The sequence below is a fragment of the Nyctereutes procyonoides genome, unplaced genomic scaffold, assembly GCF_905146905.1.
Source record: "Nyctereutes procyonoides isolate TBG_1078 unplaced genomic scaffold, NYPRO_anot_genome, whole genome shotgun sequence".
Taxonomy (NCBI): Eukaryota; Metazoa; Chordata; class Mammalia; order Carnivora; family Canidae; genus Nyctereutes; species Nyctereutes procyonoides.
Window position 1 is genome coordinate 3352282 of NW_026575143.1, and position 72089 is coordinate 3424370.

At 37.8% G+C, this 72089-nt stretch overlaps 1 long non-coding RNA gene across 1 annotated transcript; it reads left to right on the forward strand.

The window, feature by feature from the left end:
• The first annotated feature begins 23111 nt into the window (after positions 1-23111).
• Positions 23112-38852, forward strand: LOC129499033 (uncharacterized). Its single transcript, XR_008662288.1, has 4 exons — positions 23112-23221; positions 27212-27270; positions 33700-33962; positions 36287-38852. It is a non-coding gene; the product is annotated as an uncharacterized LOC129499033 (long non-coding RNA).
• Positions 38853-72089: the final 33237 nt, after the last annotated feature.

The following is a 72089-nucleotide window of genomic DNA, read 5'->3' on the forward strand; positions in this document are numbered from 1 at the left end:
ATTTTCAAAATGTTCCATGCAATCTAGTACTGGCACTCCAGCCTGATAAAGAAATGTTACATTAGCAATACTTGCCATTGCTTCTAGAATTGGAAATGGTTAAAAATGTTGCTGAAGGAAAACCACGCAGCAGGACCAACAGGTTCATTAGCCTCCGACTCTGTGCTTCCACTGCTAGTCATAGCCTGCGCATTTCCTAGCATTTCACCTCCACAAATGAGCACCGCCATTCTCCCTCCAGCCCCCAGTACATCTGTTGTACAAGCTTCAGATCAGAGCGTAGAAGTAGGGACAAATGCCACCCACTCCAGTGCACTTGCTGCTCCACCAACTGTTAGCAATTGCATAGGATGTTTTCTACTTTCTCAGTCTCTTATTTCATGTATTTCTGGAAGGTAGCTGACAGGTAAAGAGTATGATTTTCCTGCCAAAATTTCACCCCCCCCCCACAGTGCAAGAAGTGATTTGCCATTCTCTAGAAATAAACGGAGGACATAAAGAAGAAAATGGAAATAGGAAAAAAATCTGTTGTAGCACTATAAACCTGAAAATGAACTATAGAGTCCATGTCATCCATTCAGACAGATAATGTCAGCCATTCATTAATTTATTCAGTCAACAAATATATGTTGATTAGATTGTGCATGGAACTATGTTTAAATGGCTAAGTATCAATAAAAATAATGAATGGTAAGGTACAATTGCATAGGCAATAATAAGTGACTAGTTTCATTTTAGTACATTATTATTTTAGAGAATCTAAATCATATATGTGGTTTTTACAAATTTGGTATTTTCTCCAGCAGTATTTCAGCATGAATATGAAAGAATATACACGTGACTACCTTGTGACATGTAGATGAAAGAAGTGGAGATAGAGACAAAGGTCACCTTTTTAAGAGGCAGGATTAAGCAGAGCATTCGGTAGGCTGAGATGAGGGAGGAAATCATTGGAAGAAGAGAAGAGAGGCCTGGGAGAAAGCAGACCTGCTCCTTTTTACACATGAGCAATAGAAAAAAAAAATCTCTCTTAGGAAGTAGTCAAGATCTGAGCAAGCCCCTGGGGAAGCACTGGAGACTTCCTACTCATTTCTGGTTAGTGATCATTCATGTTTCAGTAGCCACTGACTATCTGTGCTGGTGTTGACTTTTGGACTAAATTGGATACAAAGTAGTAGGCACGGAAGAGAGCTTACACCTCTCAGATAGGAAATCTATATATTTTATACATGAGTCCCAGGGAAATGGGATGACCTGCCCATGGTCACACAGCAGGCATTGATATTTAGAATGTAGATTTCCTGAAGTCTGGCCTTTTTCCAAAGGGATCCTTCACCGGGGTCTTCTGAAAAAGTGACCCAAAACCCTCTTTCAATTTAGAATAAAGATGTCTTGTCTAACAATAATTTTCTTGAAATGCCAATTACATGTAAGGCCACCATTCTTTTCCAGATTTGTTAGCTTAAATCACATCCAGCAGTGTGCTGGTGCTGTTTGTTCTGGCTCTCTAGAGCTGATTGCTGAATTTCTAGCAATTGGGCAATTCACATGACATCACTTCGGTAGCTTGGTATCAGTCTACACCATGAAAAGCAGTGCTGGAAAGCCAGTTGTCAAACATTACAATTAGTTTCTAAATTTACAATCAAATAAAATATTCACTGTGTCAATTTTGAACATTCTTTCAATGGCCCAACTCTGTCCAGCAAGAGCATGGCCTGAATATAAATATTAAATAATATGAGCAGTGGTTTTCTTTTCTCTCCATGAGTCACTTCAAAAATCCTGTGACCCACCCAACTTGAATAATAAAAAGCTTTAACTTATCTGGAGGGCTTGGTCTTTGAAAGCTTAAATGTGTATTCCATATCTGAACACTGTAAACAACTGGAACTGGGGTGGTTGGGATGATGAATCTTAACCCCGATGCTAGTCTCTTGCCTTCTCCCTAATCTGGACCTATAGATCATCCCAGGATTGGGAAATTTTCCTTACAACCAGAAAAGACCATATGCAGATTCTTCCCAAACCTACCTCAGTACAGTGAATAATACACCACTCCAGAAAGCTCAAGTCTTGTTCACCCAGAAGATTTCTAGTCTTACCTGCTTTCTTGACATTACAATTTAATGGAACTTTTGGTGTATAATTATATATGCTAAGTGATCTTGAATCACTACATCTGCTAAATCAGATGATCTGGTCATTTTCTTCTTCATAGAAGGCACAAACTGTTTGAATTCACCATGAAATAAAAGCCTCACTGGCAAATAGTAGTTAGTGGTGGGCAGTTTTCTTAAGTCTAAATGGTTTTTCCTATTTGATTTACTTAATTGAGCTAATGGGTTCTATGATCGGCTGAATAGTCCGGTGGCTAAAGTCATCATTAGCTATTTTCTTGGCTAACACAATAATGACCCTTAAATTGTCTCCAGTATTTCCAATTACCTTTGAGAACATGTGGAATGTCAGAAGCCCTAATAGGAAACATATATGATATGATGTTTATGGGAAATCTTTTTTCATAACTAGTAGCTTTCACAAAATCCTTTTAAGTGTCAAGAGAGATACATGAAACAAATCATGGAACAAAAAAGCGAAGGATCTGAAAAGAGGATTTTGTCTTGAGAAATATGAGAATCAACAGATACTGGAATGATTTAGAAATTCTCTAGCCCAATCATTCATTTTATGGTCGAGAAAACTGAGGTTGGAGATGATAATTGCCTTATAAAGATAACATAGCTAACAGGTGGCAGCCAAAATTAGAACTCATTTTTTTTCCATTGAAAAGTGTACTTCTTGAACTAGTCTATTAAAAACATGCTTTACTTATGAAGCTTTTACTTAAAGAAACTCCAAATCCCAAGTGGCTTAAGCCCCTCCTCCCTCTCTCTCCCTTTCTTTCTATCTCTCTGTTTCTCTCTCTCCATTCTTTCCCCTCTTTCTCATAAACATAAATTACAATTCCTTTTTTTTTTAAATTACAATTCCTTCACAATTTTATTGTAAAGGCACTGAACTAGCCATAGAGAATGGAAGAAGCAACAGAATAAAAGCATGAGTGAAACTCAGCTCTAGAGCTCAGTCTGCAGCCTGGTGAGGATGCTGTGTTGTATTACAGATGACATAAAGAAGCAAAGAAGGAGATATCAGAGTTGGAACAAAATTGCTGAGTGTGCACTGAGTATAAAAGCAGCCACCCCTTAGATGTGAAGGTGAATCATTAGTGATATGATATGGGCTGGAATTTCACAGATGGGCAATTCGAGTTGGAGTCATCCGGTTTGGGGTCCAGTCCTGGGGCTTCATCACTTTTTTCTCGGTGTAGTAAAATTCAGGGATAATGATTTTTGTTAAGCAAATGCACAAAAGAGTGGCTGACTGACCTAAACTTATCTTGTTAAATCACAATGTGGAAAATCATTGCTACAGGGCCTGGAATACCTGTCAGCTGGTCCTCATATTCTCTCCCCTGCAGCAAAATTATGAGCTGCTCAAAGCAGTGGCTATGCATTATTTATTATTGTCTGCCCAGCACCCAGTGTAATGTTTGTCACACTGAAGGTGCTTGAGAAATGTATAGTGAATGAATGAGTAAAAGAATGGATTACCAGAAGGCTGCTGGCTGAGCATCAATCTGGCAAAGGGGGTTAGATGATTCTAAGAACAAGTATCAACTCACAATTCGAAGTGTATCTAGAGACTTTGAAGGACCTTCCCTACATTCTCTGTACCCAGTCAACTCAGAAGCAATGACTAGATCAAATCTCTTGACTCCAAAAGTCTGAGAGTCCTATTCTGTACCATGGTGGATTCATTAAGAGAATACATTCTTGTGAGGACACTTGGAAACTTGGCAGCTGGTCCTCCTTGGCTATTCCCAGCCCTACCTCCATTTACAAGTGCTCCAGCCTCTGTCACCTTAGGAAGCTCTCTCTTCTGTAGGAACCCATATCCCAAACCAGCAGAACATCCACATTAGCTTCCTCCTCTGCAAGCTACCAGGGGGATTGATTTCAGCAGGCAACTAAGTCATCATTGAATTCCTAAGTGACTCAATTCTTGTTGGTGGATGTTACCCTCCCAGCTACCCAAAGCAACCTGACAACAAAATGGATTGCACCTAGAGCAGCTGATCTTTGGTTGATGGTTCTTTTGAATTTTCTCTTTCCATTTATTTGTTTATTTTTAAAGATTTTATTTATCTATTTGACAAGCAAAGAGAGAGAGTACATGCAGAGGGAGTGGCAGGGGGAGAGGGAGAAGCAGGATCCTTACTGAACAGAGAGCCCAATGCGGGTCTCGATCCCAGGACCCCGAGATCATGACCTGAACCAAAGCAGGCGCTTAACTGAGCTACCCAACCACCTCAAATTTTATCTTTCCACTTAGAAGGTAAATTTATTCCTAAGTAAATCATAATTGTTTTTATTTTATTTTAATTTTAGAGTCACATACAGCAAAATTAACTTTTGTATACAGTTCTACAAATGGGAACACATGTACAGGATCATGATCCTCAGCAAAATCAGGAAACAAAATGGTTTCATTTGTCTCCTCAAACTCCCTCATACCAGCATTTTATAGTCACACCACTCCTACTTCTGCACCTCTGCCAACACAGATATAGCTTGTCACTAAAGTTTGTCTTTTTGAGAATGTTATCTGAATGGAATAGTATGTACGTAACTTTTAAGACTGGCTTCTTTCTCTCAGCATAATGACTTTTTAATGTTCATCAAAACTGTTACATGTATCAATAGCTCATTCCTTTGAATGCTGAGTAATATTCCATTGCATTGAAGGTACCAACTCATCCACTGAAGGAAGTTTGAGCTGTTTCCAGATGTGGCAATTATAAACAGAAATGCTGTAAAATTTGTGTACGGGTTTTGTGTGAACATATTTTTCTCTTTTCTAGGTAAAGTACCCAGAAGTGGATTGCTGGATTATGGGGTAAGTATATGTGTGCTTTATAAGAAATTGCCAAAGTGTGTCTACCAGAGTGGCAGGGTCATCATCCCACTAACAGTGTGTGGAGATTTCCTGTAGCTCAGTTATGCTTGGCAGTACTTGTTATTATTTTAGACACTCTAATAGGTGTGTAGTGCTAGTTTATTGTAGTTTTAATTTGCATTTGCCTAATGACTGATGATGTGGAGCATCTTTTTCATATGCATTTTTCCCTTATCTATATCCTCCTGGGTGAAGTGTCTAAATATTTGGCCCATTCTTAAAATTAGATTGTGCTCTTAGAGTTGAATATTATGCATAAAATGAATATTTTTAATTTTGATGAAACCGAATTATTGAATTTCTCTTTGATGGATCAGATTTTGCTGTCATGAGTAAAAACTCTGCTTAACTCCAGATCTTGAAGGTTTTCTGCTGTGTTTTCTTCTAAATGTTTTCTAGCTTTACATTATACTTCTAGATCTATGATGCATTTGGGGGTTAAGTTTTTTATACAATCTAGGGATTAGGTCAAATTTTATTTTAATTTTTTGAAAATGAATGTTTAATTGTCCCAAACATTTGTTGAAAGGATTATTCTTTCCAATTGATTTGCCTTTGCATGTTTGTAAAAATCAATAGACCATAATTGTGTGTGTCTATTTCTAGACACTCAATTTTGTTCCGTTAATCAATGTGTTTATCTTTTCATCAATACCTTGTCTTGATTACTATGGCTTTAAAAAATCTGTCTTGAAATAAGTTAGCATGAATCTTTCAACTTTGCTTTTCTTTTTTAATAGTGTCTTGACTATTCTAGTTCTTTTCTATTTACACATAATTTTATAATATTTTTTAATATTTCAAAACTTATTTAGTTTGTTAACATACAGTGTAATATTGGTTTCAGGGATAGAATTTAGTGATTCATCACTTACATATAATACCCAGTGCTCATCAAAACAAGTGCCCTACTTAATGCCCATCACCCATTTAGCCAATTCCCCTTCCTTCTCCCCTCCAGGAACTCTGAGTTTGTTCTCTATCATTAAGACTCTAAATTTTAGAATTAGCTTGTCCATGTTTATAAAACATCTTGCTGGGATTTTTATAGGAATTGCATTAAATCTGTACATTAATTTATCTTTATTACATTGAGCCTTCTAATATATGACTATGATAATGTCCTTCTGTTATTTAGGCTTTTGATTTCTTTCCCTGGAATTTTATGTTTTCTGGGTACAGACTCTACACAAAATCTTTGTTAGACTTATACCTAATATTTCTATTTTTAAAAAACTATTATAAGTGATACATTTTATTTATTTCAGTTTTCAATTCTTTGTTGCTTTTATGTAGAATACAACTAATTTTAGTGTGTTGACCTTGTATCCAGAAATCTTGCCAAACTTATTTTTTAGTCCTAGGAGTATTTTTGTAAATCCCTTGGATTATCTATAAAGAGAGTCAATCATATTATCTGTGAACAGAGGAAGTTTTATTTCTTCCTTTCTAATCTGGTCTCCAGGTTTCTGATGAGAAATCTCCAGTCATTTGTATTGTTGCTTCCCTGTAAGTAATTTATTGCTTTTTCCTGGTTGCTTTCCTATTTTTTTTTCTTTGTCTTTAGGTCTTACTTTGAAAACAATGCATCTGGGTATGTAATTATTTTCCTGTATTTTTTTTTATTTTTATTTTTTAAAAGATGCTATTTACTTATTTGAGAGAGAGACAGAGACAGGGCATGAACTGGGGGTAGGAGGAAGAGGGAGAGGGAGAAGCAGACTTCCCACTGAGCAGGGAGCCTGATATGGGGCTCTGTCCCAGGACCCTGGAACCATGACCTGAGCCAGAGGCAAATGCTCAATGACTGAGCCACTCAGGTGCCCATCCTATATTTTATTTAAGGCTCATTCAGCTTCTTCAATCAGTATGTTTGTGTCTCTCATCAAATCTTGGAAGTTTTTAGCTATTGCTTTTTCAAAAATTTTCTTCTGGATATCAGTTTTCTCCTTCTGGAATTCTGATGACATATATTTAGACCCCCCCCCCTTTTTTTTTAATTTGGTATTGTTTCATGGCCTTAGACCTTTTTTTTTTTTTTTTAAATTTGGTATTGTTTCATGGCCTCTGACTCATTTTCATCATTTTGATCTTTTTTCTCTCTTTTGTGTATAATATCTATTTTTCTATTGTCAGGTGCACTGAATCTATTCTTATCTTCTCTGCCATTGAGCCTATTTAGGAAATTTTTTGTTTATTGTATTTGGCAGTTGTAAAATTTTTGTGTGGTCTCCTATACCTTGTTTTTCTTTGATAATACTTTACATTTTAAGTTTTTTTCAAGAATGTTTATAATTGCTCACTCAAGCATTTTTAGAGCAGCTGCTTTAAAGACTTTGTCAGAGAATCCAATATCTGTTCCATTCATTGTTGGCATCTATTGGTTTTCTTTTTCCATGTGAGTTAATATTTCCTGGTTCTTTCTATGTCATATAATTTTAAATTCTGTCATGTCATATTATGGGGCCCTAGATCTTGATTAAATGCTATTGGGAATTTTGATATTTTCGTTTTAGCAAACCGTTTGATTTGGTTAAATCATGACCCATCTTATTTGAGTTTTCAGTTTGGATTTCAAAATCTCTACAGCACTTGCCATTCAGACCATCCCATATGTGTACCACCTGGAAGCCATTCTGGGACACAGGTGATTCCTTAGTTTAGCTTGCAAGATCCAGCTATTTAATTGTAGATCCAGACATGAGCAGCTCAAGGGGGGGTTGGGGGAGAGTTCACTTTAAAGGTTGCTTGCTTAAGCTTCTCTTTCTCCATGACCCTTCAGTACTTTCCAGTTTCTGGGGCTCCCCATGGGAGCCAGCAAGCAGGCACTTAAATTACCCCCATGTACTTCCTATGACATGACTCTATCCTGGGCCAAGTCATAGGAAGACAGACTTTAAAAATCCCATCAGAATTGCCCTGTCCTCTTGGGATCACAGCTCTCTCTCTTAGAGTTTTAGGTTCTTACACAACCCCATTGTTACAGTCACCAGTGCAAACATTCAATGACTTTGGGACTGGAGTGCAAGGGAACAGAGAAAAAATAAAGACAAAAAAGATAAAAAGAATAACAAGATTCTCCCCACACTCTCTGAGAGTCAAAAGTTCCCCTTCATGCTCCTAGAGCCAGAGCTAGAGGTCACCTTCTGGAGCTCTCTATGACAGTGTCCTGAGGCCCCTTCCCAGGTTTCAGGCTGTGTTGAGTTCAGGCCAGGAGATACACAAAAGGAGAAACCAAATGGTGAACTCACCACCAGTTCAGTGGTACTTCCAGTTCAGACGTATCCCTCAACCTGTCAGCTACTATTTACTTTTTAGAGGCTTCAAACAGTTGTTCAAGTGACAGCCCTGGTGGAGAGTGTTCCATCTCCAAGGAGGGGGAGGCTTGCTGATGGATTTTTAAGTCTTATTCTTGAAGAAAAAGCTGATAATTATAACTCTGAGCCTGATAGGTTCAATATTAGGGACACTGTTTTGGAAATTTTTATTATGATAGACTTTCAAACTTCCAGAAAAATTGAAAGAACAGTACAAGGAATTCCCTTATACTTTTTATCCAGACTTACTAACATTTTACATTTTGTCCCATCTGCTGTATCATTCTCTCTTTTTTTCGTCTCCTTCTATATAGATGTAGATAGATAATTTGTCTTCCTGAATCATTGAAAACTAAGTTGGAGACATCATCTCCATTCTATAACTACTTCGTTGTGTATTTCCTCAAAACAGAGAACAGTCTCCTGCATAATCACATACAATGATCATAGTCGAATAACTAAATATTGATGTAATGTCCTCCCACCCACAGTCCACATTCAGATTTCATCAGTTCAAAATCACACATTTCATTTTGTTTCATGTCTCTTTCGTATCCTTAATCAGGAACGGCTTCTTAGCCCTTTCTCTGTCTTTCTTAACCTTGACCTTTTTCAAAGAATTCAAGTCCATTATTTTGTAGAACATCCTTCAAATAAGGCTTGCTGATATCTCCTCATGCCTAGACTGTGGTTATGAATTTTTGTCAGGAATAACACAAAAGTGATGCTGCGTCCTTCTCAGTGAATCATATCAGGAGTCTTTTGATATCAGTTTGTCCAAACATCAGGTTTTACGGTTTGGTTAAGGGGGCACCACCAGGCTTACCCACCCAAAAACTAATAGTTTCTTCCCAGGAACAAGTTTAGGGGAATCAGCAGCAGCTTGCTTTTATGAAACATTTTGCTCTTCCTTTGTTAGGTTGTTTTGACCTAACATCTAGAGAATGCATTCTTTGCATTCTGCCTGGAATCAAAACAAGCCCTGATCATTCTTTCCCTGCTTGCTTGCTTGTTATTCCCAGCTGAGGGTTGTGTCAACGCCTGGGTGGCAGTGGGCCTCTCCCAGCCACCGCCTGGGCAACCACCAGCTCGTCTGTGTGCCTGCCGTGCCCCAGTGAATGAAGACTGACCAGCTCTGTGGGTGGGAACCAAAAGAGCTTTGGGACAACAAGGCCTCAATTTTCATGGGAAAAAGTCTATCTCAAACTGGTTCTTGAAATAGTCTAGTGAGAAAACACTTTTTGAAAATGAATTTCAGCCAAAGAGCCCTTCAAGAGAGTTTAGTTCCTGAAAGTGCTCACAGCCCCCACCACCACAGTGCCTGCTGCTCTGTGCTTTGTGATTTCGCACAAGTTGGGGATGGGTTGAGACAAGTAATCAATATTTCATTTCTATATTTATAACTCCCTTGTAATGCAAGTCTGACAATGCAAATGTCCATTAAGGAAAAAAAAAAAAAAGGAAAGGAATTTGCACCAGGGCATTTCACTTGGCTTCCTGCATGTATTCGCACTAAGGAACTGAAGCCACATCCTCAAAGAGTTCATTATATTCAGGTCAGTCCTGGGTGAATATGGTTCCATCTCACTGAGTACTCGGCCATTAGCAGCCAACTTCCAAAGTTACTGAAGGCAGGTGAGGAAACAAATAGAGCACTGAGGCCAGGCCAGGTGAAGAAATGTTGGCTCAGCTTTCATTTCCCCAGCAGTTTAGAACATTTAAAGGATAAATTATGGATTAGTCCTTTGTTTTGATTTACTAGTCTTAATATTTTGATATATACCCTTTTAGAAGCTTGAGTGCTCCAGCTCAGCAGGGTGATGGCCAGAGCCTTGAGTAGCTTGTATTCTTGGATTTTTTCTGGGCTTCCCTCTCAAGAGAATCTAGACATTTCAAAAAGAAAGAAATACTGGTACGTGGCAGGTGTTGTGGAGAATGACCCAATGTGGAGAATATATAGTCATTTCTCCAATTCTTGTTGCCTGAATGGTCAAAGTTCCATAGCACATGTATGCAAAGTGCAAACAAACTTTTTTTTTCCTTTTCAGATTAAAAGACATTATATTTGCTGGACAAGGCCATCAGGAGGATTTACCTACTCGAAGTGGAGCATTTTGTCACTTTTTTTGTTAACATTACCCTGTTTACCTCTGGCTCTCTCTTCTGATTTTACTCACTTTTACTGTGAACAAATTGGTAATTTTGACACGTTTATAAAAGTTTATAGACGTTTCTTTTTTGTTGTTTTACACTTTGTCTGGTATCTCTGAGATACTTTCTTTTCTACGCCCCTCTTCTTATGTGCTCAGGATTCACGCTTCCCTCTCCATTTCACACCTTTCTTTCCTCAATATGTCTCTCATTAGAATTTCTTATTCTTTCCAGTCATCTGCTGGGGAGATGAAAATATGCTTGAAACAAGGCCCCAGTGACTTCTAGCCATCTCTGTTTTGGAAAGGTCAGTCAGTCCCAGCCAGTTCTGCGAAGCTGTGAAGTAGAGGTTGGCAGTAGCCCCGGGCAGGAGATCTGGTCTGCCTTCTGAAGCAATCCTGAGAAACCAACCTAACTCATTTATGGATTGACCTGTATGGTTGACGGGGACAGTCACATTTAGGGTAGCTGTCTCATGATCATTGTGACTAGCCTAGACTTCTGAGACCAGTGGCAAAGAAGGAGGTCTGAGTGGATCTACTGTGTCAGAATTCCTCACTAACATCATCTTTCAGATCTCTGTGTAGCAATCCAGCTTCCCACTTTTTCCTAAAGTACCTTTTCTGTTTGTTTTTTCTTCTCTGTTTATTTAAAATAATTGACTCACAGTACTTTGAGACTAAAATGGACCTTACAGCTTATCTAGTCTGATCCCCTATTTTGATAGATAATGAAACTGCACTCAAGGGAGATACAGGAACATGGGAGATAATATAGTAGAAACAGCATGGGGTTTGAAGTCATAAGGACAAGGACTTACTTCTGGCTGCACTGAATACCTTTGAGCCTTATTGTTTCATCTGTAAGATGGGAACAATGATACTAGTCCTATGAGGTTTCAAAGGATTAAACAATTGAATGAGATAATATATATAGAATGCTTAGCACAGTGACTTGTATACAGTAGATACTTAATAACTATTCATCTTCTTTCTTTTTTCTCAGTACCTTCTCCAACATTGTCTTTAGGTTTTTAAGTCCCTCCTTATATGCTACTCAACACTTTTCTGTTAAGTGACACTCACGAGAAGCTCTTTGCTTATTCTCTTGCTTTCTACCTACTTCTGTCTCTCTCTCCCTGTTTCTCTTCCTGATTAATCTACCACAATCCTACTTAATGCTCACTGCAGGCTTTCCCTTTCATCCATCTACCAGAATTATCTTTCTCAAAAGCGATTTCTGGAAGCACACACACATATATATATATTTATTTGGGGGGGGGTGGAGAAAGAGAGAGTGAATGCAGAATTTTTTTCTTGTGATGAGAACTTTCATGATTTACTCTTAGCAAATTTCAAATATGCAATATGGTATTAACTTTAGTCACCATGCTGTACATTGCATCCCCATGACTTATTTATTTTATTACTGGAAGTTTGCACCTTTGACTCCTTCACCCATTTTATTCACATCCACCCCTCACCTCTGGCAACTATTAATCTGTTCTCTGTGTCTAAGAAATCCACATATAACTGAACTCATACAGTGTCTTTCTCTATCTGACTCATTTCACTTAACATCTAGCTCCACCCATGTTGTTACAAATGGCAAGATTTCATTCTTTTTTTAATGGCCAAATAGAACTATGTATATGTATAAATATATATATTACACTTAAAAATTTTATTTATTCATCAGTGGACGCATAGATTGTTTCCATATCTTGGCTATTGTGAATAATGCTGCAATGAATATGGTGATGTAAATATCTTTTCAAGGCAGTGTTTCATTTTCTTCTAAATACTCAGACGTGGAATTGCTGGGTCATACAGTACTTCTGTTTTTAATTTTTTGAGGGACCTCCAAACTGTCTTCCACAGTGGCTGCATCAGTTTAAATTCCCATCAACAATACGTGGTATTCCTTCTCCACTTCCTTACCAACACTTGTTATTTCTTATATTTTTGATAATAGCCACTTAACAAGCATAGTTTTGATTTGTATTTCCCCAATGATTAGTGATGTTGAGCATCTTTTCATATAGCTATTGGCTAGCAGTATGTTTTCTTTGGAAAAATGTCTATTTAGATCCTTTGCCCATTTTTAAGTTGGATTGTTTGGGATATTTTGCTATTGAGTTGTATGACTTTTATATTTTGGATATTAACCTATTATCACAATTTGCCAATGTTTTCTTCCATTCAGTAGGTTGCGTTTTCATTTCGTTGATGGTTCCCTGTGCAGAAGCTTATTAGGTTGCTACAGTGCCTGTTGTTTATTTTTTGCTTTTGTTGTTTTTGCTTTTGGGGTCAAACCCAAAAAATCATCACCAAAGACCAATGTCAAGGAGATTACTCCCTTTTCCCTCTAGGAGTTTTACATTTTCAGAATTTATATTCAAGTCTTTCATCCATTTAGAGTTAACTTTTTAACTTTGCATTTATTTTTAAAATTCCAGTATAGTTTATGTTCAGTATTATATTAGTTTCACTATACAATATAGTGCTTCAACCCTTACATACAACACCCAGTGCTCATCACCAGTACACTCCTTAATTCCCATCACTTACTTCAACCATCCACCCACCCACCTCCCTTTCAGTAACCATCAGTGTGTTCTCTATAGTGAAGAATCTTGTTTGATGCTAATTTTTGTGTATGGTGTAAGATAATGGCCCATTTTCATGTGACTGTCTGGTTTTTCCAATACCATTCATTGAAGAGATTGTCCCTTCCCCATTGATATTCTTGGCTCCTTTGTCTTAAATTAATTGATCATATATGCATGAGTTTATTTCTGGGGTCTCTATTATGTTCCACTGATTTATGTACCTGTTTTTGTGCCAATATCATACTGTTTTTATTACTATGGCTTTGTACTATAGTTTGAAATTGGGGAGTGTGATACCTCTGGCTTTGTTCTTTTTTCTCAAGATTGCTTTGACTATTGAGGGTCATTTTGAGTCCACACATATTTTTAGTATCATTTGTTCTATTTCAGTGAAAAATTCGAAGAATCTTGAGAGCTGGAACTACACTATATATTCCTTAGTTATTATTCCCTACCAAGTCTCATAGTAATCTATATCAAGTGGTGGATACACAATTAATATTCATTAGTAGATTAGTGGATTCCCAAGACACCTTTTCCTGCAGTTTGTTTGTTTGTTTGTTTGTTTTATTTATTTTTTGAGAGAGAGAAGGGCAGGGCAGAGGGAGAGACAGAATCTCCATACCCAGTACAGAGCCCAATGAGGCTCAGTTTCATGACCTTGATATCATGACCTAAGCCAAAATCAAGAGTCCAACACTTAATGAGCCACCAAGGCACCCCTCCTGCAGCTTTTTCACAAGAGGGAACCAATGATCGTGAGTTGAATATTTGCTTGCAATTTTATAGCTAATGGTGTGCTTCTGGGTGATGGCATGCTGCCCTTACCTTCGCTAGCCAGCACACTCAGGCTGCCGCACACAGTCATGGAGACACTATTGCCTCTGCAAATTATCTTTCCTGTGTTTGCATCAGGGAAGTACATGAGCCTGCATCTGTGGTGATGAACTCCCCCTTTCCCTCTAGAGCGCAAAACCATTTCTTGTGTACCTGTGGGCCATCTCAAAGAGCATCTCTGGTGCTGCAAAGGCCCTACTAAGTCCTGCAGAGAGGCTGTGTTTCCACCATGCATTTTTCACTTGAAGCCCTTCAGATGGAATTTACAAATGGGCTTTAAACTGTATCATCTCAAGATGGATTTCTGTGTTCAGTCAGATGTTAGCAATGGATTATTTGGGTTGTGTAAAATGGGAGTTTAGTGAGGTTAATTTCTCCCTCCTCCCCACCTTAGGCTAATTATTGAAGAAAGTGTTTGCAGACCTGGAACCTCTCATAATTCATCCTGCCTTCTGCTTCTTTAGAGTCGGGGCTCATAAATCTCTGTTTGTGTTGACATAATCGGTTATCGGAGGAATGTGGTAGTATTGCCAGCTGAGAATTACAGCTCCAAACTCCAAGCAAACTGGAAAAGACTCTTTCAAAGAGATGCCCCATCCTTTTTTTCCTTGACGTATCAGAGGCAATGTGTCCAAACGCTCTCATGAGCAAGAGTAGCCACAACACATCAAACTAAGAGAACCTGATGCTTATCTCAGAACACGAGTTCCCCAAAACTCATGAAGGAAACAGAAAATGAACATACCCCAAGAGGAACCAGTCACTTCATAATTTATTGTCTATTATAAAGTACAACATTAAAAAATACCGAATCAACATTTTTCTCTTTAGGGATTACTTAGCTTTGAAATATAATGTAATTTTCTATTTTTAATTTCTGCTTCTTTCTTCTCTTTATAGTGTCTGTGAATTTGCATTTCTATGACATATGTATCTATTATGCATTTGCAAAAATTATATAAAGAAAGTGAGAATCGTGGCACATTAGAACCCTAAGAACATTCAAAAGATTTGGTCCAACCCCTAATTTTAGAGGTGAAGATACTGAGGTCCAAAAACATGTCTGAGATCTGTTTACTGAAAGTGGGGCTGATGTCACAGAAGGAGTGACATCCCTCATGCCATACTGCCAGTTTGCAAATTAGCTAGATGTCAGATGGACAGACAGATCCATTCATCTTGGCACACTTCCATTAATGGTTATGAGAATTCTATTATTAGAAAAAAGTTAGTGTAAGTATTCTCATTTTAAACTCAGGAAATGGAAATGCAATTGAAAAGTACTTAAATTCATTAAATAGAACATTGAAATAGTGTCACTGTCCCTGTCCTCATCTTTAAAATGAGTTACCTAGATGATCCTGGAGTCTTCTTCACAAACTGAAATACTCAAGAATTCTAAATCTTGCTGAATATTCTTTGTGAGATTTGCCCTTTTCCTAACCTGAAATATTCCCTCTTAACATCTGAACCTTCAATTTCTCCAAATACAAAATAGAGCTAATTGTATTCACCAGAGAGATGGTGACAGTAAATAAGATGATGTACATAAAATACAATGGATTTCCTGAATGAGAAGCAACATGAGAATGAGCAATAAACCTCTTATAACTGCTCAAAAAAACAAACAAACAAACAAACAAACAAACCAGTAACTGTAGAATATAATCATGTCTAGATTTAGCATTTGCAGGTTATTATTTGGTGGATTATTTCTTGCATATGTTTCATTTCAGGTTGACTCCCCTGCCAATCAGAATGCATCAGGATTAGTGAGAACAAATTCAAGGAAACACTGGACACTTTTAATATTTAATAAAACCTTCTATTATTAGTAAAGTAATTTTCTATTGCTTCCAAAATGTAAATTCCAATGTACTCCAGAACTATGGTTTAATGGCATTTTGCTTGCTGCTTGGGATTATTTATATAACAATTTTCTCCATTAGCTGAGATAAGAGATGACCAATTATATTTCATAAAATTTAGAAAATGCTTTTCATTTATTTTTCTTTATCCTCTTATTGCAAGTCTTATCTCTAAAGGCACTTAAAATTGGTTCATATTCCTAAACAAATTTGCTGTGGATCAATCTTGGTATCATTATATAGATAGGTTCATTGCCATCCTGGATGTGGCTTAAGTAGAGTGAACTAAATCTGACTCAATGTATCCCAATAGCCTTCTGATTATTTATTTCAATATTTTAAAAAAGATTTTATTTGGGGAACCTGGGTGGCTCAGTGGTTGAGCATCTGCCTTTGGCTCAGGTCATGATCCCGGGGTCCTGGGATCGAGTTCCACATCGGGGTCCCCCAAGGAGTCTGCTTCTCCCTCTGCCTATGTTTCTGCCTTTCTCTGTGTGTCTCTCATGAGAAAGTACAAGCAAGGGGAGCAGCAGAGGGAGAGGGAGAAGCAAACTCCCTCTGAGCAGGGGGCTAGATGAGGGTTCCATCCTAGGACCCCGAGATAGTGACCTGAGCTGAAGACAGATGCTTAACCGAATGAGCCACCCAAGTGCCCCTTGTTTCAGATTTATATACCTTCTGCAGAGCACATATAACTAATGGAAAAGAGTAAAAGCCTTGTTTCATGAAGGAATTCTCACCATTAGTCCACTGGGGTGGTTTTGATTAGTGTAGGGTGCTCTTTTTAAGAAAGAAGGGAAAGTGTGTGCAAGGATTTTTATCTGTCTGGACAAACCCAGCCTGTAGATAATGGCATCTACACATTACTTCTCTTGTTATCAATCCTCACTCCCTTTAGGAGAGTTAACATGATATTGTGTAAAGATTAGAAGTTTAAAAAAGGCTTAACGAATAAATTAAAATGCTATAGAAGTATTATGTTCAATTCTGCATTTGAATCTTTAAAAGGGATATATAAAGAAACTAACTCTTTTCTGAGGTGGGGCATCCAGACTTGAAAGAAACCACATTGCCTGAGGAATAGTTAAAGAAATGGAGATGTTGTGCCTGGAGATGACAGACTCCGTGGAGATGCGTTAGGTATCTTCAAATGTCTGAAGCATCGTCATGTGGAAGAATGACTCTAATTATTCTATTTGGCTCCTAGGAAGATGGAAGGACAGATTTTAGCTTATTAAAGGAAATGTTTTTTTAAGAACTAGACAGGTGGGCAGGTTTGGTGGAAGGTGAGCCCTCAGTTCTGGAGGAGTTTGTGTTGTGTGGGTGCATGGCTTAGGAGGCTAACCCTGGTGAGATTAGATGACCCTCAAGGATGCTCCCAGCTCAGAGATGCTCTGATTTTAACAGAGTGACTTTAGCTAAATTACTGTTCAGGTCCCTGTTTTCTCATTTATATAATGAAAGATTTACACTAATTTGGTGGTTGTCAACCATCTTCTTCAGAATGGTAATCACCACTCCCCGCTCCCCACCCACCCAATGAAATCTTATATAGAACTTCAGTGTAAAAAAAGTAGACAGAAGCTTCCATCTCTGGAAAGGGGATTGAGAGTTTGGAGCCCTGCATGCTTGGCCTTCCTACCTCCACTTCCCCCCGGACAGCTCCTGAGTACCTCTGCAGAATCTGAGAACTGTAGGCTGACAACCATAAGGCTAAATGCTTTCTAGTATTCCTAGCTAAGCCACAATTTTATGATTATCATATAGTTCTCCAACTACTCTTTAGCCAGATTAATAAAAATGCAAGAGAATTTTTTCAACTTGTTTGGGGCTTGAGACTCACAGAAGAGAATCTATATGACAGAATAGTCAAAACATGAACTTCAGAACCAGAACTTTGGTTCAATTCTCAGTTCTGTGCTTTATTAGTTTTGTGACACCGGGAGATTTGCTCAGTGCCTCTAAGCCTCTGATGATAAATGTAGAACAAATGCCCACCTCATGAAATTTGGGGGAGGATTAAAAAGATCATTTATTGAAAAGCTCATAAGATATTTGAAATGTGCAAGAAGTACTCAACTAGGTAGGTGCTTTATTAATAAAGAGACCTAATTAAACTGAGCAAAGCAGTTTCTTCTGTATAGCAATGACTTATCCCTGGTAATGAAGCCAAGCACCCCATAATTACCTTCCAAAGCTAGGTAAGCGAAGCTAAGCTAGGTCCATCCAGAAGAGGAGATCTGAAGGCCTCCATCATCCCTATTGACCCTTCTGCATGAGCTGAAGCAAAGTCCTCAGCTAACTGGAACTCCTCCCCATTAATAAAATGAAACTACAATGTAAAGAGATGAGTTTAGGTTTGCAATGTAAAGAGATGGATTGAGGTTTGGTTTATCCAAGGAAGCCTAGCTTTGGGGACCACTTTTCCAAAACCGAAAAGCTTTCTTGGTAAAATCCCAGAGCTACCTTTTATAATCCTGACAAACATTCTTGTTAGACTTTTCTTTTTTCTGTCTGAGGATCGCTTATTCATTTTATTTAAAGTGGAAGTGTATTTGCTCAGCAAATGTTTCTGGCACACTTATTCTTTATAGGGCTTCAGAAGAAAACAAGGAGGCAGAATTAATCATACCTTTCCAGCATTTACAGTTTAATTTGGAGAATTGCAACCACACATTACAGGTCCTTCTAAGATGATTTGCAATGGCTTTTTCTGCCCCTGCCACTCATCTTCCCTACTTATTCCCCCTTTTTTTCCTCCTCCACTGGTTCCTGGGGCTAGTTCTTTGCTGCTGTCTGCCTAACCAAAGCTTCCTTCTATGTCAGCTCAGCTTACATGGCGTTGCTTCAAATGCTTCACACTCCCAAACTACCTGCCTTGTTTTCCCACATATCCCTATTAAGGACTTCCACTCCCTCGGATCTGACTTTAATGTTTAGAGGAAATGCTCTAAAAGGCAAATAAGTTTAATAGACTTGATTCTCCCCTTTCCTACTTATCATTTAGGAATAATTTGTGCTTTGAATAATCTTCATAAATTTAAATTAACTAATTAAATTAATTTAATTAACTTAATAAATTAAGCAATCCTCAGTGGATACGACACATAAGGAAGATACGTTCCTGCAACATTCTAGGCTCAAGTTTTGCTGACCTTTCCTCTGAATTATGGAACCATCTATCAATAGGAATTGGTTTAAGAGTTATGTAGAGAAACCTATCTATAAGCAAAGCAATAGCATATAGTAAAAACTGCTCCATCACATTCCAGAGCAAGCAAAACACAGAAAAAACAAATCAAGGACAGGGGTTTTTGGGGAAAGTCTCCCCTGTGTAGGTATGTCCTTATTTGAATTTTGAAGAAGGCAATAGACATATGTAAACTGATCCCATTTTTCTCCCTCTTCTTGGAAGTTCTGAAAGAAGGATGAGAGTACAGATATAGATTAGGATAGTCTGTCTAAGGATAATACCAAAGGTAAGTATGCTTTGGGTTTTAAAATACTTGCTGGAAGCTATTTACTGACTGGTTACTAGGAGACAGCATGACTCATTGCTTACTTCCCCTCTGCGGCCAACTTTCAGGCATTTATCACCTAGCACATTGGATCAAGACTGATAGAATCTTTAGAAAAAAATATGGAGTGCTCTATTCTAGTAAGGAGGCACTAAACTGTGGAAATAAAATGATCCCTGAAGATGAGGTCTACTGAGAAAGCATCCCTACACGTGTCCTGGATGCATGAATAGTCCAGGAATTTACTCAGGGGAGAGGGGTACACAAGATAAAATATAAACAATATATATATATTTTAAAAGCCACATATGGCAATAATGCAACCAATGTGGGTAGTAAATATCATGTCTTCCCTAGAGGTTCCCCCCACACACTTTCTGGATAACTATATTTTCATTGTAACCCGGTGTTTCTAATTTCCATGAAATGAGACACTTAAATATTCCTCTAATAATCTTTCTAAAGATTCTAATAACCGGAATAAATTAGCATGAATTCCAAATCATCAGATCTTCTCTGATAATTCATAAGTTAAAAGGTCCATTGTAAGATATATTAAAAAGTAGTGTGATATGAAGTGACATGCAGGAAAAAGTTGGTCAAGTCACCTACACACCACACACTACCTCATGGGCATCAGCTGTAATGTATAATTTGTTGGGAATTTTAAGGAACACTCAATGTATTTCCATACCAAGGTTGGTATTGTCAAAGACAAAGCCTAGATAACATATGCTTTACTTGATAGAAGAAATACAATTAATATGAAAAGAATGAACAATTATGAACACCATACATATGTGTATGTGAGTGTGAGCGCTAGGTCGAGCAATGGGCTTATGTCAGTCACTGACAACAGAAAAAGAAGAGGGAGATGTGGAAGGGTCATGTTTTGCAATATCTACTTAAGTTTTCACTCTGTATTCTGCCTCTATTTTCACCTGTTCAAGTAACTATCAAGATCTGTACCTGCTAAGGATTTGCTGCAGGGGAGAAAGTATAACCTGTCAAAATTCCAAAACCACTGAGAAAGGCAGTGACCCAAACAAGAGTGGCTATCCTTCTTGGGGAGAAAAAGAATGAAGGAGGCATGGAGGAAAGGATGAAGATGGGTCTCTCTCAAAACAACTCATATTTCCCTAGTTTAGGAGAGCTAGGACCTGGTCCCTATTTTTGGCAACATCCTGAGGTTGAGCGGTCTTAGAAGAGGTGGGGATACCCTGGGAAAACACTAAATACTCTTGGCCCCAGGATTAGCACAGAAGCCACAAAGCAGAGACTGTCAGATGGCCTGGGCCACCTCTTGGCAGCAACTGGACAGAGAAACTGAGGCCTAACCTATCTTGACATGTCCATTGGATCTCCCCAAACCCTACCGAGGTCTGCTGAAGGGGATGATGAGGAAGCCTCAAGAGTGGTTTGAACTTTTATTTCCTCTAGCCCAGGGGGAAAAGGACTCAGAGATGATATTAAGTTGATTTATGGACAGTAAACCACCTGAGTTTATAGACGAAGATTTATACTTACTACAAAAGTATAAATCCTGTTTTTCTGTGTATCCCAGGGAGAGCATATTCTGAGACAGATTGCTGTGTTCCGGCCCCAGCTCCACCACTAACTAGCTGTGTGTGACCTTGACAAGTCTCTTAACCTCACTGACCCTGGCTTCTTACCTGGATGAACAATAGTGCCAATTCCACATGGCTATGGCAAGGATGAAGAAAGATGATTATCTTTAGCATGAAGCAAAGACTCAATAATTATCAGCTATTACAATCATCATCATTATTATTTAGTTCTCTTCTGTCACTGCTCCACTTGTTACCTAAATGTGAAGGAGAGAGCTTTACCTAAAAATACGTTTCGATTGATAGCCTCAGTTATTCATGGATTTTCTTTCACTATACCTTAGAAAATAAACAAATAAGCAAAACTGTTCTTTTTCTTTGCCCCCCTCTCCAGGAGACTACTGAATTGCATGTGAAACAAAGCACATTCCGGGCAAGTGTTCCTGGGCAAAAGGATTTTTCCGAGACCCTAAATTAAGCTAATCGTACACATCCCTGCCTCCGTCCACATGCATTACATCTACCCAGTGAAGTCATGGTCACCAGGTGCAGAGCCCATTAGGTCCCCATAAGCTGGACTGTGGTGGTGCATTGAAGGGTGTCTACAGTATCCTTGGTTCCATTCAGGCAGTGCTTTAGACAAGTTGCCTGATTATTTCATTCATGACCATTACTGCTCCTGTCATAACAATTCAAGGATACGAGGGGATTTATATACATTGTCCTCCTAGGACAAGAGCTCCTGGACTTCTGTCCCAAACTGAATACTGAATTCACCCAGAATTAAATTTGGCTAACCTCATAGAAGTCTAGTGTGGAGGCCGAGAAAAATTAAGGCCGTTCCACCTTAAGTTCAGCGTTAGCACAAGTACAGCCATCCCAGGCCCCTGTGAATAAGAGCTGAACTTTACATTACTTCAGTTACAGGGAAAAAAAAAAAAAACCAGTTTAAAGTTTAAGGCCCTAGAAGCCCCATATTAGCATGAGAACAGAGCTCAATGCCCTTGAAGGCCCCATATCAAAATGTAAACAGAACTTGAAAAATTCCTCCACCCCTTCTGGAGGTCCCCTACACCATCCCATAAAAGTAAGCTGGAACCCACCTCGGGGTCCAAGTCCCTGCTCCGCTGTGTTGGGTGCACTTGGACCCAAGCTCGAGCTTGTAAATAAACCCTCGTACCTTTGCATAGGTGTCAGCTCCTTGGTGGTTTCTCGGATACGTAATCTTGGGTACAACACTAGTATATGCCATTTATTTTTTTTTATCTTTTTTTATTTTTTTTTAATTTTATGATAGTCACAGAGAGAGAGAGAGAGAGAGAGAGAGAGAGAGAGAGAGGCAGAGACACAGGCAGAGGGAGAAGCAGGCTCCATGCACCGGGAGCCCGATATGGGATTCGATCCCGGGTCTCCAGGATCGCGCCCTGGGCCAAAGGCAGGCGCCAAACCACTGCGCCACCCAGGGATCCCGCCATTTATACTAAGAGTTCTCCTCCTTCCCTCCCCTAATCTGTCATGTGTTCCAAGACCCTGAAGAGTCTATTGGATTTTGGGGGATCATTGATCTAATTCCCACTTGATGGGAGAATACAGAGTGGCTGGACTTCCTACCCATGTGATGGGCATTCTTACTGGCAGTTGGATTGAGAGTGTGAAGCCTGGTCAAAGCACCTTGGAGGATACAAAGGTTCTTTCTCCTTGGGGGCTATACCTTCACCGAGAAGATGGCTGCATGGCCATGTGTCTCTGTGGCAAAAGCCATAGAAGGATTAAAATAGATAGAGGTGATTTGGGAGACGAGGAGACTTCCCTTAAGACCCTCAAGGAAGACTCTCTGAAAGAAGTAGTCCTGGAAAGGAAAGTAAAATTTTGTGGGGGCCAGAGTGTAACAAGGGTGAGGAAAGACATGGGCTTATAAAAGGAGTATTTGTGAGGTTTGTAACTGTGTCTTAGATTCACTCAAAAAACTGTAGCAGGGGAGACAGCATCGACGTGGTGGTCAAGAAGTTTTATTCTTTTGGATTCTTTGAAAATACAGTATTATAAAGACATAAATCCACAAGGTAACCTTGAAGAATAGTCATGGAAGGGGTGGGGCCTGAGAGATTGGAAGCCCCAAGCCCACTGTGACTTGGATTCATTTCCTGTAGCTGTTGTAACAAACTGCCACAAAAGGGAGGCTTCAAACAATATTTTTTTCTCTCTCTCACAGTTCTGGAGGCCCGAAGTCCGGTATTGCTGGGTCAAAGTTGGAGGGAAGAAGGCACCATGGTCACTCCTGAGTTTCTAGAAGAGAATGGGTCTCTTGCCTCTCCTAGCTTCCAGAGAGCAGGTATTCCTTGAGTGTGGCTGTATCACCCCAACCTCTGCCCTGTGGTCATGTCCTCTTCATTTCTGCATCTCTGTGTAGTATTTTCTCCCTCCCTCTTTTTTTTTAAAAAGATTTTATTTATTTATTCATGGGAGACACACACACAGAGAGGCAGAGATATAGGCAGAGGGAGAAGCAGGCTCCATGCAGGGAGCCCAATGTGGGACTCCATCCCGGGTCTCCAGGATCACGCCCTGGACTGAAGGCAGACACTTAACCACTGAGCCACCCAGGCATCCCTTCTCCCTCCCTCTTATAAAGAAACGTGACTATATTTAGATCCCACCTGGACAATCCAGGAGAATTTCTCCACCTCAAGGTCTCTAACTTAATCACACCTGCAAAGATTTTTTAACTAACTAACTAATTAATTTTTTCACCATATAAGGCAACATTTACAGGTTCCAGGGATTTGGCCATGGATATCTTTTGAAGGGTCATTTTTCAGCCTACTACAGGGTTTATCTTTATACAGACAGCCTTCAATTTTTCAGTAATTACTCAACAGTGCTCTATTGACCCAAAGGGGGTCTGTCTCTCCCCAAGTGCCTCTGTCCCATTCAGACCTCTGGCCTAAGTCTAAAAACTGAGGCAGACTCCCACTGGCACTGGCCTTGGCATAGTCCCCTGCTCAAATGAACTGTTTCCAGTCTCACCAACTTCATTAAAAAATGTAGGGGAACTGGTAAGAAGCTCTTTTGGGGACAAGAGTTCTCTGATTTTGCATGAGAAAACGGCAAAACTATGGAAAGGGATAACCATTTGGAAATGCCTTTAGAAATCCAGATACAGGATGCCTGGGTAGCTCAGTGGTTGAGCAGCTACCTTTGGCTCAGGGTGTGATCCACATCAGGCTCCCTGCATGGAGCCTGCTACTCCCTCTGCCTATGTCTCTGCCTCTCTCTGTGCATCTCTTGTGAATAAATAAATAAAATCTTAAAAAAAAAAAAAGAAAAGAAATCCAGATACAGGGCACCTGTGTGGCTCAATCAGTTAAGTGGTTAAACATCTGCCATTGGCTCAGAGTCCTGGGATCAAGTTCCACTGGGACTCCCTGCTCAGCAGGGAATCTTCTCGTTTGTTCTCATTCTCTCTCTCTCCTACACACAAAAATAAATAAAATCTTTAAGAAAAAAAAGAAAGAAGTCCAAATACATCTTATGATTGACATTGAGTTCATACCCCTCTCTACCGATTTCCACTCTGTTCCTTGTTTTCTTTATTTTAATGTATTCCATCTTACAATTGCAATCAGGTGCCCAAGCTGTGCATTTCAGGGTCATTATTGCACTTCTTAGGAAGTAAAGCTATCTTTGACCTTATGCTTTTTAATACCACCTAAGGTGGTAGGTAATTGTCCACAAATGCACAGTCTGTCAGGTCTTATTGCTCAAACGAAACCCACTTCCACGGTAAGACAAGAAGAGAAGGGGGTAGAACTCCTGCTAGTTTTATCAGCACTTGTCCTCGGGAAATGCTGAATCTTGGCACTGAAAGAAATTGTAAAAGTGATAAATTTGTCACCTAATATGGACCACTGCACTCACAAGACTGCAACTTCTTACATTAATGGAGATTAGGATATAACTTTTTAAATTTGGAGCCTCATTACACAGTATAAATAAAAATAGAGCCCCAACTATATCATCTTTAATTGCCTCTAAACAGAATGCTGATTATCTACTGAGGTCTTGGCCATGTGTTTCTGGGGAGCCAGCAGAGTTCGTTCTATGCTTTGAAAGCAATGTTAGAAAAGATATGTGGGTATCTTTAAGAGAGAGCAGAGATGGATGTCTGCACTCCTTCCAACTAAGGGCACAGTTGAACCAAATGTGCTAGCAAAAATGTGACGGCATTGTTGGAGTGATGACTTCCTGTGCGTGGAGTTGGAGGAATGATATGCATTCTCCCGTCTAAATGTAAGGAGCCATCCATCCACTTGTACTTTGTGTTCTTGTTACCAAGAGTTTGAAAATAGCCACAGTTTTCACTCAGCCTGGTAGAGACCCAGAGAGAGATGCTGATATTCAAAGCTGTGATTGCCGAGTCTTTTAGCATCCCTTGGTACAACTGATTAAAGCAATTGATCAATACCGAACTTCGAGAAAAACTACTGTGGGCATGTTACAGACGACATCCCATGAATAAATAACTTGGATAATGGCATTTGTCTTACTATCAAGCTCATCTATAATTTAGCAAGAATAATACCCATTAAAAGAACACCTAGGATGATTGCTGCCAAAATAAAGAGTTAATTGGTTTTTATCTTCTGGGAAGTCTCTCAAACAAGATAGGGAAGGAAAAGTGGCTACCTACTGTAATAATAAATGTAAAGTAGCTCCTGAGTCTACCCTTATCTTCTGGGACACTTTCCTTTAATAGCATTTCAAATCGCACCTTTTGGATCCAACTTCTACCATTCAAGAAGCTTTTAGGGAGGTCTTTTCCCTTTTCCATGTAGGGATCAAATCTGTATCATGGAAAAATATCATTCACTGCTTTAAATAAATTAATTCACTGAGCACTAAGTGTAGAGAGTATAAATAAATTCCTCCTGGGACTGAAATGTTTTTGTAACATAAATAAAGCCTCCTATTCACAAGGCACTCCTCTTCATTTTGGCTGGCACAAGCTTCAGTTATAAATGGCTGATGGTATCTCATTCACGTGGCTCTAAAACTTTGGGGTAGTCAAATGGGCAAGGGAAATCAGGACCTACTCCAGGGTGGGAAGAGTATAAGACCACACTCCCAAAGGGAGGCAGATAGCAATGGGTGTGATCAAAACCCACACTACCCACTAGAGCAGATGTTCCTGTTTTACCACTAAGAAACTAGGCACAACAAAATCAAAGGGATTTGAGCAAGATTCATGTTGTGAGCCCAGCCAGCAAGTTTGCACCTAGGTGACTTGTTTGTTTCTAAGTTTTAATGGGATAATGCTAGTCATAGGCTGTGCATTGAGGCTGGGAAGCAAGGTTATTACAGGATTAAAAAAAAAAAAAAAAGACATCCTTGTCAGAGTATCGATTGGCATCAGCTTTTGCCTCACTGGTTGATCTGTCATTGGATTTCTTTGAGCACTTTAGAGTCACATGGCTAAAGTTGGAGTGTGTGAAAATCATGGTTGAGCATTATCATTTCCAAAGACTTATTGGGGGTAAAAATAATACTTTTTCAAGTAATGTCCATGCTTACACTGAATTAGTAATTGCTGTATAAAGTAAACTTGAGTGTGTTCCTAATGTCCTCTAGAGATGCTGTAAGTACCGTTTGCTAGTATTTATGGTCTGCAATCAAACAGGAGTCAAGGCCATAAATCATTACCCTGAATATAATATTTTTGTTTCATGAAAGTCTGAGCTTTCAACCCCAAAGCAACAAATCAGTCCGCTCCTTATTGAGCCTGTCACAGCCCCATCTTTGAGTAGGACCACATTTATTACCATTGTCAACTGCCTCATGTGAGAGAACAGGAAGGAGGGTAGGAGGATATAAATATAAATTGAAAAGCAGTGCTTTGGGGGGGTTGGCCTGGCTGAGGGGAGTGGTAACATAACATAGAGACTTTCACCTCAGGGTCACATATTTGATGGCCTATGTGCTGAAGTGGTGATCAAGTTTCCACGTCACCTAGAATCTGGCTGTTAACTGTCACCATTGCTGAGAGTCTCAACATAGGGCAAAGTGCTCAGGGAAGCTGAAGGCTGAACTTTCAGCCTTTCCACTGACCCCGAAAGCACTTTGGGCTTCTCTGAGGACAAGCCTGCATCTCAAGGAACTGCATTATATTATTCTGCGGAGGGAAGTTGGAGACATCAGAGATGGGTAGATATTCCCTTGCTTATGGAGGAAGGTTTTTACCTCTAGAACTTTGTCTTTGGTAGATTTAATGAAACCCTAAAAATGCTGCTTGTTAAGTAAGAAACTGCTGCTTTGACTCTTGTAGGGAAAGCACCAGGCAGGCAAAGCCCTCCAGGGAGTAATGCCACCAAAGGAGAGGAAAAGGTACGTTTCCAAAGGCAAAAAGTAGGCCTGTGACTGGGACAACAGCCTGAATGCTGGTGAGCCATCTTTACAAATACTCTTTGCCAGAGACACAGAAAAAAGCCAGGCAAAATGGAAAGCTTCTCTTTGATGTTTAAATGAAATCAGCATCTCTTAGGGTGACTTCTTCATACTTGGGAAATTTACAGGACTGGGAAACAGCCAAGACCTCTGCCGATATCTTAGATGTAGATGAAATATCTCTTATTTTCATCTTCCTCATTCAAAAACAAACTCTAATAGGAGCATAGGATTTTGCTAGGTAAATTATAACATAGGTGGACATTATATACCAACACAGAAAATACTGGAATGCAAAAGGTTGGTATGACATGCCATTAAGGAATTGCATGCAAACAGATACTTCCAGAATCCTACATGCTATGCATCTTTTGTTCTTTACTCAACCTAAATAGTCCCTAATATAACATGACTAAGGAACTAATTTTCTTTTATTCTATTTTAAATGGTCTTGTTGATACTAGTTTAAAAGTCTCCAGTGAACGAGAAAACAGTCCTCACCGAAAACTTGAACTGAATAGTTTTGCTTGCAAATTGCATTTGTACTTTACTTCAATGTGGTTCTAATCATTATACTTCTAGCACTCTGCCTAGGGTTGATCTACCCTTAGCTACGTAAAAATTTAAACACTATTTATGTACTTATAAAACAAAAAGCCAACATCTTACTCATTCTAAATTGACCAGGGCATGTTGCTGTTGTTTCCTCGAAAGAGCAAACAGAGACAGAGTATTTATTGGGGTTTCATTAAAATTTGATTGGAGGAGGGGAAGCTAAATTGCTTCAGGATCTGTGCAATGTGGACACAAGGCTTTTATTTTCTCTGTAGTTCAGCATGTTCATGAGGACGTGAGGGCACCCAGCTTCACAGACTATGTTGGAAATTAGCATACAGGTGCATGACATGATGGCATGTGAGTAGCACATGCTAACCCCTCTTGGTCCCTCAACTTCAGACAGGCCTTTATTAGGGAGCTGTGTTTTGCTTGGGGCCCATCTAAAATGAACTATGGAGGACTTGAGGATTAAAAAAAAAGAGAGAGAGGATGACTCAATGATTGGAAATGAGCTCCATGGGAAGACTAAAGGAAGTGGGAGTCTTTGGGTGTTGGAAAGAAGACGGTGAAGGCTAAGGCAAGCTCTGGTAGTAAGCAGCATTTTTACACAGTATAATGTCATACATAGAAATTCAAAACGCATAAATGCTCACTTATGAAGTTGCTTTCAGGAATTGTCAGGTGATGTTTAGTACCTGATTATGGTTGAACAAACAGAGGCTTTGAGAGATTTAAGTAACTTTTCCATGTTCACATTGCTGGGTAAATGGCGCAGCCAAGCTACATTTGCAAATTTTGTCTGACCCCAAAAACTGTGCCCTATGTGTGAAAACTCATTAGGTAGTGTGGGTGAAATGAAGTAAAATGTAGAAAGCACTTGCTATGGGGTCTGGCACATAGTGCTCAGTAAGTAACAGCTATGCAATTATGTCTTAGAACTCCCCCATTTCTTACTCTTTTAGTTTGAACCATTGTTTTTGCTAGATTTCTGTCCACTTCACCACCCTTAAATGACACTAGTAGTTACAAAAGCCAACAGATTAGAAATAGGAACTGAATGGCCAAAGACAGTTCCTGCAGAGTATTGGGGAGATAGCTTGTTGCAAGATTTTTCAAACTAGTGAATTTTGTTAAGCTAGGCTGTTGTCACCATTCCTCCAACCGCCACCCCATTTCCATTACTTCTTAGAGTCATTGTGCCAAATACAATAGTTTTCTACATATTTTGACAATTTACTGTGACTATCACTGCATTATAAAACAATTTGCTCTTTTTATTTATATGGATAATTTTAAAACAATTTGCTGCTTTTATTTATATAGATAATTTTAAAATTATTTGTGTGGGTGTACATATATATGGATATATATATACCCATATATATATATATATATATATATATATATATACCCACACACACATACACACATATCTGTATTTGACATTTCCTGAAATATTCCTTAGGAAATGTGCAGATTAGAGTACTTTAAGTGCAAATTATAGAAACAAACAAGCATAAACCATTTATGAACAAAAATATAAGATCTTTAAAGGCCCAGGGCGCCTGTACCTTCTCCAGGTTCTGTCACTCGGAGTGTGTTAAGTGGATGAAATTTCAGTGATTCAGCAGAAAAAAAATCAGACAACAAGAGTTATTATTCTCAACTTTAAGCCTATTTAGGAAGTTACTTAGTAAGTGAAGACAGTTTCTTCATTAACCAAGATCCAGACAACTAAGAGTCTTCCAGATTCAAATTGCAATACCCCGTAAGCCTGAGTGCCAAAGAGAAGATGCTGAAAGATCATAAGACAGTCTGTTACTCTAAGACTGCCAGCAATAAAGAAATGGAGCCAAAGAACTCTAGAGGAGCTTGTCAGTGGAGGGCTGCATGTGCTTCCCCCTGGAATTCAACACTTCGACAACTCCATTTTAAGTCCACTTTGGTGAATTTCATTCCTTTAAGAACTGCCAATAACTAAAAATATACCAGCAACAAATATGAAGAATTGCAAAGAGAATAACAACACCCGACTACTTTAGATACTCTCCTTTTTCATTTCACATGATCCCCATAGCTGATCCCTAGTTTTGTATGTCTGCAGTGGGTATGTGACAACACAATAGGTCAATTTGCTCAAGCAACTAGTCAAGCAACTTGTAAGCTCACTGCAAACTGACACATTGATTGAATTCACCCATAAATTAAGTCTAACTGCTCAAACATGTATATGCCTTCTGTTGAGACTCTCTGAGTCTTAATAGACTAATGTCAAGGCTAGATTCCAATTTTAGTTTGTGTCTAAATGAAGGTTGGTGCTCTTTGAAAATTAAATGATAATAATTATTGAGATTGCTGTAATTATGATTTGCACAGCTTAAAAGTTATGAGAGTATCATTTTATTTGCTAAATAGTGTTGTTTTATTCTGCATGTTTACATTTACTAGGCAAATAGAGACAGCTTTGAAGGTATCTGCTACCTCTTGGGACCCCCATGGAAAATGAGGTGCTGTGTCTCATAAGACATTCTTGGCAAATGTAATATGTAAACCAAAAAAAAAAAAAAAAAAACATATGGTGCACAACATCTCTCAAATGAAAAATAAGGCTTCCCAAGGAAGGAGCCTTGGGGGATTCTGAACTCAAATTGCAAGGAACAAATGTGCTATTTTAATTTTGGCCTTAAAACTTCCTTTCCTGGAATGGTCTCAATATCACAATCTTTGCTCAACAGCACACACTAAACCAGAAACTCTCCTTGTTTTCTGGTTTGCTTTTCCTCAGAAAAAAATCATCAGAGCTTTGGAGATTTGCAACTCCTCCTACACCAACCTTAGAAACCCAAGAAAATTCTATAACTTAATTCCCAAGGCCACAAACGGAAGGAATTCTCCCTGAGAAAAGACTGTTTCTTTTCTTACCTTCCTCCTCTTCCACATCCTCCTTCATTTTAATTTCAGATGCTTTTAATTTCAGAGGTGCTTTGCTGGACTTCTCACCATTCAGATAGGTTTGCTCCCTCCCCAGCCCTGCTTTCCCTCCAGTGCAACACTTGCTTCCATGAGGAGGCTCCATCCAGCAGTTTAAAGTGAACATTTGTAGTCTTCTCTACACCTGGAAAAAGTGTGTCTCCTTCCAATGTTTGGTGTGGCTAAGGCCATGAGGGGAGGATATTGCAAGCCTACAACCAGCTAGGACAATTTGTCAGTCTTCATTATTGCAAGCTGTGTGGCAGCACCACCAGAGTGAAGGGTCAGTGTGGCTTCCAATTAAAACTCCCTATCGAAGATGGATTTATGTTTGGTCTACTTCAAAACACATTGGGCTGCAACTTATCATTTAAGTTGTCAGGCTGGAAGCACTTTCCTTTTTGAGTGCAAAGGGTTTAAAGGCCATTAACTCATTTTGTTTAAGGTGTAAAAACATAAACAAATGAATTTATTTATTTATTTATTTATTTATTTATTTATTTATTTATTATTTATTTGTTGGGAAAAGACTTTGGTCCAGATGTTTGCTGGATATACTGAAACATTTAGAATGTGAATCAAATTGGCCTGTTTTTTTGTCCCATACATTGAGCATTTCTGCCCTAATGTGTTTCCTATGGGAATGTTATAGTGAAAGAAAAGAGCAAACTCTTTAGATGATCCTCAAAATCATATGCTGAGAATATCTAATACAGCCCAAGTCTTTCAGGGGTGAGTTCTTTTTCTTAAAGAGAGACGTGATTTCCTATCTTTAAGGATAAGAAGTATGTATTTTTAATAATCTCAGACATGAAGTCAAATTTCTTGTTGTGACATTTAATGATGTCAGCACAAATAAATCACTTTCAGAAATAAAATGTCTATTGCATACCTGTAGTTTAAAGAAATAAAAGAAATAGAGAGGAGTAAAATATTTTAGGGGAGTATTCCTGGCAAACAGACCATCTCCGGGTATAATAAATGAGAGCTGTAAAGGGGAAGGAGACAGCAGCAAGATGAGAGTGTGTCTCTTGCCAAGAAAGACCCAAACATTTCAAATACACTATGTCTTAGAGCTCATTTATCTTTGATAAGATCTATCCTTTGGTCTTTCTATAATCTTGTTTTGTTGCTTTTTGAGAGGGGGTCCTAGCTGAGGTCTTGTTTAGTGAACGATGAAAATCTTTTAGTTTCTTATCTCTTTCTGATAGCCTTAAGCTTACTCTTCTCTGGGAACCCATTCTTGCCTCCCTCCCACAACTACCCCCACCCATAACTTGGGCAAAATCAATTAAGCTCACTTACTCTGTCTATTTAGCTATATCCATTAACTGTGAAATGCAGTGTCCTGACATTCACAATCCCCATCGGACAACCTTGGGACAGAAGCAGGAGGACACGGCTAATGTAGCTGCCGACGTCATCATCTGGCACCACTTTGCAGCCTAGGGAACCCTCAGCAGGTCAAGGAGCCTTGAAACACAAATTAGCTAGAGCATGTAGAGAGCCTGCTCCCTGATCTCACCTCAACACTCTTGACACTGCCCAGGCAAATTCTGATATTAATAAAGAACCCCAGTTTTTACCCTCTAACCACACTAGTATTAGGGGAGTTATGAAAAGGCTCTCTTTCATGTTAGGGAAAGTAGATCTTCCCAAACTCTCAGAGAAACAAACAAGTCATAATGAGAATTAAGAAGTTTTCTTTTTAAAATCTGATTTAGTCCTGGAAATGCGACTGTATTTTCAGCATCCTTTCCAGATTAAGTAAATAATAATGAAATGATAATAATGGTTAATTTTGATTGGACCATACTTACCTCTCACCACACACAGGATGCTAAGCACTCAGACTTGATCTCACCTAATCCTCACAGCAGGGATTATTTTATAATTATTTTTTAAATGAAGTAACTAAGATTTTGAGAGGCTAAGGAATTTGCCCATTGATACAAAATAGTGAAGCTGGGATTTGAATGCTGGAGTCTGATTTGAAAATCTTCAGCTTTCATTGCTGTATGATAGAATGCCTGATCATTCCAAATGTGTCCATGGAGTTACAATTCAGGTATCCCAGAGGCAAGCTCTGGTTGGATCTGTCCCCAAAGGAAGTCCTTTTTTTTCTTTCTGGGTTGTTGTTGTTTTTGAGAGAGAGGGAAAAGAGGGAGCAAGCACAAGGGTGAGAGGGAGAGAGAGAATCTTAAGCAGGCTCCACACCTGGTTGGAGCCCTACCGGGCCTCATCTCACAACCCTGAGATCATGACCTGAGCCAAAATCAAGAGTTGGGTGATTAACCCACCTAAACATCTCTCAAATAAAAACAATTTATTTTTAATTCTTAAAAGAAGGGAGGACGGTATGTGTGGGCAATTGTCATATAAACTTCTAAGGTTGATGTCCATTTAGAAAGGAGAAAAATCTGTTGAAAATGGTACTTGGGATCAATTCTGTGTTACTATTAAACCAAATGGGTGAACTCATGGCCAGAGAAGTATTACTGGTCAAGGGCCCTACATGTGCCAAGGGTAAACACTGAGGCTTTCTGGTAACTGGGCAATTGGATGACTCAGAGATAGCATCATCTCTAAGATGAGGTACAGGATTGGGTAGATCAGCTGTTTTGTTTTGCTATAGAACTCTGCTTTGCCAAGTGTGTAAATATTAACAAAGGCTGTTAATAAATATTGGCTAAAATTAGGTTTGAATATGCTGTCACTGATCAATGCTGTGAATTTTCACCTGATCTCCATCTGTGCCTGAAGAATCTTAGGGCAGAGAAAGACGGGGGGAGATCTTGGTTTTTATTCTCAAGTAACTTTGATTCTTTTTTCACACATAAGGCATTGGATTAGCCACGTCGCTGAAATGAATCTCAGACTGTACAGAGAGTCAATGGTGAAAGAACTCCATTTGAGAACAGGTTTTTGGGCTTGTCATTCAAGCTTCTCAGAATCTGGAGAACTGCCTGATTCATTGACTATGAATGGTAAACACTGTCCAGGCGGTCCGTGCTTCTCCTTTGGGTTGAGGAAATGAGTCAGACCATCAGAGGTGCTGAAATGGAATGTGTCTTCAAGTTACCTATGAGATACATGGGTGCAAGGTAATGATTGTGTTTTTGCTTTATCCGCTTCAGAATTGCTCCTTTGTCCAGGCTTTCTCATGGATCCAATGGAGAAAATGCAGGATTAGCATTGTAGCAAGGCAGGAACTCCTGGCTACCCAAGATTCACTCCTCCCCTCTCCATCCTGGCTCTAGGAGCCATGGACACCAGTCCTTTTGGAATGAAGCAGCATGAGAGGGCTAGAAATAGGCTTTTTCAGGGGTGCAAGCTTAGTTCACATTAGCATCATTCCATGATTCAAAACCCGCCTATGATGGCTGACTGTCACCTGAGAATGTTCCTTAGAAGGTAAACAGTCACATTGCCAATGGAAGTATGATTTTTAATGTCTTTAAGCAATCCACGAGAACCACTGGGATTTCCCATCTAAGATACGAAAGACATTTCCCATCTGTGGTCTGTGTTTACATCCAAAAAAATGTTGTTTAGACTGATGGGGTAAAATCTCTGACTTGGTTTGAAGGGAGAGGTTCTTCTTCATCATCCAGATCCTTTGGCCAAGCTTCTCCCATCCAGCGATCAGGCTGGAAGCTTTGCAGTGTTCTGTGGGAAGAGCTGTTTAAAATAGTTTTAAATCATTCCTATTTTAATCAAGCTAAAAATACCCAAAGACAGCCTTTCAGTATTCTGCCATTGGTCTCTGTCTCTTCTGTCAGCACAAACACATCAACAATAAGGAAGAATTAATATCCCTCTAAATATCTGGCTTCTTCCATATATATCATGGCCTGGAGTTGGTTTGGCTCCAATTTTGCAGAAAGATCCAGATTAATGATTCAGTTTCTGTGATCTAAACCAGATTTCTTAAGTTGGAATTTGATTTTCTAAGATTTTTATTTTGCCAGGGAGAATCTAGAGACTTTTTTTTTTTAATCCTTAGCTGAAGGAACGCAGTTCAGGAGATCACAGAGCAGGAAGAGAACAATGAAAGAGAGTGCTATCAAACATAAAGTTGTGATCTTAACATAGCACTGAATGTTCAGTTTAACGAACATGCAGCCTGCACACTGACTGCTGTTTAGGTTTCTAAACTACATGGAAGACCTTTTCTCATCAACATTGAATCAAACAAGTCTTTACATTAATAAAATAAAATATAATTCCAACTTACATTTGAAATTAGTGAGTAAAAAAGGTTTTTTCTTTGCTTTGGGCTTTTTTTTTTTTTTTTTTTTTTTGAGATGCCTTCACACCTGTCAGGTTAAAAGCAATAACACAGGAAACAGCAGGTGTTGGTGAGGCTGCAAAGAAAGGGGAATCCTCAGGTACCTTGGTGGGAATGCAAACTGGTGCAGCCACTCTAGAAAACAGTAGAGACATTCCTCAAGAAGTTAAAAGTAGAGCTACCCTACAATCCAGCAATTGCACTACTAGGTATTTACCTGAAGGATACAAAGTACAGATTTGAATGGTACACACACCCTAATGTTTATAACAGCATTGTCAAAAACAGCAGCTATGGAAAGAACCCAAATGTCCATTGATTGATGAATGGATAAAGAAGATGTGGTACATAGATACTATAGAATATTACTCAGCCCTCAAAAAGAATGGAATCTTGCCACTTGCAATAACGTGAATGGAGCTAGAGTATATTATACTAAATGAAATAAGACAGAGAAAGACCAATACCTTATGATTTCACTTATATGTGGAATTTAAGAAATAAAACAGATGAATGTAGGGGAAGGAAAAGAGAGAGAGAGAGAGAGAGAGAGGAAGGGAGGGAGGGAGGGAGGGAGGGAGGGAGGGAGGGAGGGAGGGAGGGAGGGAGGGAAACATACTATAAGAGACTCAACTATAGAGAACAAACTGAGGGTTGATTGAGAGGTGGGTGGGGGATGGGCTAGATGGGTGATTGTTATTAAGGAGGGCACTTGTGATGAACACTAGGTGTTATTTTAAGTGATGAATCATTAAATTCTACACCTGAAACCAATTTTACCATATATGTTAACTAAGTAGGATTTAAATAAAAACTTGAAGGGGAAAAAAAGCAGTTAGATCTGGCTTCAAGTCCCAGATCTGCCCCTTACTAGCATATGACCTTGGCCAAAATACTTAACTCTTTAAGCACCAGTTCCCTTGTTGGTAAAAAGACCATGTAAGAGTCCTTACTTTAGAGGATTGCCATGGAAATATATTTCAAAGATCTTAGAAGAGTGTCAAGGACATCAAGTACTCAATAATACTTCTGAATAAATAGAAGACCTGAAAACACCTGACTATGCTTTGTACTTAGTTACTATATTAATAACTCTTAAGTACCATTTCAGAGCTTGTTCTCTGTCTCTTGTTCCAGGCATCCATGGAGCATCATCCTTTTCTGCAGTTTTGGACTGTTTTGCACAACTTGACCTCACCTTCCTCATTCCCATACTGTGTGCTCACCTTCCACCCAAGGGCTTCCCTGTTGATACTGTCCAGAGGCCACATATGTAAAACCTAATGTGAGAGAGTTAATGTGCCCTGGGCCAAAACTTTAATCAGTGGAAGATGGAGAGGGTGGATAAATGTTCTCCCTTTCTCTCCCAGATGAACTGTCCTGAACTGTCCATGCGGCTTCTCGAAGGATGGACCCAACAATCAGTCATCCTTAGTAAAGATCAGCTTTATGATATATCATATACTCACCCCCTTTCCCTGCTTCTGTGCCTTTTTCCCACCTTTCTACAACATGGTATTGCATCTCCCAATGAAGAAATCAGGCTCTGATTACTGACACACTCAGGGTAAACAGTTAACCTCTGGACAAAACTGACACCTCAGTTGCATATGTCTGAATACTGTAGTATGTTTATTGTCTTGCTTCCTCAATATCCATTTCTTGACCTGCTCTAAATTAGAGTTAATTATAGAATATTAGAGCTGATAGTTACTATTGGGAAGAATGTGTCCCCCAAAAAATCATATGTTGAAACTCTACATATGTGATGGTTTCAGGACATGGGTCCTTTGGGAGGTAAGTAGAATTTGATGAGATCATGAAGGTAGAGCCCTCATGAATGGGATTAATGCCCTCATGAGAGAACTCGCCTCCTCTCTCTGCTCTCTTCCATGTGAGAGTACAAGAAGTTGGCAGTCTGCCACCCAGAAGAGTTTTCATCAGAACTCAACTGTGCTGGCACCCTGATCTCACTTCCAGCCTCTAGAACTGTGAAAAATAAATTATTGTTGTTTGTAAGCTTCCCACTCTATGGTAATTTGTGATAGCCATCCAAGCTGACTCAGACAGCTCGAATGTTCTCATCCAAGTCAGCCTTCCTAGTAGGCTTCTCTTCTTCTGACAACCTCTGAGGTTCCTTGTTCCCAAGAATATCTCCTTAGTGCTCTTGTTTTCTAATTCTGAATCTTAATCCCCCAGGCTGGCTCATCTACCCATGATTCTGCAGCTTTTATCCAGATGCTGATGATCTCCACATCAGTGTCACCAGCCCAGGTCTTTGTCTTCAGCTTGGCTCTATTTTACAGTGACAGTTGGTGTCTTGAGCCCAAAAGGTCCAAGGCTTTTTTCTATTCCCATTATTTCTGGATTACTGGTTTTTCTGAATTCTGCCTTATATTAATAATGATGATTTCTTGACTAGTCTTCTTTTTCCAGTCTTGCTGGCCTGTGAGCCATTCACATTGTTGTCAGGGTGAGTGTTCAAAAACTGGAAACTGATCATATTAGGCCCTCAATGCCTACAGGACAAAGTCCATCTTCATGTATCATGCACTTCTTAACTTTAAAAAAAATTTTAAATTTTATTTTTAGAGAGAAAGCTGAGCAGGGAGGAGGAAAGGCAGAGAGAGAGAGAGAGAGAGAGAGTCCCAAACCTGCTAGAGCCATCTTGGTGTCTTTACATGAGCTACTAACCCTCTCCCTGGAACTCCCCAGATCTTTTCATGGCAGGCTCTTTTTTATCCTGGATCAAATGTTACTTTCTTATAGAAGCCCTCATTCATTATTCACCTTTCACCTCATTATCTATGATACCCTGCTTTATTTTTCTCATAGAACTTCTTATTTGAAACTTTCCTATTATGTCATATTATTTCACAATTATACATTTACTTATTTTATCATCTTTCTCTCTCACTTGGTTTTATACTTCAAGGGCAGAGAGATTGCTTGTCTCATTTATTGTCATATTAAAGTGTCTAGAACAATATTAGATGTTAATAATAAAATTAACATAACTAATAAATATGAACTAATGAGTAAATTCTAATTAGTTGAAAGAATGGATGAAGAAATGGATTCTTCAGGGCCTTGATAAATGCTATTTCCTCTGCCCTTTGCCAAAAATATTCTGCTCACCATCGCTATTTCCCTTATGAATTTGTACTCCTTGGTCAAGGCCCAACTCAAAAATTTGTAAAGCTGCTATTGTGTCTCACCCAGAAAGAATTGGCCTCTCTTCTATGACTCCCTCTACTTGTTCATACTCTTTTATAACACCCAACAACTCACAGACAAAGACATCTTCCTACTGAACTCTGATGATTAACCATCTCATCCTTTGGGGTTAGAAACTAGAGTCAGCAAAATTTACAGACTTACTCAAAACTATAAAACTAGAACTGAAAACCAGACCTTAGTCTAGTACTCAACATTTTAGTATGTACTCCCCAAAATACCATGGTAGAGAAGGAGCATCTCTCTAAATCTGCCTAGATCCTTCTCTAGATGTCTCAGTTTCTCCAGAAACTCTTGCTTTCTCAATGTGGAGATGGTTAGAGGTGACCAATATTTTTCTTATTGAATCCTTTGGTATCTGGTTATATATGCAGTTCCTAGTACACTGAAAATACCCAATAAATGTTTGAATAAGTATATGTACTTTTTATTGTCTCTTTAAATTTTTTTCTGCTTTCATGTTATTAAAACTCTCTTTCCCCATCACCACCTACTTTTTTTGTTTATGAGTCTCAGCCTACCTCCATTCTCTTCTAGCTCCCTCCTTTAGACAGAAGTGCTTGTTATGATCCTGGTTATTCCCAAGGAAAGTTTGAGAGTGGGACCAGCCACTTTTGTTTCATATGAAATGTATTGGAGATAGTGGGCTCCTTGAAGCTCAGAAGGAGCTGAACTTTATGTGTTTATATGGATGACATGCCTTAAGATTAGATGTCTTATATCTAAAAATTTCTCTTGTTTTATCTCAAATTTTCAAGTGGCCTGAAGAGATGGAAGTTGGAAATCCTGCAGTTTTGTTTGCTGGGCATTCATAATGTAAATGTGCATTAAATCATCATATTGTACATTCTAAATATACACAGCATTTATTTTTCAATTATGCAGCAATAAAGCTGGAAAAAATAAATAACAGGAAAGGAGGTCCCTCTTAGTGATGGAGATCATGACAAATGCACTTGTCTGATAAAGTCATTTTAATATTCCATCATATCCCCATCATCATCAGCCCTTATTTTCAGGCCTTGCCTCAACAGAAACCTAGTTCTCTAAGGCTTTTTCTGGCAGAGACTGAGTTGCAAACCTTGTCCCACGTGCCTCAAGAAGAGAGTTTTAGATGTCCACAGATTTCTGAGCCTCTGTCTTATTCCACCCCGAATATGCTTGCATTCCAATTTCTGACTTCTCATCTGTTAGGATTCCACAACTCTTTAAAGGCCTGGATTCTGCAGATTTGGGGTTCTAATTTCCTACCTGGTGTGTGCATCATTATACAAAGTTCATAAAAACAATGAAAAATGGAACAACATCCAGGTGCCCAGGAGCCAGAGCACTTTCCCCTACCATAGACTTCACTGGGAAAGAATAAATGGCTTCTTTCTATTTGCTAGATACAAAACTGCCATTTCTATTATTTTTGGTACATTTTTTACCTTCTCAAGGAGGAGCACCTTTATGTTGTTCTTAGCTAAGACTTAGTAAATGTTGTTGTTTTTTGTTTTATTTTGTTTTGTTTTTCTCACTTCCTAAGTTAGCCAGACTCTGAGAAAGTGAGAGTCATAAAACAAGATACAATATTTCCAGGAAACACAAGCAATTTCTCAACCTATTCCCCAAACTGCCACCAATAGATTGCAATTTGGGAGATTCTTGAAGCCTTTACAGAAATATTATATAGCTGATAGGAGAATTATAAGGAGATTAATCAAAAGGAATAGGGATTGACAATAAGTCTTAGAAAAAAGATAAGCATAGTTAAGGCTCTTTAAACTAGAGAAGAGGAGACCTCCAATAGGTAGAGAATTGTTTCCTGAAGGAAATGGTGTACTGTGCTCCTAGAAGTTGCATTATCCCAGCAGAAAGTCATAGAGGACACTAAGCCTGTCCACATGCATTTTTACACCAAACCTTGAAATGCCCAACATCATTGGTAAAAATCACTGAATGAGCAAATAAATGCCATGAAAAACAAAGTATACATATTTACAAAACTGCATTGACTGACCGAAGGAAAAAAATCTTTGAAGTAATGATAAATTAATAAGCAAATAAGGGTTTCCATGGTACCCCTGAATTATGGCATTTATTTTTTTTCTTCTTCAACAATACCAATTGCATTCCTACCTTGACTGTCAGTACTTCAATAATAATTTTTTTGTGACCACCCTGAGCTGGTTTTAGAGAAATGATTTATCTCCTTTAAAGAGAAATATGACATTGAATGTTTCCTAAGTAGAGACTGGAGAACAGTATCACAAATAAATCTATGAAACTAAGCTGGTCCTTGGGATAGGAACAGTTGCTTAGAAGCAGGAGTGTTGATTCTTGTGTTGGTCCTAAAGTTTACACCAGGACCCCAATGAGTCCTCTCTAAAAGCACTCTGACACTCATGTCCTTAAACTCAGATTCTCTAGATCACATTATAAAATGCATGCTTTAGGGCACAAGGCTAGAATGGTCCACATTCCAGATTGTTAGGCTTGCCAATGGTCCAGGATTAAGATACTGCTCATCCTAAAGTTTTATACAACTGTATAAAGGACAATACTTTATGGAACAGTGTCTTGCAAATTCCAAGTGTGTGTGTGTGTGTGTGTGTGTGTGTGTGTGTGTGTGTGTGTGTTTTGACCCTCTCAACTGAAACTTAGGCAGTCATGGCACAGATGGGCCCTATGCTCATGCTGATGTAACACTCTTTGGGAAGGGCTTTGTATCAATTACCCTGATGGCTCCTTGAGTGGTTGTACACCCTTTCTTTAATGAAAATATATGGGCCACTGTTTTCCCTGAATCCCATCCTTTCCTGGGAACCTAAGTGATACCACTGCCTGTGACACAAGCCGATAGATGTTACCACCTCTCCCTCTCCTGCTGCCAAGTCTACTTGAGTCTAATGTAGAGTAGTGGGGTTGGGAATGAAGAGTGTCTTCCAGGGGCTATCATTCCCACTACCCTCCAAATTCTGTAGCCACTAGACTTCAATAAACACATCTAACAAACCAGTTTATAATAGAGGGTCTTGGGCTTGCATTGCAGCAGCAGCAGCTAATTCTCATTCAAATTAAACAACGAGAATGAGTCTGTTGGCAGCTTTGTTAGAAGTAGAATCACTCAGGCATGGCATTAAGCTTGGGTCCAAAATGAGCTGTCTCAAATGGAGTGGCTCACTTTAGCAGGGTAAACAATGACCACCTGCTATTCTTTCCAATGCATCCAGAGGATAAGGAGCACTTTATTATTTTAACTAGCATGCAGCCTCTGGAGGCTATCCTAGTAGACATCAATCACCAATTTATAGCTTGTAATGATATCTGGAAGGATAGGAATATGCAAGTCTTTAAGTGTCCCTTTCACAAAATATGAAGTCAAATCGAACTTTAATCTTTAGAGCAAAGAAAATAGATACTTTTCCCTGGGGAATTAAAAAAATGTGAGCAAATTGTAAGTGACTTTTAAAGTATACAATAAGACTGCCAGCCCTATTCATGGGGAAAAAATAATTGGCACTTTATGTCAGTATTTTCCATGAATTATTTGAAAAACAGATAAAACGTGTCATTTATATGGAACTATGTCCCACTGTTCTTCAAGCTCCTCTTTACTGAATAAGTAATCACTTTTCACTGGTGATTGGCACATGTGTATAACTGCAACTTGAGCAAAATATGTCAGGAAAGCCATGGGTTGGTTTTATATGTAATACATACAGAGTCCTTAGGGGAAAGAAAGGAATTGGTGGTGTGGGGGGGAGGGGGTAAAAAAGAAGATGCTCTAGGGTGACAATGGAGATGTGTAGTCTTCCCCTGGGCACTGAAACCTGGGGACTGAAGAGTTCTGTGCAGATAAAAGCCCCTCACCTTCCAGAATCGCAAAAAACAGTTTTTGTATATGTTTAGAATTTCAGTTCCTTAGTTCCCATAGAGTTAAACACTGCTCTGACATTTACCTTTAAATTAGATAAAAAAATTGCCTCAAGACAAGCTCATTTGTTGGAGAACGGTGTTCTTGGTGTTTCGCATCTTTTTGAGAAAAGCTGAAAACTGAAGCCAAAAGATTTCCATTCTCCCTAGAAGAGGAGGGGCGTTACATCATGCTTGCCAATGCAGCGTGCTGTAGGTTGTGTATGGAAGAGAGGTTAACTATCTTCGAGACAAATATTTTGTTACTTCTTGGCAGAAGCATTAGGAGGAGATGTTTGAAGTCAAAACCCTGAGTCCTGATTCTAAACGTTTCCCCGTCCTTCTCTGAGCAATCATATGATATTAAAATCTTCAACAAATTGAGCAGATGAGTAAAACATGTGCCATACTGACATGTAGACAAGCATCATGTATTAGCCTTTCGATGCATGAAAAATATCCCAAGGTAAATATATGGGAGCAACTTTTGAAATTATTTCATGAGATCTTTTTTAGAAAATTTTTATACACCCAAGATTATGTAGGTTGAAAATGTTAGCTTAGAAGATGTAGACCGGGACACCTGGGTGGCTCAGTTGTTAAGCATCTGCCCTCGGCTTAGGGCATGATCCTGGAGTCCCAGGATCAAGTCCCACATTGGGTTCCCTGCATGGAGCCTGCTTCTCCCTCTGCCTATGTCTCTGTCTCTCTATCTCTGTGTGTCTCATGAATAAATAAATAAAATCTTTTTTTTTTTTAAAAAAAGAAGGTGCAGACCAGTTGTGTTTGTTCATGTTCCAAGAACACATATTTTTAGTATCTCTCCCTTCATTTTTGCTCAGGCATTATATGCTACTGGAGCTGGATAGTTCTCTCTTGTCACAGATCACTCACCTTATTAGGAAGGGTTAAGAGAGAGCAGGAGGCACTGAGATGTCCTCTCCCCACAAATATTCTTCAGAGCAGAAAGCTATTATGGGAGGTTTTAATAGCCTCTCTGGTTGTCTCCCAGCAGAGGCCACATGTACAGAGCTCCACTGACTCCTGTAGGTTTATTGGTCCCGACTCAGAAAGCAATCCTGAACTGGTCGGGAGTGTCTCAAAGGCCTTGCTAGGTAGCTTATGGGACTTACCAACTCAATAGTCCAGCTGCTCCCTTCCCCAACCTTAAGCTGTAGGCAAAGAGCTGAGCTTCTGTCTTGTTCAGTATTTCAAGGCCACCCTCCCCATCCTCAGCTATCCTTGCCTACAGCATCTGGAGCTCAGACTCTGAACCTCAGTGAGAACCAAGGCTCCAGGAACATGCTTCCAAAGCTTTCCATTGCTGTCAGCCTGCTTGCTAATGGTTTCTGTCCCAGTTTTGCTGGGATCTTTAATCCTGCGGGCTTCTCAGATGGTAAACATCAGTGCCTTGGCTGCAATCATGGATCTCAATATTATCCACAGATGCCCAGCCTAGTCAGTTGTATTTCCTGTAATTCAGTTGATTTCCAAGCCCCCATCCTATTCCAGTGAGTGTGTGTATCTCTACTTGCAGCATATTGTTTCAGTGGTTTTCAAACTTCTGGGTGACCTAAACAGCTTCTCTTGTCTAGGAACAGACACTTAACTCATAGACAGCCATGTGTCTACTACGTATCCTTCTCCTTCTTCCTGTATAACCAATTCCAGCATCCCATTGTAGTTGTTGGGTCCCATCCAAATTGGATAATCTTAATCTTTTCTCATGGAATTTGGAAGTGCTCATGTGTATTTAAAGGGAACAACAAAGACAGAGATATCTGATGACCAACCATCCCATTTCTGGTCCCTCCCTCAAACTCAGCTGCACTGCTCCTCTGTGCCTATGAGATAATTATCAGCATCATCATCATTATTTTGCTTGATCTGATTCTTACCCATATTGAATTCTTTCTTTTGCAGCCAGAAGAGTCCTAGCTCATGCGGTTCCCCAGAGATCTGAGCCTCTGATCACTCCCCGTAGGAAATCTGCAGTAGAGCCGGAGAATAGACTGGTGGGAGAATGGGGCTCTTCTCCATCTCCTTTGTCTTTATCCCAAGCATCTCTATTCCATATGTTTTATACATTGGGATTTCACCCATTACTTTATTTAAAATACTTTCTGTTGCTAAAACAATGAAAACTACTCCCTGTGAACCTGGGGGCTCCCTGATCTTCCAGCATGCCTAGGGCTGAGGCAATTGGATTTCTTTGCTTCCAGCCTCACCTCATATCTGACTGGGAAAACTGTCTGGTCTATGTAACTCCTGAGATCACTTCAAATGTTCAGATACTGTGGCTGAGCCCGAATCCAAATGTTGTCATTTACTCTCTCTCTCTCTCTCCTGCCTCAGATCTGCAGTACACCTGTGCCATTTCAAGAGTCTGGAACCAAGTATCAGTTATCAGCTTTCCAGTATCTTTTTATAATTTCTCAGACTTCCTAAAGCAAATATTACTTGGCTGCCATTACATTTATTTCATGACTCTGCAGTTTGACAAGCACAGTGATAAAAGGCAACACACATGATAAATTCTCTTATAATAACCTGTAAAGTCTTGTTAGTATTATTTTTGTAATGATATTTTGTTTAACCACCTGAGATTTTAAAAAGGAAGAATCAACGGACTGTTCTAGAAAGATATGTATATATGTGTGTATATATATACCATAATAATGATGATAATAATTATCTCATTATATATAAGCATATATATAATGCTAATAATATATAATATATTATTATTATAATTATATATACATATAAATTTCCTTATAATGGAAGCTGTTGCTAAAAAATTATTGGGCATGTAAGAAATAGACTCAAATGTTCTGGAAGTTGAGAAAGGTCCCTGATTTTGTTTACCTGATATCCTTATAAAAATCTAGGACTAAATTGACATTCACAGAGTGCTGTTTGAATCCAGCAATCTCATTTACAGCATTTGGAGCTTATCCATTAGCCTTGGAATTTGGAAAAGTTCATTATAATTGGGGTTGGAGGGTTAGTTCATGCACTTCATTAACTCCTGTGCCAAAAATCTCTTCACATTAATGACATCTCCACCCAAGTTATTACATTTTTCTCTGAAAATTATTGGGCAATAAATGTTTGAACATAACTCACGTGATACAATAATGGAATTAATATAAGTAGAGATGTAATAGCTTCTTTGATTAATGGGTTCTTGGACAACACAGCCGACTGAGAATATAATACCTTTTAATTAGAAGTGAGAACAATTTTCTCTTTCAAATATTGGTATTGCTTACATGGTTTATACCTAAGCACAGGTGAGAATTATTTACAGTCTAACTGAAAGTGCTTATCTGGCAAACTGAAAGCTGGGTTTTAATCCATTCCCCTTATCCATGGCATAATTGGTTCACCTTTTCCTTTCTCAATTAAAGAAAAGCTTCCCTCACCACTCCCTCTTTGCCCGGAGTGCTTGGGTGTCTGTACTAAACAAGGCAAAGTCCATCTGACTTTTAGTTGTCCCGCCCCCACTCCTTTAATTTTGTTTTCACATTTTGTCCTCTCTAGAACCACTGCTCTTATCCCAATCAATTAAATTTTTACAGAAACTCCTCATGGAATTTGACTAATTTTAAACTCAATGTTCTTTTCTCAACTTAAAAATAGATATTTGTAAATACTTTTGGATTTTTATCTTTCTTATTTTCCAGACCTTTTCATTGAAGAAAATTGGCGTTTTGATCTCAGTTTTATAGATGTGGAATCAGAGGAACATAGAAGTAATAATCTTATCCAAGGAACATAGGGCTCAATTGCAAAGAATTAATTAAAACTATCATGTCTTTTCTTTAGTCATTCAGCTGTGAATGTGTTTAATGACCTGGTATCTGCCGTTGGCCACAGTCCTGGAAACATGTTAAGAGAACAGGAATATTCTCACTGTCAGACTCTAAGACAAAGTGTTTGGGGAAATAAGGAGGCAGTGCTGTGTGGCAGTAGATTGGGAATAGCCAGCCCTGGGAACTGTTAAAGTCACCCTGCAGGAAATTTGTTTATGGGCACGAAGTGTTGGTGAAGCTCAGAGTCTAACTACTCCACACAACTAATTGAACCCTGCAGTAGGAGCAAAGTCCCTGGTTGTGAACTCAACAGCTGATATGCACACATGGAGGACAGAAGACCATTTTGGTCCATTCATCCAGATCCAATGCTGATTTGGCATAGTTACTCCACATGCTCTACACACCTTCTCTGCTGTGTATGAGACAGCGGGACTGGAATTAATCTGGCCTACTGTACCCAAGACCATCCAGTGAGTTCCCACAAGTATATTCTTAGACTCTGGTTTAAGGATCTTTTTCACAGGTTATAATTCACTGGAATTAAAATCCACAGCTCTCAGTAATCTTAGTTGTAAGAGTCATCACAGGTTCTCTGTTGCCTTTATAATTTCACTTGTAGTGGTGATGTAGCATTTGCAGAGAGTGTCCATACACTTCAAGGCAAGTGGCTCCTCTGCACTGAGGCCTTTTCAAGAACAGTGACTTTAGATTCTCTTGGATTTTAGGTAGATTAGGGAAATTCAGTACTCAAAGTCAACTGAAATTTTAAAAATCTGTTTTCTATGGACACATGAAAAAACAAGGAAAACAGGGGCTGGGAGATAATCAACATTCAATTTAAATAAACTAGAATATTAGAGCTCAGTTTCATTCTGCTCTTCATTTTTCTCTGAACCAGGTCACCTCTTCCTAATTATGACTGAAAACTACTCAAGCATAGAATTATCACAGCATTTAAAGACTACTGTGTTTAGGGGCTGCCATTGTCCTATAAAAATCTGCATGTAGACTTGGGCTGTAAACCAAGGATATTTGACCTCTGCTGTAGCAAGGGCTCCATTTGTAACCTCCCAGAAGCCCAGTAGCTCTGCCCTATTTGCATGAATATTTACATAAATCTACATATGCATGATTTGCCTGTTTGGTCATGAGTTGCTTATGTCTTGTTTGCTCTAAAAGTTTAGAACCGAAAGTAAGGGTGAAGGTGAAGGGTGAAGGGTGAAGATAGCTATAAAGCTATCTTGAGAGAAAAACATGTGTTGTCCAGGAAATTTCTTTTAAGAGTCTCTTTTTTATATGTCTTGCACAAATGAGGATGTAACTGAAATTTGGGAACCAAAAAGCCTTTTAAAAGTAATTATGGTCAATCTTCTGCCTTCCATTACCATAGGACCATAATGCAACTTCTCATCTTAGAGAAATGAGAATCTATTAATTAAATGTTAAGTATTCTTAAATAAATATTATTATTATACAGTAAGTTCTCATGCTGAAAGTGAGAATTTATAACTAGATGCATACCACACATTAAATGATTAGAGAAAAATAAAAGGAAAACATGGGTTTCCAGGCCATCACTATTACTGGAACATCCAAAGCTGGGCTCTATTCTGAGGTCCCTCCCCAGGATTCTTATTTCTTACCCCCACCCCACCTCATCTCTATTATTAGGTGGCCAGTTTTAAGGCTCCTTTTATGAGGGGGAGTTACATGAGTTTTGTTCTTTAACACAGGAGTATTCCTCTGCCCTTTTTTTTTTTGAACCATTGTGTAAAAATCATAGATCATGAGGATTATGTATAGGAGCCCTGAAATCACATAATTCTGACCCTGCCACTTGCACCCAGTGTGGTTCTTGGTTAAGTTGCTAAAATTTTCTGCACCTCAGTTTCCTGCTCTGTGAAATAACTTAGTAATGCCACTTCAAACAATAGTTATGTGAGAATTAGATGAGACAATGTGCATAGTGTTGGTCATAGAAAAAAAAACTCAATCGATGCATATTATCATTATTATATTTCTTATTGGTATTTTGTCTTTTAGCCAATTCAGTACTTTTGCAAAATGGGTCAGTTTTCTCCCAATTCTGAGGCTCCCATTTCCCACTATTGGTCATATCTTTTAGAACTTCTACCTCACCAAAAATTGCAATTCTTATGTGGACTCTGAACAGTACTCTTAGTTTGATATTCTTAGAGATCATTTTTAAAGAACTTAGGCTAAATTTTCATAGAACTAGACAATAGAAATCTCTATGGAATGATTCCTACTTTTCCTACTTCTGTTTCCCTGCCATTTCTCCAGGACTGAAAGTGGAACCCATTCCCACTGTTTCTCTGGGATCAGAATTGAAATCCTTCTTCATGCTGAAGTATTAGGACACTTTCAATATGCCTTCTTCATGCTCAGTTTTGGTAGGATTATTGGGCTCACTATTGTACACTGAACTCCAAACTCTCCAAAACACTTTTCCCCAGAATTTTTAATTTAAATTAACCTGGAACTGTGAAAATGAAGTTTAAATCCACTTTTCACTGACTGTAATGCTTTTATATGTAAACCAAAGAACAAGAGGCATCCATCATATTCCAGAATTCCTAAGAAGAAGTATTCAAATTAGACCTTTTCTGGACCCTGGGTAACATTATGTGATACAGGTTTTAGGTACAATAGATCCTTGAGATTTGCCGGAGATATAAGTTAAGAAACTCAAAGATTCTAAATTTCATGTTCAGAGGTTACTGTGTGCACAAACATAGAGAACAGCAGAACCTCATTAAGTTATAGATGTTCATCAGTGGACTAGTTTTCCTCACTAATCAGTGATTTCCTCCTGCACATCATGATTCTAATCCATGCCTAATGAAAGTAATAAGAATCAAAATCTCTTGCAACAGTCAAAACTATAGATGGTATATCTATAAATTCTCAAGTTCTACTTTATTGCAGAGATTCGTAAAAGGTGAAAATCATTGAGTTTCAGTATCGTCTGATTTGAACTATGATTTGAAATACATCAGGGCTTGGAAACAGGAAAAAAGAAAGAGAGCATGGGACAATATATCTAGAGATAGAAAGAAGGAAATGACTGGGACAGAGAGTAGTGCTGCAATGGGCCACAGAGGAATAGTTTACTTGGTAATGTTTTCATTTAGTGTAAGGCATCCTAGTGTTCAACAGTTGTTTTACTTCCCAGAAGTTTTGGTTGTAATAAGCCAGAAATTCTCATCATGAAGTTCAACCCATTCTTGTGTTCATCATGGCACCAAATCAGAATACTTACACTAGAAATGTGAAGATTCAATTATAATTGATAATGGTAGAAATTAGCCACCAAATTCTGTAAAAATTGTTCTATTTGTAGAATGCTGTGGAATTATCTCTCAGCCTCTGTCCTTTAGAATTAAGCTTTTCAATATGTTTTAATCTTTTTCCCTGTGTTTCATTCTCTACCTCTTAACTTATTTGGCTCCTTACTGAATTACATGAACAGTAGATCTTCACATGGCTAGAAGTATAAAAAATATGATAAAGGCATACTGCTTCTAAGAGATGAATGATTTGTGTGCATGTATATGTGTGTGTGTCTTTGCATGAGACATATATGCGGCTTCAAAACTTCTTTTTCTTTTGGCAAATAAACATTTTTTTCCCTTTTGTTCCACTTTCTTTGCCAAGGAATCTCATTCCTCTGCTAAGTGAAACAATGTGAAAACAAAAAAAAAAGGCAGGATACAATGACTTGCAGCTACTTGTTAAATGACCAGACTCCATATTAGCTCTAGTAGGGGGAATGAGGAAACGCCTCTGGAGGTTCAAGGCTTGATCTGGAATTGGAAAAAACTCTCCTCACTTCTCTGTGTTTCCCTGGGTGGCTCAGTGGTTTAGCGCCTGCCTTTGGCCCAGGGCGCGATCCTGGAGTCCCGGAATCGAGTCCCGTCAGGCTCCTGGCATGGAGCCTGCTTCTCCCTCCTCCTGTGTCTCTGCCTCTCTCTCTCTCTATGTCTATCATAAATAATAAATTAAAAAAATTAAAATATAAATGAAAAATCTCTTCTCTCATTACACCAAGATTATATCTGACAGAAATGGTAGAAATACGTCTATTTTTAAGGAGGAGCACTATATGGTTCAGATGTCTGTATATACCCAGTTTTCTTCAGTGGTCCCAAATTAACAACATTGTTCCTTTATCTATGTAAAGCCATGAACATTTCCTGGCAATTCCAATATTTCAATGTTCAAGTTACATTTCCTGCTCTGCCAAACACAAACAGAAATCCTTTCTTTGGGCATGCTCTCCAGATTTTTGGTGTTGAAAATGTAATAAATCACTATACCATTCAATGGGATATTTCATTTTTTGTCTGTGTTTTTGTTTAGTTTTTCTCAGCCATTGATATCTTTACTAGGAGTGTTGAGGACTGGTTAGTGTATCCAAATCCCCACATCACAGTCTTTCCTTCTAGCCCACAATTATCATTCTCCATTTGAACAACTCCCCTTCTGTTATCATGTGTCTTCATTTATGTGACATAATTTGCCTCATTTTTATTCTTTCATTTCAGGAGGTTACATAAACATCCTTATCATCTAACCAAGATTAGTGAGAAAGGAAAAATGACTTACACACCTAACTGTATGAAACATGATTACAAAATGCATTTGTCAGGATTCTTACTTCTGAGAGTGAGATAGTACAACTCTGGAACAAAATTTATGAAGAAATATCTATGCCAGTCAAACCAAATGAAGAGATTTATAATGAGGCTACTTGGTGACACTTTGCTATTTTCACCACCATTTTCTCCTTGCCTGAACTATGGGAAAAGCCTCCTTGCCAGCTCCCTGCTATCACTCTCTCCCTATGAAAAAGCCAAAATTATCTTATAAAATAGAAATCAGATTTTACATCACTCCCTGTCAAAGTCTTCAATGCCTTGTCATTATACTTAAAATAAAATTCAATTTGGCTTAAAAGACCCATTGGTGCCGAGCTCTTATCAGCCCCCATCTATACCACCCACCTTCTCCCTAACTTTTGAGCACCTTCAGATCTCACAGCATCAGAGGGCCTTCATTTCTGTCTCTCTTTATGTCCTTCAGGTTCTGCCATTTGAATATTGTCCTTACAAACAAATTTACATACTCAGCCTCTCTTTACCCTACTTCTCCTTTTCTTCATAACATCTTTTAAAATTACTTTAAATTATCAGTCTATTTGTTTTCAAAATATGTCTCTTTTGACGACAGGGTCTGTTTTGATATTATTCACTTCTTCCCAGAAACTAAAACCATGCCTGGGACATAATAAGTATTTAAAAAATATTTGCCAGATAAACACACACTATATATGTTTCTTATAGCCTGGTGTTATTATTCCTTAGAGGGGAAAATAAATATTGTTCTCATTTTTATGAATAAACTCTTTTTAGAAGATAAAATAATTGAGTCATTTATACACATGAAAGCTGATAATTCACTTCATAGGAAAAGTCTCTTCATTATTTTTTTGGTCTCTCCAATGAGGCTGAGGATCCTCAAGCCTGAAAATGAAAGTGTTGTTCATCCAGCTACCCAACCACTCTTCACTAGCTTTTGCCCCAACAAAGAGGAACTAAGATACAGGTAATGAGTGCTGAGTTCTTGGGTATACAGGAACAGGGGGAGAAAAGACAAAGGCAGTGGTAGCGTATAAATAGATCATCTTTGTTCCTCCCTGTCTGGCCCTAGAAGGAATGTCAAGGTGCTGGCAGAGTTACTACTAATTGCATCCAGAATTGCCAAAGCTACAACTGGACATACTGAGGAAGAAAAGAAGTCGTTTTCTTTTGATTCCATGTTTATTTATTGCAAAGTACACTTGGCCACAATATCTTTCACTCCGGCAGAAGTTATTGAAAGACATTGAGTGAAAAATCTGAACTTAAACTTCCTTAGAAATGATCCTGGGGAAGAGGGTGCTCTATAGCTATAATAAATTATTCTAGGAAGAACCGAAGTGAAAAAAATGCTGTTTTCACTTTCAGTGAAAGTGCTGTTTCACTTTCATTTTTCTCTAGACTGCGTTTTGCTGGCATTTGATGAGAATTTGTCATACCAAGAATTCACAAAGCTTCAAGTCTGCCAGGTCCAATCTGAATTGGTAGAGAGGATGTTCTCAGGTTTTCTATGGAATTTATAATTATCTAGTAGGGTAATGCTAGAGAGCCAGTCTTTGAATGGCACCCACTAATCCAAACTTACAGCATTTTACAAAGGATCAAAATGAATCACAGATATATTTGCAAACTCCATATATTCACATATTGTTAAGATCTACAAATTCTTGATTCTTCCATTATTTCATTAATTCAACAACTTTATTCAGTGAACATTAAGTAAGCATCTACCAGGGCCAGGGTTCATATCAGGTCAGAGGATAAGAGAGATATTTTCATTTTCTCATGTCATTTAGAATCTAGTTTATTTTGAGCTTTCCTATCATGTGGCAGAAAGTCTGTCTGGGAAAAAAATACAAATTTTGCTCAAGGAGAGAAAGCAATTCATGTAGAACTCCTGGTGGAAATTAGTAGAAAATGGCAGCTAAATAGAAAATGAAATTTCCTATTTTGATCTCATAACAGTATGGATTTAACAAAACTAAACTATAAACCTAAACTTTAAATTAACCAGTTAGCTTTTATTTTCTCCCAAGGCTACATACTTCATTGCTGAATTCAGGCCACCATTTTTCCAAATGTTTATGTATGCAGCACATAGGAAATGTGTAAGTAGGAAGAGTTCTACCTAAATATTGAATTGTTATTAGAAAACACACAGTAAAGGCACAGGAAGCTCTTCGCTTTAATTTGGTAAATTGTTTACTTCATAATACTGTTAAGTGCTAGATACACCTAAGATTTCTTCAGTCCCAGCCTTCCTTCGGGGGAAGACTGTATTTTGTACTTCCTGTTGCAAAATAAGGAGGCATAGATTCCTATAGTTAGAGTGAACTGGTCTGGGATTACCACAGCAAGTACCCAGGCACCAGAGTTACAGAATTTCTGACTTGCAAACTCCTAAGAGTAATTGCTGATTCTCTCAGAGGATCAATGAGTAGCTCAATGAGTACAATTTTTGTCACTTTATAGAAAAGTGTCAAAATTAAGAGTCATTAACTGAAAAATTGTTGCCATGCATACTGCTTGGACTTTTTATACAATTACATAATTTGTTAATATAATGCTCATGAATGAGTCTATTTTTGCTTATGCAATCTTTAATCACCAGTGATTAAAGACTTCTGGACAAGTGCCCAGAAGAAAAACTGTCTTTGTCCTTGAGAGATATGTGCACACACATCCAAAGATGAGTTTTCCCTGAATGCAGGTATTTCATTTTTTTTCACTTAATAACCCAGAATCCTTGAAATGGAAGGATTTTTTAAAAGAGATGATTTAACCCAATCTCTCTAAATGCCCAGTGAATTAGCAACAGAGCTGAGACTAGAACACAGAGCACTTGGGTCCCAAACCATTGCTTACCTTTGGATGAGGTCTGAATAAAATGCTTCAAGAGCCTTTCCAAATGCCCATTGAACAGCCCAATGTTGTAGACCCAAGGAATTCATATACAGTCTTTACTTTTTGCTGCTCCTCTGAGGCCTTGGAGAAAGATTTTCGTTACCTTGAGTCATGGTAGAATCTAATACTTTGATTAAATCCCATGAGGTTCAAAAATTATAAGTGGAAGAGGGGATGAAGGGCTAGAGAAGGCTTTTTGGCCCCAAGCTACCACTCATCAATTCTGACATTTTCTAAGGTATCTGTGTGCCCAGAACAAACCAAGAATGAAGACTTCTTTTTAAAGTGAGGTAAATCTTTACATTTCCAATAGATTGAGATAGAAGGTTCTCTTTCAAAAAAAAAAAGGAAGTTTCTCTTTCTCTAGGCTTTCAACATAAATTAATGTTCTCTAATAACAAATGGGTATATTGCTTTGAAAGTTTCCCTAATAACAAGACAGAGAACATATGTCCTCCACAGTTCTCCATGAAACTAGGGAGAATAGTTTTCAGTTATTTGGGATTCTGGTATATATATATATATATATATATATGACTGCTCTTTCAGTTTTTTTGTTGTTTTTAAGAGCTATGTCTGGGATTTCTGATATTTGATTGCATAATTTAGGTTTAATAGCTATTAATTATAGAAAGGCCTTGAGTCCATTTGTGATAGGGCTCATGCTAAGTAGTAAAGCAGGTCAAGTTTAAATATGTATATCTAAGAAGATATGAAATTAAGAATTGTTCCCAGAATTCCTAATTCATGTGAGATACTACTAAGTCTGGAGCCTTTTTTTTTTTTTCTCCCCATGCTTCCAGTATATCTCCTCCTTCATCCATTTCTTTTTTTTTTACTGTCTTGGACAAAGAGATATCCATCTCTATATCCAAGATCAACTCACTCTCCTGGTATTCTTGATATGTTCCTTCCTATGACAACCAGTCATATTAATTAATCCTCTTCTCATGCCAATATTCCTCCATCACATTAATCCCTTCTTTTCTCCATTTATTCATGTTTAAGCCTGATTTAAGTTAGTGTGATGCTGCAGTCATAGACTCATAGAGACTGAGTCTGAATTCTTTCTGCCATTTGGCAGCTCTATATCTTTGAACAAATTATTAACCTCTTTAAACATTAGTTTCCTCATTATAAAATGAGAATAATAGAATTTATGTTTTAGGAAATTTTTAAAAGATATATGATAATGTATATATAGTGCCTGCCATGTAGTAAGGACTTAACGGTAGCAATTGTTATTCTTTGCTATAATTATTTTATATGTATAAGGTAATAGTGCATTATTTTTACTGCTGTATTATTAGATCTCATCTCCTGCTAGACACAAATTTCCTTCAATATAGGGGAACATTTCTCCTTCATTACCTAAGAATGTGTGTCATAGTGATGTGATATGATATTTTTTCACTAAGTGTTTATTAAATATGGCCAATGATTTGCTAAAGTGATTTAAGAAGTATAAAGGTTTTGTTTGGATCTCCAGGGGTTTAACTGTTTGTTCTTTTTCTGCTTTTTGAAATTTGTTGAGTATTTAAGTAAAGTTCCTAAGAGTGATAATTTACTAGTGTCTCAAAAGTCTTAGTGAGTTAGGAAGTTGTAGTCCATGGGTATGTATGAAATTTAGGACTTTTGGTATTGATGAAAACTAAAAGTGCAGGAATATTAAGATATTATTAGGAAGAATTATAGGAGTTTAATGTATACATAGAAAGAATGAGACTCAGCGTTTCATTGTCTTGCCTTGAATTATATAAGACAATAGCATTTGTGGTCTGGAGCACACCGTGTAGATCATCTAGCCAGCATTTCTCAAAGTGTGTTCCAAGTATGTTAAAACCAGAGGAAGAAGTCTGCATCCAAATCACTTTGGAGAATTTTTACATAAACAAAGATAAGCAAGTTCCCTTATGGAGGTTTCTAAATACCCTATAGAGGAAATAATGTACAGTGATTTCCACATCATTTGACCAAAAATCACTTTTTTTGTAGAGTGTATCTCACAATTATTGTCAAAAGTGATATATTTCTAGCCTCTTTATTTTATGGATGGTGGGAATCAGGTTCTAGAAAATTAAAGTAATTTGCCAAAGATTGCTTTAGTGGTAGAGCAAAAGAACCTAGATGTCCTTATTCTTATCTGAAATTAGTCTTTCTGTTAATCTTTCCTTTCTTGGAGAGATAATAAAGTTCACATAATTATATCATTTTGCCTGTATTTTCCTTTTTTTTTAAATTACCTTTTATTTATTATTTTTATTTTTATTTATTTATGATAGTCACACACACAGAGAGAGAGAGAGGCAGAGACAGAAGCAGAGGGAGAAGCAGGCTTTCATGCACCGGGAGCCAGACGTGGGACTGGCGCTAAACCGCTGCACCACCCAGGGATCCCAATTTCCAAACAAGCTTACACTAAAAATATTATAACTAACTTTTGAGAATTAAACGCGTTAATAATAATGAAATGATTTCACCATAAAATTGGGAGAAATTACCTCTAAAGTTCTATTAGGAAAATTAGTAGCTTTTTTTTTTTCTTACTGGAATTCCCCAAACAAATTTCTTTGATATTTTACTCACTACTTTTATAATTAGGCATACAATGATTCATACTTTATTCATAATTTAATAGCTTCTTTTGGTTATTTCCAAATAAGATTAGTATTTCTGCATATTATAGATAAGCAGCCAGTCATAAGTGACATAAAGCTCTTCTTAAAAATAATTAGGTTTGCAATGTGAAGTTCAGAATTACTCTATGAAGGAATAATCAAAAATTCATAAGTAATATAAAAATATGCTGTCAATATGATGAACTAAAGGGATATGCAGGTGAAATTATAGTATCTCCATCACTGAAGGACTATTTCTCTAACAGCAAGGTGTCAAACTTTAACCAAGAATGGCTAATGTCTACTACCTCTTGTTATTTTTTTTTAAGATAGTTTAGAATCTGAGTCCAAGATTGTATTTCCCCCTCAATTTTTTAAACATTTTAATGGACTTTATTTTTAGAGCATTTTTAGGTTTACAGAAAAAATTGTGAAGTCTAGAAAATCTGCATATGTTCCCTTCTCCTGCACACAGCTTCCCCTGTTAGTACCTTACATTAGTGGGTGACATTTGCTATAATTGGTGAACAAATAGTACTATATTCTTATTAACTAAATCCTATAATTTACATTAGAGTTTCATTTTTATGTTGTATGATTCTATGGGTTTTTTGACAAACATGTAATGTCATCATTGGAGTATCATACAGAACAGTTTCACTGCCCCCAAAATGCCTTGTGCTTCTCTTATCCATCCCTCTACCCCCTAAACCCTGGCAATCACTGGTCTTTTCACTGACTCCACAGTTTTGCTCCCTTTCTGATATTTCCCACTTATTTTTTCTCCTTTCCCCTTTATTCCCTTTAACTATTATTTATATTCCCCAAATGAATGAGACCATATAATGTTTGTCCTTCTCCGATTGAATTACTTCAATCAGCATAATACCCTCCAGTTCCATCCACGTTGAAGCAAATGGTGGGTATTTGTCATTTCTAATGGCTGAGGAATATTCCATTGTGTACATAAACCACATCTTCTTTATCCATTCATCTGTCGATGGACACCGAGGCTCCTTCCACAGTTTGGCTATTGTGGACATGGCTGCTAGAAACATCGGGGTGCAGGTGTCCCAGCGTTTCATTGCATCTGAATCTTTGGGGTAAATCTGCAGTGGTGCAATTGCTGGGTCGTAGGGCAGGTCTATTTTTAACTCTGAGGAACCTCCACCCAGTTTTCCAGAGTGGCTGCACCTGTTCATCAAGATAAGAAGCTTTTGCACAGCAAAAGAAACAGTCAACAAAACGAAAAGACATCTTTTGAAAGGGAATAAACAAACGTGGAAAATTATGTTCGAGTAGTGGAACTGTGGGTATTTCCTCCACTTCTTTTCATTTTCCAATTCTCCCGGAGAGGTCTGTCGCCCGGCCGCCGCCCGAGGCTCAGCGCCGCCTCCTTCCCGGGGCTCCCCCCGCAAGGAGCGGTGCCTGGGGCGGCCCTGGGCGGGGCTCCCGGGCGCATCCCTGGCGGCGGGGCGGGCGGCCGGTGCGGAACTCGGAGCCGGGGCGCGCCACTGTGCCGCACTGCTGTACTGCGCGGCAGTCTTTTTTATTTTGAATTATGTTCTCCCTATGCCTACTTTGTTAACAGTCTTTATTATAAATAGATGTTGAATTTCATCAAATACTTTCTCTGCATTTATTGAAATGATCATATGACTTTTATCTTTCATTTTGTTAATTTGTGTATCACGTTGATTTGTGGATGTTAAACCATCCTTGCATCCCTGTACTAAGTTCCACTTGATCATGGTGTGTGATCCTTTTAATGTATTGTGTTTTTTTTTTAAGATTTTATTTATTTATTCATGAAAAACACAGAGAGAAAGAGGCAGAGACACAGGCAGAGGGAGAAGCAGGCTCCCTGCAGGGGGCCCTCAATCCCAGGGCCCCAGGATCATGCCCTGAGCTAAAGGAAGACACTCAACTACTGAACTGCTGAGGCACTCAGGTGTTCCTTTTTAATATATTGTTGACATTAGTTTGTTAATATTTTGTTGAATATTTTTCTATCTATTTTCATCAAAATTACTTCCCTGTAATTTTCTTTTTTATGGCATCCTTATCTCATTTTGGTAGCAGGAAAGTACTGGCCCCATAAAATGAGTTTGGAAGTGTTCTCTTTTATTTTTTGGAAAAGTTTGAGAGGGATTGGTATTAGTTTTTCTTTGAATGCTGGAAATCAGTGAAGCTCTCTGATTCTGGACTTTTGTTTTTTGGGAGGTTTTTGTTTACTTATTCAATCTCCTTACTAGTAATTAATCTGTTCAAATTTTCTATTTCTTTATAACTCAGTCTTAGAAGATTGTATGCGTCTATGAATTTATCCATTTCTTCTAGGTTTTCCAACTTGTAGGGGTATAATTGTTCTAGTTGTTTCTTATGATTCTTTGTATTTCTATGATATCATTTGTAATATTTCCTCTTTCATTTCTGATTTCATTTATCTGAGTCCTCTCTTCTCTTGGTGAGTCTAGCCAATGATTTGCCAATATTCAAGATTATCTGTAAAAAAAAAAAAATCACAGTATGTTATTATTGTTGATTATCTAAATGCATTGACAAAAAGCCACTGAAGCAGATAAGTATTTTTACATGGGCAGGCTTCTGCACATGTCTGCACATAACAACTCTAGAAAATCATAAACTGAGTAGTCGAATGATAAAGGATACTTATGCATTCATGAGTACAATAGAAAGTTAACTTTTGTTACCTTTTTCTCTCTTTGTTATAGGAAAAAATCTTCACTTATATAGTTAGAAGAATGTAAGTTACTTTTCCATGGGATTTGATGCCAAGGCCACAGCATAGAAGGGCATAGAGCTATCCTTATTGTGTAGGCAATAGGGACACTCATTTATTCCATGAAGTCTTTTGTCTTCCCTAAAAAGGAAAAAATCATTAGTTTGTGAAGAATAATCAGTTAACCAAGCTAAGGAATATCTCAAGTTTAAAATAAACATTTGACATAAGAGGGAAGTATTTTCTGTGTGCTACTAGCTAGAAAAAATTACTTAGACAATGATGGGTTTCCAGTGGTGTTTAGAGTTGATATTGTTTAGAGACCTTTTGAAGTGAATGTGCCAGAAAATGAGTCTCTAAAAACAGAACTTGAGATTTGACATGTGAGAAGATCATGAACTTTGTAATTCAATACAAGAGCCACAGACTTCAACAATTTACTTCATCTATCTGCCAGTCACCTTCCAAATGTGCACCTGAATGGGCCATGTGGATTGTTTTGATACAGCAGCCCTGTTTGGACTGTTTCTAAATTTCCAAATGAACTAAAGACAGATACCCAACCTAAGTTTTGCACTTCTCACCATCTGTACTTACTATGGTATCAGGTATCTTGTGCATTGTCAATAAATACTTATTCACTGGTTGATTAATAAGCTTCTAACTTTGCCCTTTAGCCTTAGTAGTTAAATTTCTCTCTTCGTTCTTAAGGATCTCTCTAAACTCTATATATTCTTCATATTTAGCATTCATCTGGTGTCCCTTCAATCCATTCTGTTATTTCAGATACTGCCTTAGCAGATTATCTAAGTGCCAAAAAAAACCTTTTTATTTTTTATAACAACCTATAAGGGAGAATGAGAATGATAAGTATACTGCCAACCCTGGAACGTTTGCCTAGTGACCTAATTTCATGGGAATTTGCCAGTCCTGTTTTGTGAAAGAAATCCAGTCCTATTTCTTCAGTCCCCATGGGTTATCTAGCTGACACTCTACACAGCCAGCCTCTTCACATTGTTGTGACCTTCAAGAGACTCTCCCTTTAATACTGCTCTATTCTAATTTTGCTATATAAAATAAATTATAAGAAATAAAGGTGTAAAAAAAGAAATAAAGGTGTAATCATTTATATGGCTTAAAAAAATTATACGATGCAAAGATCTTAAACACAATTTCTTTCTTTTCTTTTTTTTTTCAAACACAGTTTCTTATACTGAATTATGGCATGCACTTTTTCTCATTACTCTGGACTTCTATCACATGCATTTTAAATAATTTCAGAAGCTTATGAGTGTAACATATCCAAAATGTTATCAAGACTTGTTCCATTAGAGATAAATATTTGTTGTCCAACATGGACCTTCATGTCACTTTTTTTTTCCTTTTTTCCCCACTCGCTCCTCTGTAAGCCAGATTTGAAGTTATTTTAGACATCACAATCAATTTGACATGGTAGTATATTCATCTGACATTCTCTTCAGAAAACCAATACCAAAATATTGTGTTTTGGTTCATTCAGAATTGTACTCTAATTCTGTCCTGTGTACAAGCTTATAACCTTTTCTGAAGAAAACTTTGTACCTGTTTTATCCCTCCATCTGAAAGAATTGCAATGGCCTTTGGCCAAAAGCAATAAAACTGTGACTTTCTAACTTCTATATAGCTTGCCCAGGGACATTAATGAGAGAAAAGTAAACCTACTCTATTATCCCAAATGGCTTTTTAAATAATTAGAAGATTTTAATAATAGTGTCTGGCTGATGCTTTCAGGTTCCCCACAGGCATTTCAACATTTCCATGGTGAGTGAGATGGTACTGATGCTTAAGGAGAGAACACCTCGTTCTCACAACAAATGACCTTCAGTTCATACAAATGCTGAAAACAACACTGGCATCTCATTACTGAAATGGATTATTTGGCATCAATGCTTGCAGTTTGGGAGTTTGACATAATTTTGTGGAGTTATCTTTAAGAACAGAAGTGATTCAAATTTTTAAAGAGGTTGAATGGTTTTTTTTTTTTTAATGTTGGATTTTTGACATTTTGATTTTTTCCAAGGTCACTCCAAAATTTGTTGAGTCACCTCTGAAATTTTTTCTGTATAGACAGTGATGAAAATATATGCCAAGACCCTGGGGATCTTCAGAGGAGTTAAAGGGATGATGTTAAAGTCGACCCAAAATGAATATGTATCATAAGCCTTAAAAAGTACAAACTCTTATAATTTGCAACTTCACTACTAAAAGGTTATTCTCAGCAAGTATGATCAATAATGCATACACATACTTATACAAGGATAATCACCACAATGTTCTTTATAATACTGAAATTTTGGAAACAAATATTCAGCAATATGAAAATAGTTTAACAATAGAATACACTGTAGCTATAAAACATTATGTTATAAAAGTATGTTTATTGACCTTCACAATATTTCACTTGAAATAAAAAGAAACCAGGTTATAAAATATCATCTATAATGAAATTCTGTGGGTTTTTTTAAAGAAATAACAACATATTAATATAGTTGATGTATCAATAGTGGCATTTAAATTTTTTTTCTACATTTCCTAATTATTTTACAGGAAATATGTAGCATTTTATGATAAAACAGAGGTTTCAAGGTTCATATTAAAATATTTTCTTTTTATTTTAAAGAAGATTTTATTTTTTTTAAAGATTTATTTATTTATTTATTTATTTATTTATTTATTTATTTATAGAGACAGAGAGAGAGAGGCAGAGACACAGGCAGAGGGAGAAGCAGGCATCATACAGAGAGCCTGATGTGGGACTCAATCCAGGGTCTCCAGGATCACGCCCTGGGCTGCAGGCGGCACTAAACCGCTGCACCACTGGGGCTGCTCCTTTTTATTTTAAAAAAGATTTTATAAGGGATGGAGTATTGTTGCAAAGGTAGATAAGAAAATGATCAGTCCCTTGTTCCCTATCATATGGGAGTAGAGAAAGAGGTGCTTCTTTGAGAAGAAAAATGAGACAATAATGTAATCTCTTGAGTTCACAAGGGGAAAGTAGCACTTCTGTGTACTTATTCACACCCAAACACAGAGGTGAAATGGTGCCTAGATGGATAAACAATGGGAAAGAGCCAATAAGTTCCAAACACCATCAGTAGAGAAAATTTTTGAGCTGTTGACTTCTAGGAGACTTTCCAGAAGAAATATCTATGTCCTATCTTCTCAAGAAGGTTGCATAAACACAGACACACACACACACACACACACACACACACTGCGCGTGCACGCAAAGCATTTCAACTCCTTCATATCTTTTGTCCTTTTTTTGTACAAAAGAAGAAGAAATTCCTTTTCAGGACTAGTCCTTCACTTCTGCTCTTCACTGTGCCCCACCCCCACCCCCACACACACACTTCCTCAAGGGCCTTGTTCTTTAGACCTTTTCAGGAATTAAGCAATATAGGTAAACTGCCTGGGAATTGTGAACTATTCAAGTACCTACAGACATGCATCCAAAGAACAAAATTATGGAATTCAAATTATGAATCATGAAAATCAAATGTAATAAATAACAGAATGTATATGAAATGTAATATTATGTCAGCATTGTGAAACTTGTATTTGTAAACTTTTCATTACATTTGGAAACAATTTGTGAGTTTAGAGTCTCTCCATTTTCCAAAATTCCTGAGTACGTGCATAGGTTGTTAATAAATCATACTGAATTATAAACTGAGTAATCTATAGACAACTAACTTTGAAAGCAAAGTCATAAAAAAAATCCTTCTAATGTTTTTATTGTAAAATTGTACTTTGGTCAGGAAAGATGGCAGAGTAGGATGATACTAAGTTCACCTCATCATCCCACAAGCCCACCTGGATAACAGCCATACCAGTGCAACTAACTCAGAAATATGCCTAAAGACTGGAAGAAGAGACTTTCAAGGTAGGAAGGGCAGACACTGGGTCAGGAACTAAATTCCCATCAATACTAACCTCAAATGTGAGGGTCATCACAAGCATGGAGAAGTGGTAGGAGCAGACATCACCCCAGGCACCCCAGCCACAGGGAATCTGTGCTAGGAAGATGAGTTCCCATAACATTTGGCTTTGAAAACAGTGAGGCTTAACTTTTTGAGTTTTTACAATCAGCAGGGTTTAACTTCAGGTACTTTAAAAGCACAAAATTAGGATATCAATTATATCTATAAAAATCAATCAAGGCATTCCCAAAATGAAAGGATATGAAGTATGACAGCATATACATAAATCATGGCAGGGCGAGAGTAAAAATTTAGTGCTTTTATATTGTGTTCAAACTTTTTAAAAAGATTTTATTTATTTATTCATGAGAGACACAGGAAGAGAGAAGCAGAGACATAGATAGAGGGAGAAGCAGGCTCCATGCAGGGAGCCTGATGTGGGACTCAATCCTGGAACTCCAGAATCACTTCCTGAGCCAAAGGCAGACCCTCAACTGCTGAGCCACAGAGGCCTCATAATTGTGTTCAAACTTAAGCAACCATTAGCTTAGTATGGATTGCTATATGCAATAGATGCTATATATGAACCTAATGGTAACCACAAGTTAAAAACTTGGGATACACAAAAAATAAAGAGAAATGAATCTGAAAATATTACTAAAGAAAATAATCAAACAACAACTTTAAGAGAGCAAGAGAAGGAAGAGAAGAAATACAAAAACAACCATAAAACAATAAACAAAATGGCAAAAAGCACATATCTGTCAATAATTACTTTCAACATAAAAGAACCAAATTCTCCAATCAAAAGATATAGGGTGACTGAATGGATAATAAAGCAAGACTCATCTTTATCCTGCCTACAAGGGACTCATGTCAGACCTAAAGACACATGCATATTGAAAGTGAAGAGATAGAAAAATATTTACCATGAAAATGGAAGTGAAAAGTGAAAGCAGGAGTAGCAATACTTATATTGGACTAAATAGATTTTAAACAAAAGTCTGTAACAGGAGACAAGGAAGAACACTACATAATAATAAAGGAAACAATCCAACAAGAGAATATAATAATTGTAAATATATATGCACCAGACATAGGAGCACCTAAATACTTAAATCAACTATTAACAGATATAAAGAAAGAAATTGACAATAACACAATAATATTATCGGACTTTAACACCCCATTTATACCAATGGACAGATCATCCAGGCAGAAAAATTAACAAAGAAATAGTGACTTTGAATGGCACATTGTACCAGATGAACCTAACAGATATATTCAGAACATTCCATCCAAAACCAATAGAATACACATTTGTTCAAGTGCACACGGAATGTTCTCCAGAACAGATCATATGTTAGGCCAAAAAACAAGCCTCAAAAAATTCAAAAAGATTAAAATCATATCATGCATCTTTTCCAACCACAACTGCATGAAGCTAGAAATTAACAATAGGAAAATTGTAAAGAAGACATGGAGGTTAAATAACATGCTATTAACAACTAATAGGTCAACCAAGAAATCAGTAAGGAAATAAAAAGAATATGTGGAGACAAATGAAAATGAATACACAATGCTCCAAAATCTTTTGGAGCAAAAGCTGTTGTAAGATGGAAGATCTTAGGCAGTTAGGCAACCAAGGTCTACCACAAGAAACAAGAAATATCTTAAGTAAAAAACCTAATCTAAAAAAAAAAAAAAAAAAACCTAATCTAAAGGAGCTAGAAAACGAAAAATGAACAAAACGCAAAGCCGGTAGGAAGAAATAATAAATATTAAAGCAAAAATAACTGAAATAGAAACAAATAAATAAATAAAGCAGATCAACAACATCAGAAACTAGTTCTTTCAAAAAACAAACAAAATTGATAAACCTTTAGCCAGACTCATGAGAAAGAGAAGGGGAGAGGGAGACTCAAATAAATGAGAACTAAAAAAGAAGAAATAACTGACATGATAAAAATACAAAGAATTATGAGAAAATACTATGAAAAATATATGCCAACAAAATGTAAAACCTAGAAGAAATTCCTAGAAACATAACCTGGGGCACCTGGGTGGCTCAGTCAGTTAAGCATCTGCCTTCAGCTCAGGTCATGATCTTGGGGTCCTGGGATCGAGTCCCACAAGCAGCTCCTTGCTCAGCAGGGAGCCTACTTCTCCCTATCCTTGTTCCTCTGCCTGTCACTCTGCCTACTTGTGCTTGCTTTCTCTCTGTCAAATAAATAAATAAAATATTTAAAAATAAATATATATCCTTCCAAAACTGAATCAGGAATGAATTGAAATTTTAAATAGATAAATTATTAGTAATGAAATTGAATCACTAATCAGAAAACTCCCAACAAACAAAATTCTAGGATCGGATAACTTCACAGGTGAATTCTACCAAATATTTAAAGATTATTACCTACTCTTTTCAAACTATTCCAAAAAAGTAGAAGGGAAAGGAAAACTTCCAAATTTAGTCTACAAGGTCAGCATTACCCTGACATCAAAACCATAGAAACACACACACACACAGAGAGAGAGAGAGAGAGAGAGAGAGAGATTGAGAAACACAGGGGAATGCATAAGGAGAAAGTTTCTCCAAAGCCAATCACTTGGAAAATAAGAGGGGCTGAATTTCATGAGTTCTTATAGCCACTGGTGCTTAATACCTGGAGTTTTAAAGGTCAGCAGGTTTGGCTGGGATAGAGCCTAGAAAGCACAGCCTGCTCCTAGAGAGAAGGCAGGTAAAAAACACTGAGGCACACAGCTGGAAAGAGCAATCTGAAGAATGCCTGGGACACCAAATGGGGAGACTCTTCATTCTTCTCAGAGCTAGTTCCTGAGAGTCAGCATTTACAAAGACATCTCTCTGGGAACGAAAGAACTGTCCAGTGCCATTTCCCTCAGCATAAACACAGAGACATCTGAGGGAAGCAGCACAAGGCCAATACTGGCTGCCTAATTTGCTTACACCAAGCACCACACTGTTGTGCTCCAGTGGAACTGCCCTTCTCAGTAATGCTTACCTCAATCCCAGCACAGTGGACCCCTCCTCTGGAAGACCAGCACAAACACCTGCCAACACCACATCTCCCAGACTTTTGCAGGGTTTCAGTTCCAGCAGAAGTGGTGTCAGGTCTCATTTCACAAGCAGACCAGAGCACACCTAGTTAAAACTCACCATATTCAGGCCAGGGACCAAACACTGCTCACAACAGGCAAGGGAAGCCTCTGCAGACATCAGGCCTATAGTATAGAGTGGCCAGAACACAACAACAGAGCTCACACAGCTCACTCTAGACACTCCCTGAAGCATCAGGTCCTGGGCAATACATGGCCTCTTCTTCATAAGGCCATTACTTTCAGGAACAGGAAACATAACTGACTTTTTTCTAACACAGAGAAGAAGGTAGAGGCTTAGACAAAATGTGAAGATGGAGTAATTTATACCAAATGAAAGAACAAGATAAGATTATGGCCAGGGAGCTAAGAATAGATATAAGTAACATGCCTGATGAGGAATTTAAGGCAACAATCATAAGGATAGTCACTGAGCTTGAGAAAAGAATTGAAGACATCAGACATCAGTGAGACCCTTATCACAGAGACAAAAAGGTTAAAAAATAATTAATTGCTCAGAGATGAACAGTGCAATAAATGATATTCGAAATGTGTTTGATGCATTTAATAGCAGGCTGTAAGAAGCAGAGGAATGAATTAATGACTCAGAAGACAGAGGAATGAAAAACAATGGAGTAGAACAAAAGAGAAAAAGAATTATGCAAAATGAGAATAGACTTAGGGAACTTAGTGACTCCATCAAATGTAATAACATGGGTAATATAGGAGTCTCAGAAGAAGAAGAGAGAGAAAGGAATAGAAAATGTATTTGAAGAAATCATAGCTAAAAACTTTCCTAATCTGGGGAAGGAAAGACATCCAGATACAGGAGGCACAAAGAACTCCCATCAAAATCCACAAAAGAAGGCCAACAGCAAGACGAATTGTCATTAAATTTGCAGAGGCTCCTGGGTAGCTCAATTGGTCAAACAACGCCTTCGGGTACAGGTCATGACCCTAGGGTCCTGAGATCAAGCCCTGCATCAGGCTTCCTGCTCAGCAGGAATCCACTTCTCCCTTCCGCTCTGTGTGCGTACTTGCTCTCTCTCTCTCTCTCTCTCTCTTGCTCTCTCAAATGAATAAATAAAATCTTTTTTAAAATTTTGCAAAAATATAGCAATAAAGAAAAAAATCTTAAAAACAGCAAAACAAAAGAAGTCACTAACTTATAAGGGAAAATCCATAAGGTTAGCTGGATATTTCTCTCTAGAAACTTGGAAGCCTAGAATGGAGTAGCATGATATATTAAAAGTGTTGAATAGGGAAAATCTGCAGCCAAGAATAATCTGCCTGGCAAGGCTATCATTCAGAATAGAAAGAAAGATAAAGAGTTTCCCAGACAAACAATAACTAAAGGAGTTCATTATCACTAAACTAGTTCTGTAAGAAATATTAAAGGAGACTCTTTGAGTGGACAGGAGAGACCAGAAAAGACCGTATAAAGACAGAAAGCACAAAGACAGTAAAAATGAATATTTCTGTAAAAATCAGTCAAGAAACTCACACAAGGAAAGATACAAAATATAATAACATATACCTAAAACATGGGAAGGAGACAAGAAAAGAATGTGTTCAAATCTGAACCACTATCAACATAATATAGATTGCTATTTGCAGAAGTATTATATATGAACCTAATGGTAACCATATATCAAAAACCATGAATAACCATGCAAAGAATAAAGAGAAAGAAATCCAAATATATCACTAAACAAAATCAGCAAAACACGAGAGAAAGATGAGAAATAACTTAAATATCTCCAGAAATAACCACAAAACCAGTAATGAAATGGCAATAAATACATACCTATCAATAATTACTTTGAATATAAAGGGACTAAATGTTCCAATCAAAAGATATAGTGTTTGAGGGAAAAAAAAAAAAAGACCCATTCATATGCTGCCTACAGGAGACTCTTTTTAAACCTAAAGATACGTGCAGATTAAAAGTGAGGGGATGGAGAAACATTTATCACAAAAATGGATGTCAAAAGAAAACCAAAGTAGTAATACTTATATCAGACAAGCTAGACTTTAAAACAAAGACTTTAACAAGAGACAAAGGAGACCATATAATCATAAAGGAGACAGTCCACAAGAAGAAATAACAATTTTAAATATTTATGCACCCAAATGGGAGCACCCAAATATATAAAACAATAGCAAACATAAAGGAACTAATTGATAATAGTACAATAATACTAGAGGATTTTCATACCCCCCCTTACAGCAATAGACAGATTGTCTAAACACAAAATAACCAAGGAAACAGTGGCTTTGAATGACACACTGGACCAGATGGACTTAATAGACTTTCAGAATATACCATCCTAAAACAGCAGAATACCCATTCTTTCCAAGTGCACATGGAACATTCTCCAATAGAGTGCATGTTAGGTCATGAAACAAGCCTCAACAAATACAGAAAGATTGAAGTAATACTATGTACCACAACACTATGAAATTAGAAATCAAAACCACAAGAAAAAATCTGGAAAGACCACAAATACATGTAGGTTAAACAACAAACTACTAAAGAATGAATGGATCAACCAGGAACTCAAAGAAAAAATAAAAAAAAAAACCATGGAAACAAATGAAAATTAAATTACAATGGCCCCAAGACATTGGGATACAGCAAAATAATCCTAATAGGAAAGTATATACCAATACAGGAATATACTTGTATATAAAAAAGCAAGAAAAATCTCAAATAAACAACCTAACCTTACACCTAAAAGAACTAGAAAAAAAAATGAAGCCTAAAGCAAGCAGAAAGAATAAAATAAAAAATAAAAATATAAATAAATAAATAAATAAATAAATAAAAACAAATATTATGAAAAACTGTATAACAATAAATATACAACCCAGAAGAAATGGATAACTTACTAGAAATGTATGAATTACCAAAAACTGAACTAGGAAGAAAGAATACTTGAACAGACCAATAGCCAGCATAGAATTAGTAATTCTTAGTATTAGAATTTGATTTTTTTTTGAATTAGTAATCAAAAACTCTCAAGAAACAAAAGTCCAGGGATGGGTGGTTTCCTAGGAGGAATTCTCCCAAATAATTAAAGAATAATTAATACTTATTCTTATCAAACTATTCCAAAAAACTTGCAAAGGAAGGAAAACTCCCAAATTTATTACATGATGTTACTCTGATACCAAAACTAGAAAAAAAAAACACTATAAGGGAGAACTACAGGCCAATATTCCTGATGAAAATAAATGCAAAAATTATCAATGAAATGCTAACATACTGAATCCAACAATACCTTACAGTAATCATTCACCACAATCAACTGGGATTTATTCCTGGGTGCAGGAGATGGTTCAAATCAGTCAATGTGACACATCAATTTAAAGAAAAGGTAAGAACAATTTGACCATTTCAAAGATGCAGAAAAAACATTGACAAAGTATAACATTCATTGTAATAAAAACCCTCAACAAAATAGGAAGGAACATGCCTCACAATTGTAAAGGCCGTATATAAAAAAGTCGCAGCTAATATCATGCTCAATGGGGAAAAACAGAGCTTCTCCTCTATGGTCAAGAAGAAGACAGAGATGTCCACTCTCACCATAATACTGGAAGTCTTAGCCACAGTAATCAGACAACAAAAAGAAATAAAAGGCATCCAAATCGGCAAGGAAGAAGGAAAGTCTTCACTATTTGAAGATGAGATGATACTATACACAGACTTGAAAGATTCCACCAAAAAAATTCTGAAGCTAATAGATAACCTCAATAAAATCACAGGATACAAAATCAACCTACAGAAATCTGTTGCATTGCTATACACCAATAATAAAGCAACAAAAAGAGAAATTAAGAAAATAATCCCATTTACAGTTGCACCAAAAACAATTAAATACTTAGGAATAAATTTAACCAAGGAGATGAAAGACCTATACTCTGAAAACTATGAAACACTGATGAAAGAAATTGAAGATGAGACAAAGAAATGGAAAAATATTCTATGTTCATGGATTAGAAGGGAAAATATTGTTAAAATGTCTATCCTAGGGATCCCTGGGTGACACAGCAGTTTATTTTTTTTTTTTTTTTTTATAAATTAATTTTTATTGGTGTTCAATTTACCAACATACAGAATAACACCCAGTGCTCATCCCGTCAAGTGTACCCCTCAGTGCCCGTCACCCATTCACCCCCACCCCCCACCCTCCTCCCCCTCCACCACCCCCAGTTCATTTCCCAGAGTTAGGAGTCTCTATGTTCTGTCTCCCTTTCTGATATTTCTCACACATTTCTTCTCCCTTCCCTTATATTCCCTTTCGCTATTATTCATATTCCCCAAATGAATGAGAACATACACTGTTTGTCCTTCTCCGGTTACTGTGGCCAAGTTCAAAAAGGGTGTTGCCTGAGTTCTTCTCTGGGATTTTGATGGAATCTTGTCTCACATTTAGATCTTTCATCTATTTTGAGTTTATCTTTGTGTATGGTGCAAGAGAGTGGTCCAGTTTCATTCTTCTGCATGTGGATGTCCAATTTTCCCAGCACCATTTATTGAAGAGACTGTCTTTCTTCTAGTGGATCGTCTTTCCTCCTTTATCGTATATTAGTTGAGCATAAAGTTCAGGGTCCACTTCTGGGTTCTCTGTTCTGTTCCATTGATCTATATGTCTGTTTTTGTGCCAGTACCACACTGTCTTGATGAACACAGCTTTGTAGTACAACCTGAAATCTGGCATTGTGATGCCCCCAGATATGGTTTTCTTTTTTTTAAAATTCCCCTGGCTGTTTGGGGTCTTTTCTGATTCCACACAAATCTTAAAATAATTTGTTCTAAGTCTCTGAAGAAAGTCCATGGTATTTTGATAGGGATTGCATTATACGTGTAAATTGCCCTGGGTAACATTGACATTTTCACAATATTAATTCTGCCAATCCATGAGCATGGAATATTTTTCCAACTCTTTGTGTCTTCCTCAATTTCTTTCAGAAGTGTTCTGTAGTTTTTAGGGTATATTTTGAGAACCATTTGAATGGTAAATGGTTCTCCAACCTTTTATTTTCAGGTTGTAGGTGTCCTTCTGTCTAAAATGAGTCTCTTGTAGACAGCAAATAGATGGGTCCTGTTTTTTTATCCAGTCTGAAACTCTGCGCCTTTTGATGGGGTCATTAAGCCCATTCATGTTCAGAGTTACTTGAACTTCTTCTTAAAGGGGAGTTTTAAGAGTCCCCCTTAAAATTTCTTGCAGAGCTGGTTTGGAGGTCACATATTCTTTCAGTTCCTGCCTGTCTTGGAAGCTCTTTATCTCTCCTTCCATTTTGAATGAGAGCCTTGCTGGATAAAGTATTCTTGGTTGCATGTTCTTCTCATTTAGGACCCTGAATATATCCTGCCAGCCCTTTCTGGCCTGCCAGGTCTCTGTGGAGAGGTCTGCTGTTACCCTAATATTCCTCCCCATGAAAGTCAGGGACTTCTTGTCTCTTGCTGCTTTAAGGATCTTCTCTTTATCTTTGGAATTTGCAAGCTTCACTATTAGATGTCGAGGTGTTGAACGGTTTTTATTGATTTTAGGGGGGGATCTCTCTATTTCCTGGATCTGAATGCCTGTTTCCCTTCCCAGATTGGGAAAGTTTTCAGCTAGGATTTGTTCAAATACATATTCTGGCCCTCTGTCCCTTTCGGCGCCCTCGGGAACCCCAATTAAACGTAGGTTTTTCTTCCTTAGAGTGTCATTTATTTGCCTTAATCTGTCTTCATGGTTCTTTAATTGTTTATCTCTTTTTTCCTCAGTTTCCCTCTTTGCCATTAACTTGTCTTCTATGTCACTCACTCGTTCTTCCACCTCGTTAACCCTCGTCCTTAGGACTTCTAGTTTGGATTGCATCTCATTCAATTGATTTTTAATTTCTGCCTGATTGGATCTAAATTCTGCAGTCATGAAGTCTCGTAAGGCCTTAATGCTTTTTTCTAGAGCCACCAGTAGCTGTAGAA